A 72,089-nucleotide genomic window follows, 5' to 3' on the forward strand; every position below is an offset into this window, starting at 1 on the left:
TCACCATCAACATCCGCTCTGAGGGATCGGCAATACTGCGGAGGTCCTGGCAGGTGACATATCCCAAAGTGCAGCTAGTTAAGGAACTTCCAGACAAAAAGTTTAAATATATGATAAGACCTGTGTCAAAAGAGTGCTCCAAAAATAGAAATTCAAATCAATTTGCAAGAAGACTGTGCCACGGTCATGTGTAATTTGTACACAGCTGTATGCACCAAGTAGTAGTTAAATGTTAAGCAGCACACACATGCATTCAGTGTTGGTATTTGGTAGGTAAATGCTACACTAAATTGTGTGAAAATGAACTGTACATTATTTGTATTAAAAAAATAATAATTTAGACACCATAGCTTAGTGTAAAAATGTAAACATACCCCAAAATATTGCTAATATACTAAACAACAGATCCAGATAGGGGAATTCAATTGACTGTTACCCTTGAGAATAACACGGCCCACACACTGTACGATAATTTTAACACGGATTCTTGCTCACGACTCAGAGCTGCGAGCAAAAATCGGCATTGAAATTACCGTACAAACGGTAGTAATGTGCACTATTACCATAGTAACTAAGTGTGCAGGCTGCATTATTCTCACGAGTAACGTTGTCAACTGAATTCCCCCTTGAATGTCAAATAAGAAAATGACAAACAGACTAGTGTTGTGTAATATTTGTTAAGGATTTTTCATCAATTCCAAAACATGGGTGGAAAAAAAACCCCAAAAAAAACACAGGATTATGAAAACTGGTCACACAAGAGGATATTGTTGGCTTTCTGACTCCTCAGTAAGCAGTTTCAGCTGTGTGGTGCACTTGTGGAGTAGGTCATCCAATTCCTGTTCTGTTGCAAGAAGGTCCTGGCAATCTTTCACCAACATCTGGTACCTACTGCTGGACTCCACCACAGATCGGCTCCCCCTATGACAAAGACAAATGAAATCAGCCATATAGATTGTAATGTCTAATGTGGCTATTGAGCCTCAACTATGACTAGGTAAGAAGTGCATAAGGAAAGAGTGGTTAATAAAAGAAAACTTCTATCAACAAGTTTCTGGTTAATTCCCAATATAGAAATTAGGGTTATAATGCATTATAGTGTCATCACTTACAGCCACTGAATGTGGTTTTTAGACTTTTTGGTAATCAAGTGGATCCCCTCAAGCACATTAGTGATGTCGTAGATCCTCCTCTTTTGCACATTCAACACCTGTGCAGCCCAATTTAAATCCACCACACCATCAGTAGACTTGCTAAGAAGCTCCAGGAATCTCTTGGTTGTGAGGTTCAAAGAGGTCTCATATCGCGACCTCTCCCCTGGGGATTTTACTCCTGCAAAAGACAATGGGATGCCAAGCAATAAGCACACAATGCAGACATTTGCAGAATATAAATAAATTAATATATACTGTAGACTCAAGTAAAAGCAACAAAAAAAAAAAAAAAAAAAAAGGGCTTGGGTAGGTGTAAATGTGTGCTCACTTACAAAGATAAGCAATCTGTTTTTGTTTTAACACATGTTTCTAATTTACAATTTGCAAGTACACCCAAAGAGTGTTGAAGCCTACAAGAACATCACACGCCTGTAGTGAATGTTTCATATAACACAATAGTTTGCACTAATATTGGTCATTGAATATACTGTCCGCTCCGAGGACAGTAGCAGGTGGGGAGTTTGACTGGGGCGGTACACCTGTCAAACCGTAACGCAGGTGTCCTAAGGCGAGCTCAGGGAGGACAGAAACCTCCCGTGGAGCAGAAGGGCAATACATTATACAGATGTGAGCATATGTGTTTTAGAAAAATAGAACACATTCAAAGTCATCAGCCAGATGCAAATTTGTATAAAGATCAACGTAAAGAAAACTTTTAAGGAACTTTTACATTTGCACCAAACTAAGGGGCATATTCAATTCTCAGCGGAAACGCCTAAAATCTCGCAGTCCACGCATGATTACGGTAATTTTCTCGCTGGATTTCAGCTCGCAGCTCCCTGAGCCACGACTATTGCCGTATTAACGGTAATAGTTTTTACGCGACGCGGAAAAAAACCAATTGAATATGCCCCATAGGGGCATATTCAATTGACGGCGGGATCGCTGAAAATCCCGCGCTCCAAAAATATTACCGTTATTACGGTAATCCTGCGCGGGAAAACCGTTAATACTGTAATTTACTCGCTGGATTTCAGCTCGCAGCTCCAAGCTGAAATCCAGCGAGATATTACCGTGTCAGCGGTAATATTTTTGGAGAGCAGGATTTTCGGCAATCCCGCCGTCAATTGAATATGCCCCATAGTGTCTTAATACAGACAGATGCATGTTTAGTTTAGCAGCCAGTGTATTCTAAAGAGCTCATTTTCTCAAACCTCTTCCAGGATTTCTCGTCTTCCCACGAGGTGTCTGAAGTCCCTCTGGAATATATCTGTGTACGGCTTCCAAGTCCAATTTCCGCTTCACCTGAAGAGGATGGGAAACGTTTAACAGGGCACATACTGAGGACAGAAGCAGTGGCAAAAATAGGAACAAACTGTTGTACTTTTTTTTACTCCGATGTGGGAGATAAAGAACAAAGTGCTCCATTGTTGGTTTTCAGCACCATCCAGGAGAACAAAAAACTTAAAATAAGCATAAATAACACTAAGGGGCATATTCAATTCAATTGTCATTACGGTAATAGTGCGCGTAAATACTGGTATTACGGTACTTTCTCGCTGGATTTCAGCTCCCAGCTCAGGGAGCTGCGAGCTGAAATCCAGCTTACTATTACCGTAATACTGGTAATAGTTTTCACACAGCAGAAACCGCAGACAATTGAATAGGCCCCTAAAATGTAGTGTAAAAGATGCACTTTACCTGAACAACAAATTTGGTTTATATAAGGGAGCTTCTAATAAAGGGATGCCATAGAAGAACTCCTGCCCCACTTCTTGTACCTCTGCAGCAGAATTACTTGAAATCGTGATCTAATGGAGGGGGGGGGGGGGGCGGATTTTCCTTGCTCTTACAGGAATGCCCTCAACATGACATCAGTTTTCCATGGCAACCCAAATGAGTATTCGTATTAAACACTATGTAATGGTGATCACCTGCCCAGAAAAAAATAAATGGTCCCCAAGCACAGTGCAGGAATCAGTAGCCATCACTCACTGTCTGGTTCCAGTGCTACATTCCTCTTCTTGAACTGCCACCATTTTTACAAGACAACTCTTTCTTAGCTGAAATATTTAAGACTGTTCAGACTTAAGTTAAAAAAAAAATCTCTGTGGGGGTGAATAGGTTTCTTTTAAAATTCCACCACTTTTTCCTTTTTAACACCTATCCCCTAAACCACACCTTTAGTAACAACATCTACTCAATTAATTTTCCCACCACAACCCATACCGGTTTCCCAAGTCAGAAGTCACACCATCCTACCCTGCTCGTTTTTCCCACAAGACTCTCTCCCCTGCTAGAACTTTTCTGCCAGAGGGAAAGGATCACATTACACAGAAGTGGGAATCCCCTCAATAAAAGTACCAATATACAGGAGGGTGGGGAATTTGCATTCTACATTCACCCATTGACTAAGGCTGTTAACACAAGCAGAATGGAGGTGGCCATACAGATGGGGCAGGGGGTGGCTGCTGTCACATATGCATTTCCCTGGCTCATTCATTTGTAGAAGAAAATCAGATGCACCGTGTTCCAAAATGTTAAATTCAGTGTTAATATTATAAAGTAATGGTGAGATCAGCACCACTGACTCTTAAGTAACCTATTTTTAAATGCATGTATTTATGGGTTACAAGTGCAAATAAAGCAGATAGGTGTAAATGAGCCCTTGACTGCAACTTTTTTAGGAAAAGTCAGAAACATGGATGTTAGTCACCTCTCAAAGAACGGAGTACATATCTTGCATACAGTATTTCCTATATTTCCATCAATGCCTGCTCTTGTCCAGTATTATATCCATTTGTTCTCTATTGCAGCATTCTGTACTAAAGTCACTTAAGTTTAAAATAAAACCTGTGCCAGCATAATAGATTACAAATGTTGTAAAACAATAACAAGCAACAAATCCTAGCCAAAAAAACAGGTTCAGACCATTGATTACTGTGTGAAATGGGTCATGATACAAAATATGCATTTGCCCTCCTTTAGTATGCAAGCTCTTATGAGCAGGACCCTCTTCCCTCATGTCTCTATACCATTTCTTCTCCTCCAACTTCACTGTACTAGCTAGGCTTAGAGCTACTGGAGTCTTGGTATTATTCATCTTTGTTCTGAACGGTTTTACCCTGTATGGTCTACTGTTTGTACTCTGTATGGTGCTGCAGAAATCTTGTGGTGCCTCATAAATAAAACCTATTGTATTGTGCAGGACATTATAGTGACCTAAACACAATCACAAAGATCAAGAATGATTATTAATAGACCAATCTTCACACTACACATGGTAATAATGCCTGGTTGACTTATTCTCACAAGAAAATGACCCTTTAACATATTTAAAGAACTCACTGTAGCTGGAAGATAAGAACACACTGAGGGATGTCATGTTAACCCTATTCATTGCCAGGCTAAATATATTAGAAGGAAAGCAACAGATTATTCACTAAAACTGGATGCAAATCTATGGTATAGGTTTACAATCAGAGTTGAAGAAAACAAAGGCAAATACTTAATTGCACTAAATCAACCATTACCAATATTACTACTGCCATATGTAGTTTTGCAGTGCTGCATAAATAAATAAAGTTTCTTCATGGTCAATTCCTTCTGACATGACTCTTTGGGAGGGGTTTGTCAAGTCAACAGGCTATGTTTTCATGATTTCCTCAGTCTAGAACAGACATGCTGCTCAGGTTAACTAAGGCAGTACATTGTTTCTAAATAGGAATCCTAAAAACATGCCTTTGACCATTCAAAGCTTAGAAACCATGATATTTAAAGCTAAGCACCTTGGTTTTCTGTTCTAGTACTATAATGTTAGTTGTCCAACAAAAAGTTATGAATAGAGGTAAAAGTGGCGATGACATTACCGGAGGACGTCCAAGGGTTGGTTTTTGCCCAGCACATCCTGCACCGGATCCCTGGGGGGTAGTGAAGAGCATGAGCTCAGCCTCACTGAGGCCAGAGTTTGCAGCTCCCTCTCCTGGGACATCCGGAGTCGATATAATGACAATCTGTTGCTCAGCCACATGGATGGTGCCTGTCTCCCAAACTGACCCTAGCCCACCTTCAACGCAGCCATAAGACACCCCAAAGTCCTGGGACATGATCAGAGGGGTTATTCCCTCAGTCTCACTGACCATCCAGTTCCCATGTCTTTAACTCTAGAACCTCAGCTAAGCCTACATTGAAATCCAGAACTGGAAGTTAGCATAAGCCACTGCTGAAAAATAAATTTCAGAGGTATCTGTGAAAGGCTCCTAAAAGACTTCAGTTAACGTAATCCATAGTACAACGAAGAGCAGAAGCTATGGAATCCTCTGGCAAAAGTTAACATTTGTTAACACACTTCCAAAACCAGCTTCTAAAAGTTTACAGATTAAACCACCTCTAGTTCAGAATGCTTAAGGAGAGGAGTCCAATCAAAACTCTAGTTGGGGGTCTTTGTTTCACCAGCTTGAAAAATGACACAGAAGAGGTTATAGGGGGTATCACAACACTGTAAAACAATACCTCCACTGTAAGTACTAAAGGGAGATGATTCATCCCTATGTCATTGATAAATAGACATTCAAATGTGGAATTTAAAGGTTTTGCACCAAAAATGATTTCAATGTACTGCAGAGCATCTAAATCTGCCAATGCAGAACGGAACTGCAAGAGACAAGAAAGGTAAATATAGCACTCATAGAAGTCAGAGCAAACAAAACAAAATATTTAAGTGGAAAACTATGGCAATAACAGTGCAGATCTGTACAGAGCAGATTGCATACAAAACTTGAAACATACAAAAAGAGAAGTGCTACCCAACAAAACAACAGACTGCAATGGACTTTTAAATGAAACAAAATATTAAAATCGCTGACAAGATCATGCCAATATATACATCTATATTCCAGAATTGCAAGAGCTTAAAAAAAAAGCCAGAATTTGAGAAGATGCTGGAGATCAGTGGCTAAAATGTATATAATTCGGATTTGTTATTAAAGTTGCTGCAACTTTAATCCAGATTCCAATGGGCTTTCTGGGACAACTTCCATTAAAGCCCGATTAATCCTTTCATTGAGGCATCCCAGAGAGAGACTCCTTGCTGTAGATGCAGTGTCCAGCGGGGGCTTTGGAAGAAGCCGGTCCGGTCGCTAAAGCCTGGACCCAGGAGCGCTATTGTTTTCACCACCCAGCTGATCCCCAGATCTCCCAGCGCTCGCCCATTTGCGCGCCAATTCCCTTTTTGCCGCGAAACTGCAGCCTGCGTCATCAACGACTTGCCATTGGCTGCGGGGGACCACCGAAACGCACCCCATTGGTTAGGCGAACATTCGAACTGGGCGGGCGGGAAAAGATGCTTTGATTGAGGTGTAGAAAAGCCAATGGACTAAGAGAGTGGAGCGAAACAAGAGCGGCGATTGGAAGGATGAGTGGCGGTGGGCGGATCATATTTCCTGACAGGAAAAAATACCATATATTCGACTGCACAAGAGAGGATGAATGGGAGTGACATATGTCTGCCAGATGGGTCATCCTCTGACGTGTGCAGCATCTAATTTAGACGTTCCAGTATTTACATATTTGTTTTTTTGTAATATCACTGTATAATATTATGAAGTTAAATAGGTACCAATACAATGAATAGAAATAAAATAAAGTGTTAAAGCTATATCCCTGCTTTTGAGCAATAGACCGCGCTGCACGCAAACACACCGTTTGTACATTACAGCATCCTGAAGGATTCGGGGAGATTGCATTTAGATGCTGCTTTCAGTTTATAGGAAGGAATAAATAACTCATAGGACTGAACCTGAAAGTGAAATATAAATTGTATTATGCAGGAAAGATGAGCTCTCCCCTTCCATTGTATTGGGCAGACATTAGAGTACTCCCCTCACCTGCCAGAGACCCCTTTCCCAGTCCAAGAATGCAACCAGACACTTTATTTTCTCTGACAGTGGGGTTTGTGTTAGAAATAAAAATTGAGATTTCATAATGCATGAAGAACAATCCTTTGAATCTGTTCTCCAGTGACAACCATATGTCAGCCCGGGCTGGTTTTGGTCTCTACCATGCTTTATAATGTAACCATTAACTAGCGACCCTCCTTCCTGATGTTTTCTAGCCTCTGCAATTTATCCTATTATCCTCCAGCTTGATAGTTTTATGCTCCTTTTATGATTTCCGCCTAGTCCATACCCACTATTCTAATTGCTTTCTGCTACCCATGTTATCGTTGTAAATTGCCTTTTGTAATGCTACAGGTACTATAACACCCTTATATCTTTGTCACTCGTATGCTACTTATGTTAAGTTTACCATTGTTCTACTATTGTTCTGGTGCTGTACTATCTTGTGGAACTCTATATAAATAAAAGATAATAAACAGATCCATTTTTCATAGAAGCTAAGTGTTTACCAGTACTCAGTTGCTCTCATGTCTTGTTCATGTAGTTATAGTAGCTAACCAATATGGCTACATCTAACGACCAACGAGAGCCATCAGAGGTCAAGTAGGCCAAGTCATACACAACAAAGTGGTAAAATTCAAGACATGAAAATCAAGGTTAAAACAGGCGGCAAGGAACAATGGTCAGGAACGAAACAAAGGTCAGTATCAGTAAATATGATAAGACATTAGAACCCAGGTTACAAAGTAAAAATTTGTAAGGGGCATCTTAATTGATGCCAGCCCTGGACTTATACAGGAACCTGTCACTTAAAGGCTTGAGTGTGCTCATGGAGTACCACAATCATGCATGTGCAAGGCTTGGTGCAGCCTACCTAAAGTGAGGTAAGTTTCTTAAAATTGCTAACTAGATCTCCCTCAACCAGAATTGTAACTGCTGTTTTTATCCAATTCTTTAAGGCAATGTGAAATCCCGTTGGCATCTGACATCCACATATTTGAAATATAGAATGCAGATAATATGTTCCCCTGTCTGCAAAAGCCAAGACTAGAAGATAAACCAATGTCGCTGTCAAGTATCTTTAAAGTTGTTCCTCAGAATCAAGCCCAGAAAGAAATGGTAGAAATTGGTCTTTAGTACAAGTAAATATATAACAAGGTGGTATATGTCTGGTATAGAAGCTCCTTTAATAATATGTAGTATAATATATGCTTGGTAATTTAGGTAAAATGTAAAGCCAATGTTTTGATACTATTTTTGACTATATTTCTATTCTGCTTAGAATACAGTGATCCATTATTTCACTTACGTGATTTTATTTTTGTGTACACTTTGTATGAGAGCTGTATTTGGAACAGGAAGATCCACAAGCTATTAGAAGTCGACCCTACCTTCAAAATGGCCTGTTAGTTTGCTTGCTCGATGTGGATTTTATTTCTGCCAAGGATTTCCTCAGTTTACTGCAGATTTCACCTCCTAAATAAAGTCAGGACCTAATATTTGAAGAAGATAGATTTGGATATTTTGAAGGTTTGTGATTATGAGCAAGGTCTGATAGTATAGCTGACAGGTGTGCCCTTCCCACCCCATAAATGTTTTTTTCTTTCAATTTATAACGTAATTATAGAAACATCTTTAGTTAAATCCACCTTAAGCTGGGTACAAACTACACAGTTTTCAACCAATAATCGGCTAAATCAGCCGACATACGACCGCTCGTTCAAAAGTCGGGTCAGTGTGTGCAGTGACACGATGGTCGAAAGTCTGCCCAAATGGACGATTGTCGCCTCATTTGGTTGGTCGTACCGTTTAATATTTTCATTCCAATCTCGTTTCCGCTGTGTAGTGTGTATAAACTGCCGACCGATCCACAACAGTGAGTATGAAATTACAGTCATTGCTCACGACAACATGGCTGTAAATAGTCGCTAACGGGACGTCCGCTCTTCCCTTTATCGTCCTAAACAAGGCTAGTGTGTATGCAGTCCATGGACCGAGCAATCGGAACATCGATCGCATGTAAAATCGCTCGGGATAAAAAGTTGGTCGAAATTTCTGTAGTGTGTACCCAGCTTTAAACATCAACCAAGTATCTGTTCTAAGCACCCGTTTCACTGTGTTTTATTTGTGTTTCAAAATGTAAGTTAGATGCCAGTGAAATCGCATATCAAACGCATATGGCATGCAGACGTTCTACTTGCGGTTGGAGTTCACCTCTAAGCGCCCTGAATGGAGCAAGCAGCGTTCAACAAACTGAAATGAAAATGCAAGATGCATTCCTGTACTGGCACTCAAGTTTTTATTGTTTTGTATTTAAATCATGTATTTTTATTGAACATTTTTTCAAATAACAACAAAACTAAGCATCCCTGTAAGGAAAACTCAGCACAAAGTAAATGAACGTAAGTTAAACAATTCTAAACAAACATTTTAGGTTCAGCAATGAAATAACCATGTCAAACAGAAGTAACATGTCAGAAAAAGACCTCAAAATTGGCATAAACAGACATCACTTCTTAAAGGAAATCAGAGAAGTATGTGCCTAATGCGTGGCTCTCCGACAATTAAGAAGTGCTAACCACTAAGCCACTGTGCTGCCGACAGAAATAAGTCACTCATATTAGTCGTATTTACGCTATTAATATATAGATATGATATATATCTCCTATCCATTTATTTTTAAGGGAGTCCAGGCTATCAGGTGAGACATGGGAAAGAAAGCCAGAGTAGAGGACCAAAATTCTCCTGTAATGACCCAGCCTATGAGAGAGGGCCATAAGAGGGGAGTTCACCAACACAGGTTTCGTACCAACACTCATAGCATGTTTCAGTTTGAGATATTGAAAGAAGTGTTCGGAATCCTAAATTCCAATTTTATTGTTCAAAAGACTTAAATGAATTGTCACAATACAACTGCCCTAATAGCGTAATCCCTAGAGGAAGAAAATTCCAGCTTACTCAGCTCAGGAAAATTGTCACTGAACCACAGAGGAGTTTCAAGGTTAATCCCGGTACTTTCAAATAAAGTGCATCACCACCTATCGATGGGAACCTTTTGCAGAGACCTGGAACCAGATAGAAGAATCTGCAGGGGTTATAAAGATGAGCCCACCTGCCTGCCCAGAAAGTGGCGCAAAGTATCACTAGAAGCTGAATGCACATATTGAACCTGATCTAATGGATGAAAGCATCTCCCAATCCAAAGCAAGCCAGTGCCTCCCACAGATAGGACTATTCAGCCGAGTGGAAAACCTTGGCAGTATCCAAGGACACCACCACTGGGCCATCTGAATGTGCAAAAATAAACATCTAACGTTAGTAGTAGTGGATTTGCCAGGCATAAACCCCATCTGGTCTGGGTGAGCAACCTGAGTAATTACCCCATTCGAACTTGTAACAAGGATATTAGCCAAGATTTTTACATCAAATGCTAACAATGAAATAGGTTGGTATGATTAGGGATATAGATACATGTGGTCTTTCCCCAGTTTGGGCATTATAATGATTAACGTCTCAGACATAGATGGAGGGAGGATACCACTCTTTAGTAGCGGAGTAAAATGATCAAGCAGCTGCAGGACAAACAACTGTCGAAACTTCATATATACCTCTATCAGGAAACTATCAGCAATGGGCTTTATGATTCGGAAAAGAAGACATCTATTTCTTCCAGTGAATGGAAGCCTCGAGGATTCCACTTGATGTTGAGCGGAGTTTTGGCAATTTAGTTTGGTCAAGAAAATCTAATGTGCTGCACATGGGTGACATAGAAATCACTATAATAGTCAAAAGATAAGCAACTTTCTTTCCCTCATACTGCACAACATTTTGTTGAGCAAGAATAGCGAAGATAGTGCTGTTAGTCGTATCTCCCTTGGCCAGACAGGTCATATAACTAGCATGTGTCCACCAACGTATAATGAGTGCGTTTAGATTAACTATACCATTTTGGACTTATCATAAAAGTGATTAGTCTAATCAGTCTGAACTTGTAGTCAATGAAGGTGATCAACCTCCGATCGTGTATTAAGATATTACATTTCCAAGTTTTTAGATGTTTGCTCAAGTGCCATCGCTTTCTTCCTATTCAGTATTTGAATACCAGACTCTCTCTCTTTTTTTTTTTTTTTAAATAAATGTGCACCAAAGGATGGCCTTGAAGGCATCCCATAACCCTCTGAAAGAGAAACTCCATGAGCATTTTAACTAAAGTAAAAAGTAAAGTAACCTTACCAATCACTGATATCATCCAACTCTATGGCATTTGGGAAAGCAAGAATGCGTCAAGTTTCCAAAAACTGATCCCTTTATCGGAGGATAGTTTCAGACTCAAGGTCAGTGAGGAGTGATCTCAGATGCCCTGGGAGAGGTAGACAATCTCGAAGTCAGAGGCGTTAATCATTATAATCCCCAAACTGCTGTAGTCTGCTCCATTTTGACCATTTGCTAGAGGCTGATGCAGAGTGAGTACTATGCCAATTTGCATAGCGTACCAAAAAAGTGGTCTCACAGGTGTTTCCTATGCCCTAAAATTGGATTGCATTGGTTACTGTTTGAAATCACTCTTTTCCAACAAGACACAGTTGCTTCCCACACAACCTGATGCTGCCTATATCGTGACCAGGTAATGGACGAATTCTGTGCCCACCGAACTGTATTTCCCACATTTCCCGCATGCACGAACGTCATTGTTTGACGACCCAATTATAAAAGTCATGCTGAGTACAAGCAAGCTGCCAGTTTATTGAACTAGCTTCTGTAAAGCAGCACTCTAGATTCTGTTTATCTTCGGGCTGTTTTTCTGTGTTTGACTCCTGGCTTCTGCCGGCTCTCTCTCTTGCCATTAACTCCAGCTCTAAATCCTTGGCTATTTCCTATTTGCCTGAGTCCCCAGATTCGCTTACTGTACTGTGCCTCCTTTTGTCAAAGACTGTTAAGTGTCAATAAGATAAAACCAGCCTACACAAACAGAACTCTTTTCAAATCACTTTACTTTTTCATGTTAACTATAGTCTCATATCAGATAAGAAACATGTACATTCTTCCTCATATGAAGGATGTCAGATTTTGAAATAGGCTTTTAGTTTTCCTTTAATAAATGGTGCCTTAAGGCAAGGGTGAGCAAGAAGAAGAGAATGAAGGCCAACTAATCTTTATTTTTCACCAATGATCACTGTGGCACAGTGATACACACTGCTTTCTCACAGTTCTCGGGTTATGGGTTCGATTCTGACCAAGGCCTTATCTGTGTGGAGACTGTATGTTCTCCTCGTATAAGCATAGGTTTACTCAAGGTGCTCAAGTTTCCTCCCATAGTCCAAAAACATACCGATAGGTTATTTGATTCTCCCACTTAAAGCCCAGTAATAGCTGGAGTATGGGTAAGTTGAGTGGAGAATATCCAGCATGTCTTCCTTGTAGAACTAGGTATAAGTAAGCAAGAACAACCTTGACTGCTAAAGGACCCATAGTGCACACCCCATAAGGTACCCACTGTAGGGTCTGCTGTTATGCCAGAGGGATCAAGTACCATCGATGGCTTGACATCCGAATTCAGTGAGATGTACCACATCCCTTCTAACCCCCAGCAAAAGGAACACAGTGTAAATTAATAGGCAGCACACCATCTACAGAGTGAAGCATTGGCTGAAAGAAAACAGAGCAGAAACCTGTACCTTGAGAGAATTCAGGGTTTGGCTTTTTTTAGTGGTAAATACTAAAGGATATATGGGAGAGAACAAAAACCTTTTGCAGAAAACCTTTGGTCTTACCAGAAGTACAATCCCCAATATCTGCGATAGGCGTGGTAGGAATAAATCTTCTACCCGTACAATCTTAATCAGCGAGTCATCAAGATCCTATAAGGACACCATCCCCTCACCCCGAGATCAGAGGTCTGGCCATAGAAGACATCAGGGCTGATCAGTGTAGCAGAACCACCTGAGCCAGTCAAGGATGGCAAACAGTACCTGCACACCCCTTCCAGCCTTACCTGACACAGCCTCCTAGGAATTGGATATCATAAAAAAAAAAAATAGGTAGATGAAATAGAAAGGCCACAGGCCACCTGTGCTTCCGTGAAATCGTCTCCTCTCCACAGGTGCCATTACCTAAGAAACCCACGACTAAAGCCGGGGACAGAAGGTGTAGTCTCTCGTTGAGAGTGGGCACCTGAGAGAGGTGTATTATGTCATGATCCCGTGGACCGCTGGGGTTGCCCAGGTAGTGTCAGTAAAACAGACGCTGTCAATCAATAGATGGGCACCATAAACAAATAAAAACAATATTTATAGTTCCAAAGACCTGTGCCCACACCTCCTATGCACATCACTGGAATAAAACAGGAAGGTTATAGATGAGTTATTTTCCACCACAGTGCCCTGCCCCTAGGTGTGAAAATAACCCAGTTTGCTATCTTTTTCCAAGGTACAAACATTGACCTAAAAAAAAACAAACAAAAAAAACAAAAACAAACACAGAAAAACATTTTATTTTAATATATCAGATTTATTAAAAAAAAAAAAAAATGATTAACTTAATGCTACATATTTACAATTTAAAATCATTAAAAAACAAACCATAGATGTGGTAGCTCAGGAGACATTATTAAAAAATAACAATAGTAATCTATATTAATATTGGTTGCAATATTAACCCCTTTCTATCTTAAACTTCCTTAGACACCAGGTGTTCTAGAACTACAGGCCCCACCAACATGTCTTGAGAGTCTCTGCCCTGCGTTACTTCAAACTTGTGGAACACACACTTATTGCTTAAGGAACAGATGTTAAGTATTGATAATGGGCTGCAGACATTTGCTGGATACATTGTCCCCTTGCAGCGTAGTTGAACTAAAGGTGTGTGACCTTTGCATATACTGCACGCGCTCAGAAATAATCATTTACAGAACTTCTTGAATACATTCTAAGCATGTTTATCTCAAATGTGTTCATAACATATTTAATAGGTGCAAATAGCACAAATATGCTGTAAGCTAAAGAGACCAAACATTTGCTTTCATGAATTCATCTTCCAACTAAACTTATCAAAAAGGAGTAAACTGTATTTTTAATGAGTAAACTATATGCAGGTTACAACCATGAAAAATAAACAATGCCGTGTGTATTTCATTGCTGCCTTTCTAGTCAACATACGCGACATGGCATATGGATCAAAAGGTCCCTTGCCAGCAGTTTTTACCTGACAATATACTCATGTTGTGTTACATTTGGAATGGAAGTTTAGAATTCCTCACTTGTGGACAACTCCTATCAGGACACTGGGTGGAGTGGGAACATGTGGATATAATATTAGTAGGCTTACCTGGTTCTTATAAGGAATTTAGATAAAAAAAATTAGGGGGCATAGATTTTATCAACACATTATTTGTATAAATTAAGTTAATTAACTGCTTCAAGTTGCAGGGTATTGCTGTAATACCTCTCTGGCAGACAGCACCACAGTCACAAAACAATGGACAGATTTGCAGATCAAAATACCATTTAATGCTTAGAATGGTAGCTTTTACCAATTTAGTAACTAGTGAGAAATAGAAAACTGGCCATGGAACAGTAGTGTTGAAGACATACGATCACATGCAAAGGAAATGCTGCCATCAGATAGTACACCCATATGACTTACTGTTTAGCTGCCGTATTTCAGCTTATATTGAGAAAATCGCCCAATATCGCAGATTGTGTGGCCCTACAATGACCATGATACCAGATAAGGATCCTATCAATAGTGAAAAAAGTGGTCAGACGATGGCTGCTATTGGACTAGGTACATGGTCATGTTCCAATGGCACTAACAAGCCACAATGTGGCCGGAAGTGATCAAGCCTGCGTGTGGCCAATTTTAAACTCTACATTATAATCATGGGTCTACCTATACAATCATTAAATAGGTACATTCTTCAGTGTGCAAAGTTTGAGGCTGTCCTGTAGTGTGATACATTATTTTGCAGGTTTGGATTTGTTGTGCACCAAGAAATCCGAGATGTCATGCCAGATGTTGCTGTCATCGTACAGATAAGTCATGGAGGACTGCAGCGAGGGCTGGAGTGTGTGCCTGTGATATTCAAATAGCCAAAGCACGAAACCCCACACTAGGGCTGAAAAGAAAGGGAACACGTCGTGTTTGGGCTCGGGGATATAACCTTTTTCTACCGCCAGCCGAGACAGACCAAAAAGAACTCGAGACAGCAAATACATATTTATCTGCAAAGAAAGAGGTTGAAATAAACAGGTTAGTGCAAGGTTTCCAACCCTTTAACTTCACTCATGGTTTTGGACATCACAGCTTGAATAGATGAGGACCACCAAGAAATGTTATTAACTTCCGGACCAGCCATTGTTCAGCCTGGAAAACCATTACAACCTCAAATAACATATTTCAACATGGTAATTTACTGAAAGGCAGTCATTGCTCAAGGTGACACAATGATGGCTTCAAATTCAGACAAACCTTTCAAATTGCCATTCACATCAAAAATAATCGTTTACATCTGACTATTTTACAATAAAATAGGTGCACTTTTTAAACAATGTTTTCAAAGATTTTATTTCTACAAAAGAGGATAGTGACTCTAGCAAATTATAAGTTATATAATTGTGAACATCAAAAGTTTTAGTTAATATAGTAGAATATGAATAATATCAAAGTAGAATCTTCAATATCTTATGGTGAGTAAACATTGGCATATAGGACTGGACAAAATAAAGTACAGTCATGGCCAAAAGTTGAGAATGACAAGTATTGGTTTTCACAAAGTTTGCTGCTTCAGTGATTTTAGACCTTTTTATCAGATTGTTGCTATGGTATACTGATGTAAAATTACAAGCATTTCATCAATGTCAAAGACTTTAATTGACAATTACATTAAGATTATAGTTGCAATGTTGACCCTTCTTTTTGAAGACCTCTGCAATTCGCCCTGGCATGCTGTCAATCAACTTCTGTGCCACATACTGACTGATGGCCTCTCCCATTCGTTCCTATTCAATGCTTGGAGTTTGTCAGAATATGTGGGTTTTTGTGTGTCCACCCACCTCTTGAGGATTGACCACAAGTTCTTACTAGGAATAAGTTAGGTAGGTTTTTTTTGTTTGTTTTTAAAATCAAACAATTTTTATTTGCATTTTAAGAAACAGTAGTTACACAATTATTACCCGCATAGGGGTATTATATGGGTATTACCAAGTTTAGTAATGTACATAAAAGAAATAGTACAGTTGTTTTTCATAGAGTACATATTATATAAAAGCAATAAAATATAAGATAAATCTATATATGGTGTTTAGAATGACCAGGTGCCTCCCCAGATAGCACATTAATGAGAGTGAATATTTCTAGTAGATACCTTATAATGTGTTTTTAAATGTAAACAGTGTCTGAATAAGGATTTAATAAGATATTAATGGAATACTGTCCCTACTGTGATAGGAACTGTACCTCCAAAACATTGGAATGTTGGCGAAGATGCAGAATGCTTTTATTTTAATAAACAATATAAAAAATTATCCGCTACTTGGCTGTATTCTTCTATAATGTAACTTTTACCACGGATTTAAAGCCTTAGTAAAATATGATATATCGAGACACAAGACATTTCTGGGCTCAGTTCAACTTTCTCTAGTAGACCTGGTACTTTACATTATTGAACTTGTTTGACACTTTGGGCCTATTATGCAAAACTTCTTGTTCTACTTTGCCAAAAATCCCTGTATTTCAAAAAACACCAATACCACCTGTCAGTCATGAAAATAATGGTTTGAATTCATGTAAATTAATTAACAAATCTTAAAATATTGAACACTTTGTGGACCTTGAAATGAAATTTATTCATATTCTGTTAAGAAATTAGGGCATAACATACAACAAGGAACACAGCACAACTCTCTGGTGACAAACTTTACTCCTGTCTGTGGTCTTCAGTGGCTCTTTTCTGGGCGAGGTGTTGAGAAGCAAACCTAGCCCCTAGATCTCAATCAGCACTTTGATTTGTGAATAGTTCCATACATCCATCATATTGCCAAGAGCTTTTAAGTGGTTATAGCCACTTCTCGATAGAGACAATTTTGGTGAAGACAGAAAAGAGAAGGTACATAGTGACCTTTGCTGTGCCACTCTGTAGTTCCTTGGTCGATAAAACCAGCAGTGGGTGGGGATAAAAGACCATCTGAACCGAACATGGCAAGAATCCTGTATATGCCATTCAATCGTCTGCCCTTTTTTTTTTTTTTTTTTTTTTTATCTACTCCCCTTTTAAAATGGACCTTAAGGGGGGTATTCAATTGACAGCGTGATCGCAGAAAACCGAGCGCTCAAAAAATATTACCGTTAATACGGTAATCTGCGCGTAAAAAACGCTAATACGGTAATTTACTCGCTGGATCTGGATCTGAAATTAACGGTAATATTTTAAGAGCGCTCGATTTTCGGCGATCACGCCGTCAATTGAATACCCCCCTATGAATGTTACAGTGTGAAGCCCCAATAAAGTTACTAGGTCACAGGAAATTACTGGATACTTTGTATCCTGTTATTATAATGTCAATGAGTTGAATAATTCACTGTTTGGTTTTGCAAGGGTGTTCCAAAGGGTCTTAAAGCTCACAATTAGCCTTACCTGGCTATTGATATGATTATTCTCTCCGAATACCACCCATCCTCCTACACAAGCAGCCAGGAAGGAGTGAAACTGCCATTTGCTTCCATGTATTTTCTCTTGAGCGGCCAAAAGGCCTTTATACGTGAAGACGAAATAAGCCAGATTCCGCGAGTGGGTGAACGTTGCTTGGAGGATGGCTTTTAGCTTATCTTTTAAACTAAGGAGACAAGACAGACAGCTCATGTTTGCTACAAAACTTCAGAACAGGGTCAATTATAAACAATGTAGTTGTTCATTCACAGCTCCAACAAATCCATTACCTATCCAAAAAACATACAAGCACACAATGAAATATCAGAACAGTCCCTTAATGTCCAGAGATGTTAAATCCCTTTATAGCCAGAACAATTTTCACATTTGCGTCAATTACGCATGAAAAAATGACTACTTGGTCTGTTCAAGTGAATTTTGTATATTCCCTATACGGGAATATTTGCTTTTTATTTTTATGATATAGTGAAAAACAAGAGAATGAATAATAAAATTTATAATAATAATAAAAAAAAAAAAAAAAGCATAGAACCATGATTATGTCCTTTATTGTCACAAGCTTTATGCTTCAAAATAACTATATATGGAAGAGGGGCAGGAGCCACAAATACACAACTTCTGATGACGCTCGGCCAATGTAAAGGAGACAGGGGACTCTTAGTTTCTGTGCACAGATGAAAGAGCGACATTAATGCTGCCAGGTGGGTGATGACTTGTATACATGGCGTGCCACGTGATTGGGTAGTGAAGCACGATGTCTATATTCAGTGGGTGGCCAGCAACAAGTTAAGAATGAAAAGTGATTGGGTTTAAAAGCACAACAATGATAACGGTGTGCAACTAAACATAACCAAGATGTTAAATGTATTTAATAAGAGAACTGTAGTATTTTTTAGCAGAGGTTTTAGTCATTTTAGACCTTTTCAGTAATACAAAAGGAATGTACTAAGCAGACAAATGAAAGTAAGGGGCACCATCATTATCTGCATTTTATAATTAAATACATTTATGAAATGTAATGTTTAATTTTACCCCAAGGAAATAGTGTGAGGCTTCTTCTCAAATAGTAAAAATGAAAAACTCAGTTAGAAGAGACAGATGTCTATTTCATCTGTTACTATGTAACATACTTTCCGGAACAACTTAAGGGGCAATTAAAAGGGCACAAAACCTACAGTAAAGCACTCACACCTAAACACATACATCATTACGTATGTAAACATTTCCATGCAGACTGTGAGATATACAAAATGTTATGAATATTTGTAATCAAGTTTCTGCAACTTTTGCTAAATAAAAAAATGAAATATACTTTCACAGAAATTTAAACCTCACCCTGTCCAGGAAAAAACGCAACCTGCAAAAGATGTGTGGGCAAACAAATTTAAACAATGGGACTTCTTTGAGACTGCTCAGTGCCCAGTGGTGATGGTTCGGTTTAGAAGAACTGTAAGTTACAGTATTAAAATAAATAAATCAAAGGTGAATGTTGACGAGCAGACAAAGACTTCTCTGGGCCTCCTGCTGGTGGTGCGGCAGCCAATAGCGGTCCATCTCTTGCATCACGTAAATACATAATGTCACAGTTTCCAAAATAAAAAGTTCAAATAAATTACCTTCCAGTCTTAAACAGGAATGTCATCACCAGTGCATGTGGGGCTCGGATTTTAGCTCCATAGCTTTAAAAACAAGAAAGATATTAGAAAATCATTATTTCACAGTTAAAACTGTTGGCAGCAATTAATCCTGCAAGATGGATTTTCCCTTTTGTTTTTACAATACACAGTTGCTGCTGCTTGTCTAATCTGCTCCATCCACAATCTTTCTACCTACATACAAGGGTTAGGCCTCTCCAGGTTCAACTGATTTGGGGGTATGGAGATATATTTCCAAAATACCATTATTAAATGGAGTTAGAGGGTGTTTCCACCTTTAGTTTACTTTGTTATCTTGTTCATGTTCTGTTGAAACTTGAATTACCTGTATTGCTTTTTTTTTTCTAACTACCATTTGTACTTTTTAGCAATGTATTTATAAGTTGTCTGTTTTCCTTTTAGTGGAATCAAGCACAAAACTTCTCTCTGCATACAACTGAATCCAATGCAGAGAGCAACCAGACCTGTTTCCTGGGGTAACAAAAATAAACAATTGTGCCAGAAAATGGTATAATCAATTGGTCAAAATTCCAGAAAGAAGTTAAAAGGAGAAGGCAATATTTGTATTGAAAGTTGCAGGTCCTCACTTGAAAGCCAATAATTGAAAGTATGTAAAAGAGTTGCAGCACCAAGGCAGTTCTCCTTACAGTAATGTCTAGGTGGAGTTCCCTATAGGCTACAGAGAACCTCAAGTGACAAAACACTATAGAAAATACAATCTTAGCATTGTAATCAACACAACACAAATGTTATTATTTGCTATTACAGCTAGCAAACTAAAATATAAAACAGTATCCAAGCAGGGTAAGAACTGTCAGGGCATGATGCTGTGTGTCGAGTCATATTGTGGCATGGTAACACTGCATATGGTGGATAAAGGGGCAAACTGGATTTGGGCTGTTATGATGTGCAAATTGTTCCGATGTACAGAGCATTTAATTTCTGCCGCAACAAGCACACCAAGTACATACCTTTTCATTGAAATATGCATGGTGCATCTAATGTATGTTCTGTACCATAATTAACATGCTAATTGTTCACTTTTAAGGCACAATAAGTATATCTCTTTTTAACAATGCTACTCATGTCAAATATAAAAACAACTTCATTGTACTAATATTATTAATGTTGTTGCCACAGATTTGCAAGGCATCACAGTCCAAGAGCTCGAGTGGGAAAAACAGGGCATACATAAAAAAAGGCAAAATAAATGCAGAAGAAAACAAAGGGTAGGGAGAGCCCTGGTTGTGGGAGTATACAATCTAGAGGGAAAAGGGTAACACTGAGACATTACGAGCAAATGTGAAACACAGAGGAGATTATTACAGTAGCAGTGCACCAGTGTAAGTAGCATAGGTGGGAACAGGGTAGGGTCTAGTAAAGATGTGGTTTTTCAGAGAGCAATTCATGATCTGAAGTCTAGGCATGAGGGAAGAGCCTGATCAGATGCTGTTGTAGAGAATTCCATATATATGCAGGGATAGGTGGTTATTAGAGGTGTGGCGCAGATCTATGAGGCTGTGATGGAGTATTCCGGGATGAGGTTTGAGTTGTGTGAAAGGGTGGTGCTGTTGAGGGCTTTATAGATGAGGATGGTTAATTTGAAATAGATTCTACAGGATATGGGTGAGGGGAATGGCAAGAGGAGGTTGCAGATTAGACAATGTTTAAGAGTTTTGGTTGCATCCTGGTAAGAAAACTGCATATTTCAGCAACATTATGGTGGAGGTGACACAAATGCTGGATGTGTGGTGTAAAGCTGGGGAAGTCAAGTGTATAACCAAGGCAGCAGGCTGGGGAGACTGAGGAAATTGTGGTACCACAACATATAGTGAGAGTGGAGGGGAGGCTATTTCAGAGGGAAACACACTGAAGGTAAAGTTTAATAGTTTGGAAGTGAATCAGGAAATAAATGTGTCAAACAAGCCAATGAAATGAAGGGTGTGCAGGAAAAAGAGAGTGAGATCAGCGGTGTAAAAAGCAGCAGGGATGTCCAGCAGGATGTATGGAGACATGACCCTTGGACTTTGCTGTATGTAGATCATAGTTCACTTTAGTGCCTATTTGCTGACAGCCCTGAGAAAGTGGTTTATAGTTAAAAGAAGTCAGTATCCATAATAAATGCAAGCTTGTGATTAGATGCAAACTTAATATTGACTAAAATGTATTAAAGCAAATTCCTTCTTTTGGGGAAACCCAACATAACTCCCTTATATCCCAGTCTCCAGCCCCATAAGGCCCGATCTGCCCTCACACTGCTCCGTTGCGGAAACCCTTGATTACAGCCAGGGCAGCCCGATATCTCTTCTTCTTCAACAGCTCGTTCAAGGTGCGGAGCAGAGCTCTGGGTAACACGGCGGCCGCCATCCTGCCAGGACATAACCTGACACTTCCGCATATCTGCGTTTCACGTAGCCAGCCAGGTACAACCTCTATAAGGGACCGGATAGGAACATAGCGCGACGTACGTAGTTCCGTTTAACAACGAAAACACGGGACGTAAGATCTGTAGGCAATCTCGCTGTTCTTTTTGTGTCATGAAATAAATAAAAAATAATAATTTCACCAATAAGCATCCTTAAAAATATATTAAAATAAACAAGACATTTGCCTTAGTATATAAGATCATAATGTTCTTAACATCACACAATATGGAATGTATGTGCAATGTCAGTATAATTCAGGTCACCACTTTATTCTAAACATAACTCAATCTACTCCCTGTTTATGTCTAGGTATCTAAGGATATTAATGTATCAATGTTTATAACAGATAATGACTGCCCCCTGCTGGCCATTCGTCAGTTTACACCACGGTACATTTCCCATAATGCTGCTCTTAGGACCTCTGCAGCCTGCAAGATGGCGCAAGCAATATTTGAGGCATTTGAAGGTAAAAGAAAAAAAAATGAATTTATATTATTTTATGTATACATATATATAGAGGACTATCTAACATTAAAATAAAGCATGTGTGACGTGCTTTCCCTTGTTCAGCAGGGACAGATCAGTGTGCAGAGGACTGGAGGAGGGACAAAGGTTGTTAGGTCTAGCAGAGGGGGAAAGGCTTCCGGGAAAAGCTGCTGTTATGGGGGAGGAGGGTGTAAAACTAGAGAACTGGAACAGCAACGTTGGGCATCTAATCATATACACCTCAGTCTACTGTTTTTGGCTTGTAGATGTTACCTGCTGCATATACTGTAAACAACCCCTGGAAATTAGGTCAAATATAGAAGTGCATAGAATAACTGCATAAACTTTAATAAAGTGTAAGGCAATAACTGCAGCAAAATTATAAATTGCCATGATCAGGGATTGTCATATCATATTTATCTAATATGGTAAATATTATTTTATTGTATCACTATATGCAACATCATTTAGAGCTTGTACACAGCAGTGACTTTAGACTGCACATGAATTCCATTTCTAAAAGATAATGATGGCTAATGCAGATATAGGAACTGTTCATCCCTATGACCGCAGAGTTACAAGTACACATATGTTGGTAAAAATGGAATTTGCGCTGCATCAGTTTGTTTTGCCATCCATTCATATATCTGTGTATGATGCCTAGCTTGTTGCCGATTATGCCAATTTTCTGCTATTAGAAGGTTGAGATAGGTTAAACTTATTATTTTTTTCATACAACTCTGTATTTTACGCCACAGTCTTCATGCATCAGCAGACTAGCATCACTATTCTGTGTTATTAGGGACTCCATACCTTTCCCTATATACCTCTTAGGGGGAATTCAATTGGCCGTGTTACTGCTGCAAGTAACGTGAGCAGAAATCCAGGTTAAAATTACCGTAATAATGGTATTAGAGTGCAGGCCGTGTTACTTTCGGCAGTAACGCGAGCAATAGAATTCCCCCCTCAGTCTGAGATTTGTAGTTTGCATCCAATACCCTCCTCATATTATGATAACTGTCCCTGTCACATATAGCACTATCCTCATTAACATAAATACAAATGGACAGGTCACTACCTCTCACAAGATCAGCACATTTATCGCCTGCTGCCGAGGCCATTCCATTCTGATTGGCTATGTTGTGAACATTCTGATTATCTGATTGGCTAACAAAAAAGGGTATACGCTGATGAGCAGGAGATGGAAATTTAATACAGGGCACTCTGATATACCAGAAAACAGACAATTAAGCTATTTTGCTCTTCTGTCCCTTTGACTGTCTCGTGTAATGTTCCTCCTCCGTTGTGACACTTGTAAATGGATTTAATTAGAGTTTTTTTCTTTCCTTTCCTGAATTGACCATGGGGAAATTGAGTATAGGTTAAATTAGTTTGGCTTGTCTATTTTTTTCCCAACTATTATGACTATGTGCAAACACACCATACAATGACATTGAGGGGGATAATACAGCATAGTGGCACAGTGGTTAGCATTGCTTTCTCACAGCACTGGGGTGATAAATTCTATTCTGACCTGGGGCGTATCAGTGTGGAGCTTGTATGTTCTCTCTGGGTTTGCGTGGGTTTCCTCTGGGTACTTCGAGTTTCTCCCACACTCCAAAAACATACTGGTAGGTTAATTGGCTTCTGACAAAATTATACCAATCGATTGTAAGCTAAACTGGGGCAGGGACTGATGTGAATGATTTAAAATCTCTGTAAAGTGCTGCTTAATATGTAGGTGCTATGTAAATAACTTAATAAATACTTGGAAATAAATGTGATAACATGAAATGCAAATGAAGAACGTAAAGCTAAAGCAAGTACAGGATCTTCAAAGCATTATAATAGTTTCTATACAGTAAATGCATTTTCTGCAACTTTGACATGTTTAGAAAACAAACATGAAAAAATGCATGTTTATTTATACACTGCATCTGCAATGTTTTCAATTCTCGCTATTTATTAAAAACACAGATTGGTGGTCCTATAATTTCTCTTGTGGACAATGCCTGCACAGAACTATGGATCTCCACACTTTCTTTAATTCCACTATTGTCAAACATTTTGGGCCTGATTCATTAAGGAACGTAAATGCAGATATGTGCCATATTTTGCATTAAATTGCACTGCGCATGCACTATACGCCAGTGAATGCAAGGATATTTCCGACAGCCTGCGAATTCATGAGTGGTACGGGGAGGGGAATGGGCCTATGCATGTAGTCAGTGTACAGTAAGGGAGTGCCGAACTTGAGCGCACACCCCAGAGTCCGATTCAAGCTTTGGGCATCTCTAAGGTACTTGTTTTTCTGTGGTATCACTTGCATCAGCTACAGGGCAGGTGTAAGTGGCGTGTGATAGCCATAACGGCCGTGTCAGCATGTTAGAGCATGTGTTTGTAATCAAGAACAATGTACAGTAGATATTAATAATATCCTGATAAATGTATTTCATGGGGAGAAAAAAACAAAACTTTAGACTATATTATTATTTTTTGTTTTTTTCTGTGCATTCTCCTGGGTCTTTATATTCCATATATGTATCGTATGTATCCTGCAGTGTGTTGTGTCTATCTTAATATTGCATGCGCCATATATGCAGAGCGTACCTACACCTGTATTCAACAAAATACGTTTCTTCCAATTCGTTTATATTTGAATATGGACGTGCGTATGGCCAAATGCCATGCGTTTTTTAAAAAAAGCGAACAATACGTTCATTTTGTATGTCTTAATGTACCAGGCCCTTTATGTGCAAGTGTGTTTAATTCTACCAGTGTAATACATAAATTATAGAAGTGTGTGTAATTTTGTCAGTGACCTACATCTCATGTCTAAGTGTGAGTAAATCTACCAGTGTCTTATATCTCATGCCTTAAGTGAGTAATTTTACTGGTGACGTAGATCTCGGGCCTGCTTCAAGCCGGAGCGCCAAGTGACTGTAATTTACATATTTAAAAGGTGCATGCAACTTTTGCGTGGTTCTGTTCCTATTCAAATCAAAGCTCTTCTCTCTCTCTTATGAGTGATATCTCTGTACAGAGCTGCAGAATTAGTGGCGTTATATAAATAGCTAATAATTAATTCCATTAAATCAATTTCCATATGTAGACACACACAGCAGAATGAAGCATACGCACATGCGTATGTACAATTATTTCACAGCAGAACGCACATAACTTGTATTCAATCATAACTGTAAATAATAACTGGTAACAATATAATAAATTGTAAAAAAAAAATAATTCAATATAATCCATATATTTTTTTTTAGTTACCTTAATTGTTTTAATTTAACTCGCTAAATAATTAACACTTCAATGCGTACAATGCCTATTGATAATACTGTGCCATGTCCATCACCGCTACCATCCGTCATTTTCACCTGCACTTTAGCAGGTGTAAAAGATGCGGCTGAAAACAAGTATTCTTCCGATAAACACAGGATTTGAATTAGCCAAATCTCAAGTAACTTGTTCATAGCCTGCATTATTCCACCCCTACCCTGTTCATCTCTGAAGTTGTAAGGGATCGTAAGTGTCAGATATGTGCGGATATGAATTTTGTGCAAATTGTGATTACATCATACTTGCCAACTTTTCGTTGTTGGCTTCAGGGAGATCCCGGGGGAGGTTGGGGGCGGGGCTTGATGAATCGCATCATTTTTGCCCTGCCCCCTAAACGATTGTCACAATTTTGGGCAATTGCACCTAAGATGACGCAATATTTGTGTAATTAAGCCCTGCTCCGTCACTTTTCTATTGCTGGAGCGAGAACCGGGAGGTTTCCCTGCTCTCCCGGGAGGACTCCCAGAAATGCGGGAGTCTCCCGGACATTCCGGGAGAGTAGGTAACTATGCATTAAAGAAAAGCAGCTAATGAATCTCTAGAGACTGATGTGTCTTTTACATTTCTGTCTCCATTACTGAAGTCATATTGTCTTACCTGTCAGTCTTTGATTAAATCTTGGTCTCCATAAAAATGGCCACTTCCATAGGCATCAATACATGGACATAGGATACAATTTCTGAACTGTGTCATCATGCCACAGATGGCGAAGCCAACCACGTCTTGTACTGGCTCAGCATCAGGGAGAATGCCAGACTCTTCAGGGAGTGAGGGAGATCACTCCTATTTCAGGGAGTCTCCCTGACATTCAGGGAGAGTTAGCAAGTATGGATTACATATGTAAGTTATGCATCTGGGCATGGGCAGTGTACACTACACAAATGGTCGTACGTTCGTACTTGAATCAGGCCCCTCATGTCTAAGTGTGTATAGTTCTACTAGTGACATACAGCTTACATGTGAGTGTGTGTAATTCTAACAGTGACGTATCACCTATGTAAAAGTGTAACATTTCTGCAATATTCATATACACGTTATGCATTATCACAGTCCTGTGTTGGAAACTATGTGAGAACCCTGTTTCTTTTCTTTTTCTTTCTAGGGATGGACAACCAGACAGTATTAGCAGTTCAGTCCTTGCTGGACGGCCAGGCCGGTGTGTCAGACCACACAGGTCAAAATGTTAACAGTTCTGGACCCATCCAGGGCCTTGGTATGACATGAATATTTTTTTGTTTCCTTTACGTAATTTACACTTTCCTATTATGTTAAATGTGTATATCGGCAAATTATTCAAGTGAAGTTATGTCAGTTCTAATGCAGTCAAACATTATGGGGGGAATTAAATTCTGCCGCGAGTAATGCGGCGCTAAATCTTTTACCGTTAATACGGTAATTTTAACCCGCGAGCAAAAAAAGGTGTTGAAATTACCGTATTAATGGTAATTGCACGCACTATTACCGTAATGTCGGTAATAGTGGGCAGGCAGCCTTACTTTTTACAGTAACGCGGCCAAATTAATTCCCCCCCTCAGTGTTATTCAGAAGATAAATTGTATCCACCGAAAGGCAACGATGACTTATAGGCTAAATTATTTCCTAGATTCATTGAAATCAGGCTTTCCCATAGTATTTCTACAGCATGTTCTCTTGTGTTATTATTCTACTTGTCGTCGGCAACCGTTTGTAACAGAGCTGTGATCATCTTATGGCGATGGACTGAGTGTAAGAACTTGAGGCATAAAGGACATTGTAGTAAACATTGGTTTTTTTAAATGAGTTTAATTAAATTGCTACAGAAAAGATTGTGTTTACAGAGTCTATGGAGTGTGTTACCTGTCATCTCTTGCCACAATCGTGTCCACAGGGTTGTGATATAACCGTAGGCTTCACCAACTGGTATTGCATGTTGATAAAAAATAAAATTGGTACTAGGATTCACAGAAGCACCCACAAAAGATAATTCTGGGGTCGCAATAGTAAAACAAAAACACAGGCACATTTCTAGGACAAATAGTAGCTTTTTAACCGATATTATTTATATATGTAATTATCCTTTAAACATACTTTATGCTTCCATTTAATGTGTCGCCTCTAATATAGGCAAAATTTTCTTTGAATAAAATGTTTCTGTTTTTATACAAGTTACTCTGCATATGTTGACATGTTAATTATGATAGTAGTCATTTTCACAGACATAAGTGTACAAAGGTTTTTATCTCGCATAATGACATTAGAATCTTGGGGTTTATAACCTCTGCTAAACAATAGACTAAAGAACCTGTCATCAACAGTCAAACATTACATAGAGCATCCCCCTGCATTTACACGTGACAACTACAAGGAAATCACAACAAGACGTGTTGACAAATGTTGGGTACTATCCCACCTTGCACAAATGATAGACTATCTAATGATGTTGGTAATCTTTACAGATGATGAAGACGTCTTTCTGTGTGGGAAGTGCAAAAAACAGTTTAACTCTCTGCCAGCTTTCATGATCCACAAGCGGGAGCAGTGTCATGGCCACGCACCCTCTCTGGCTTCGGTCTCCCTGGGCAGCCACAGTGTATATACACCCTCGGTCAGTTCCGTACAACAACCACAAGTTAACAGGCAGGTGGGTAGAAAAAAGGTAGTTGGGGAGTCGGCTGGAAAACTCATAATAACTCGTAATTCTGGTGACAGTAAGAGGAGAGAGAAGTAGTGAGAATGTGATAAATGGAAAATACAGAACATAAAGTGATGGGTTCTGGGATATCAGACTAATATAATATAGAGGCAGCTTATATGTAGCATTTATAATCCAAGGGCAAAAGGTTAGTATTTTGCAGCTAACTGGTGGGAATCGCAGAAGAAATATCCAAAGAGAAGTAGATGTAGTGTCTGAGAATATATGCATTAGTTATGGCATTTGAGGACCTGTGTTGTTTATAGAAAGCTTAATAAAAAACAGTATATAAAATTCATGGCAGATCTAAGCATCTCCTTTATTAACTTCCAAACAGATCTCCACTTATATTGCGGTTCCACCCTCACCACTCATCCAGACCCTGGTACAAGGCAACGTCTTGGTGAATGATGAGGTCCTACTCTCTGCAATGTCTGCCCTTACCTCTCTGGACCAGCCCATGCCACCTGCTCCAGCCCCTGTGCAGGTGAGAGAAGACAGATCGATGAACCAATGTGCATAGAGACGTTGGGCCTGATTCATCAAGGAAAGTAAAGCAAAAAAAAAATGAGTAACTATGCACCTTGGCTAAACCTTGTTGCATTGGAGGGGGGTGTAAATTTAAAATGTGGGGACGGGTTTATAGTTAGGGTTGGGCATGTCCTAGATCAACTTTAAATTTCAATGTAAACATAAAGCTATCAAGTATTTGTGTGCTACATGAAAAAGCAGCCAGTATTTAACTTATGAGCAAAATAATAAACTAATATGCACCCCTTGTATTGTAACATGGTTTTGTCCAGAAGAAAGCTAACTTTTTTTTTTTTTTTTACTTTCCTTACTGAATCAGGCCCATTATGTGTAGATCACACAGTGCATGTGCAGTTTAATGGACTGGTAAGACTGAAGTGAGAGATAAAAACCGAAAAAAAATAATTTCACAAATATATACCTTAAAATTATTGCAAATATAGTTTAAGGCAATGCATTATCTAGAAACCCATGTTTTATTTAGTCAGCCTCAAATGGTCAAATGTGGCTTCCAATTCTTTACTTAATTAGGTTTGTTACTTTTAGTTTGCTTAAAGGACCACTACACCCCAAAATGGAATTTTTCATATATGAACCATGGAGGTAATATACATTGTTCATAGTTTACCTCATTTTCCACTGTGGCTATGTTAAAAAGCATTGCTTCCCTACTCTGTTACAGCACTGCCCACATCTATAGGACAGTGTCCTGATGGATTCTGATACAGGTCAAAAAGTCTTCCAATATATTTTTGAGGTTCTTCTTTGCACAGATAAATATTTACAAAGCCAGTGATGGAAAGGTTCAGCATGGTGGCTAAGCGGTTAGCACTTCTGCCTCACAGCGCTGGGGTCATGAGTTCAATTCCCGACCATGGCCTTATCTGTGTGGAGTTTGTATGTTCTCCCCGTGTTTGTGTGGGTTTCCTCCGGGTACTCTGGTTTCCTCCCACACTCCAAAAACATACTAGTAGGTTAATTGTCTGCTATCAAAATTGACCCTAGTCTCTCTCTCTCTTTGCCTGTGTGTGTATGTTAGAGAATTTAGACTGTAAGCTCCAATGGGGCAGGGACAGATGTGAATGAGTTTTCTGTACAGCGCTGCGGAATCAGTGGTGCTATATAAATAACTGATGATGATGATAATAATAATAATAATGTGAAATACTGGCTTTACTTCCCCTACATCTGTATACATGTGCATGCATGTTTTGCATCTCTAGTAATTGTAAAATAGCACAATAATGCTGCCGTGGTTTATTGTTCATTCTTGCTTGTCACACTGTATTATTAAATGTTTTATTGTGCATATCTTACTCTACTCTCCCTGATGTCCCATTTCTCCCTGTCTGTCCTCTAGTAATGACACATATTTTTGCTGCAGTGCTTATTGTCAGCCAAATATTTTTCCTGGTTTTCCATTTTGCTCTCTGAACATAACAGATAGTCTCTTCTAATGTTCCATTATTATCTTTTCAGAGTAACCTCAGCATGCACACTGGTGGCACCTATCTCCAAGCACCCTCCTTGTGTCACCGACCTCCCCATCCACTGCCTCTGCCTCCCCCAGGACAGAGTCTCATGGGGGTTCCTGTCCAAGCAAACAGTAGCAGCTGCAGTACTGTAGTGCAAGTCTACAGCTCACCCATCAGTATGTCGGGGAACACGGGCATGGAAATCCATGGTCTGGGCATGGCACCCTACACCCAGATAGAGGTAAACACATCAACAGGATGTTATTGCCATCAGTTCATGTTGTCATTTTGTGTCTTGACTTCTGCTAGAGTCACATGACTTTATACTTTGTAGGGATCAGCAGCTGGACAATGTACCAAGCCTCCCACTTGCTAACTACCCAGCAATAGCCATGTAACAGAGGCAGGAACTTTTTGTCAATTTAAATCAGAGGTTATATCACCAAACACGAATTTGGGATATTTTCCCTAAATTTATATATAACTGAACTTGGCAATATATTTTAACAGAAATTACATTTGCATAGATTTTGCACAATAATGCTCAGTGTTAAGTGACATCATGTGTAGCATCCTGACGTCTTCCTAAATGCCAGGAGTCTGCTGAGTTATAGTTATAGTGCAGTGTTGGCTAACCTGTGACACTCCAGGTGTTGTGAAACTACAAGTCCCAGCATGCTTTGCCAATATATAGCAGCTTATTACTGGAAGGGTATGCTGGGACTTGTAGTTTCACAACACCTGGAGTATCACAGGTTAGCCAACACTGGACTAGTGGTTGGCTACATGGTATTGTTCAGAGACTTCCCACAAAGGCCCATGCATTACCTTTGCAAATATGTATCAAGGCACATTGCAGAAGTATTGTGTGTTAACGCATTCAATGTATGATGTTAACCTATGTTTAATTGGTCATGCTGGTAAGAAGCCCTGTCTGCATCAGACTCACTAGGACAGGGCCCAAAGAGGTGACATTTGACTGGTCAGGAAGTCCACATGTGGCCACATTTAGGGCAGACTGTTGGCTAAATTGACCCACCACTGATAGAGAAAGCCTTATAACACAGTGTTTGCTACAGGTATATACTTATTCAACAGGCTCTTGAGTAGTCCTCCCATATGGAACAGTCGTGTCATTACAGAGATAGTTTAGTTGACACAAGTCTCTTTGAAAGGAGTAGCAGCTGAATACTAAATAGAAAGATTTATATGACTACTTTTACCTGCAGGTTCCGAGCCAATGTGTTGAAAGTACGGTTTATAATACTCCCCCTATATACAGCCCTGGGAAACAGGGACTTAAATCCAAAACTACAAGTAGCTGTTCATCCTGTGCTGATGTAAATGGAAGCAGTATGGGGGAGCTGGAACACAGCCTTCCCAACAAGACTCGACGGCCAAAGACTGACAGCGGCGGGCAGAATGGTGAGTGTACAGAGGGCAATGACATGATCAATGTTACTGTTAGGATGGTAGAGCATCTGGCTGATATTTGTTATACTTTTACATGGACACTATATAGGTAGTAAATATGTCTGGGATTTTGAATGAGTCACTTGCATTAAAACGTAGATCCTTAACCCTGTCATGACGAAGGCTATTTCATACCTTAATGAACAGCATTGTCCATTTAATATATTTGTAGTTTATGGGCATTGTATGGGGAAAATTAAGAAAAGAGAGAAAAACATAAGAAACTATAGTCTTCCCATAGTTACTTTCATGCACTGTAACCCCAGAAATATACCTCCCCCCACCCACTTTATCAGCTTGTTCTATAGGGATGCCAAATATATGTACTTTATGCAAGCTCTGTCATAGGTTATAGGCCAGGGACATAGGTAGCTTTTGTGTTTGCTTTGGTTATGCAAAATATTCTGAGACTGCACCTATGGACTAAAGTCTTTATAGTGGAAATAAATTAAGGCGGAATATGAGACATTGGTTCCATCTTTATGGTTTTGACAATATTTATTCTTTACAATCATTTTTAGATTTGTTTAGTATGTTATTTTTATTTTAGTTAATAATAATAATATTTATTTTATTTAAACAGAAGGTAAAGGTAGCCCCAAATAAGCTTACAATCTAAGAGGTATGGGGAACAATTGATACACAAGGTAGTTGAATAACAATTGTAGCTAATGGTGGGGACAGTGCGTGTGGCTACTGTAAGGCAGCAGCATTATCAGACACCAATATTAAAGCTGCCGCCTGCAACTGACATTTCTTTGCAGCTACCGATGGTGTGGTCCAGTGGGAAGGAGGAGATACAGTGAAAGGTGGAGACATGAAAAATGAACCAGTCATTGTATGCATTTCAAGACTGACTGTCCTTCACTATTTTCCTCACCCGTACTTTCTTTCTTATGGATCTGGATAAGGGTTTCACTCTTGTGAAAACCTTTTCCACCTCTTCCCTGTACTTTTGCATTGTAAAATGACTCATAATAGTGATCTAGTGCTAGCTGGAATGTGCAAGTTCCCTTTATGGAGAAAATCCCCAGGGAAGTCACAATTACGGGGTTAGGTTTCTATAGTGTGTAAGTCAAACTTATGCATAGAGGACACATAGCTCACATTGAGTGCTATGTTTTACTGATTGTGTGTCTGAGAGCCAAATCAATTAGATCCCAGGCACACAACAGGCCCCGGAGGCTGACGACTCAGACTTCAGTCTGGTGGAAGAGAAAAGCAGTATCCTACCCTTGGTGACATATATCTATGTCCTGTTGCCCTAAGAAATAGTATGTAGATCTACTGTAGGGCATTGATTAAGGGATTAATGTTTTGCTGGTATCTGACCACCTGTGCTACACTTAGGTGTAGAAATTACTTCTATCTGGCATCTGCTCCCAACAGCATTCTAAGCAGTTTCTAAGTAATCACTAATTAGACTCCTGGGGAAAGCAATCTTCTAGAGTGAGACCCCATCTTTTCCACTGTATTACTAGTTGTAGAGCAGGTTATTACACGCTGTTCCAGATGTGTCCATGACATTCACATCTGTGGTATTTCATGTTTGCATGTGATAAGGGATTCCGGTTCAGAAACCAGGTATTCTTCATTATAGAAGGAATGTACCCGCTTCCTGTTTCATCATCACTACTAATAGAGGATGTATTAGAGCCCTAGAGGCGAACTCAGGGAAACAGGACTTCCCCAAACAGGTTGGGGCTCCCCAGGATCCAATACCACTGTGATTAGCGGCGATGATGAAGCCCTAAGCGGATGCTCTGCTCCTGTCACAGAGAAGCGCATCAAGTACGTGTAGCAGGGAGGATATTTATTCAACAAAAAATATGTTGGTGAGCAAGGAGGGGGGGGGGGGGGGGTAAAAAAGAGCCTTCCCCTTGGATTCTGTCTCCTGACACCCTCCCCTCTCCCCTGTTTAATACAAAAATAACAAATTATGTGGAGTATTAACCTGTTTACCCTGGAGAGAGCATATAATCCAGTACGCTGTGTATTTGCTATGCTTTCACCAATACAAGGCTTCCTCCCTACCGCACAGCAGGAGAACAGTGAAGCTGGCTCAGGAGCAAACTCTCTAAGCTAACAACATGGATCCTGTTTCGAACCAAGTTATAAGAATGCACTGTGCTTGCATTGTGGCTTCCCCTTTACCCCGCATCTTGTATGTTGAAGCTTTCATTGTGGAAGCTGAACCAGTATTCTAGAGAATGCAGCCTATCAATTCACTAGGAACTAATGTATCTGGCGGCTCAGTAAGGTCACTGGTTTCTAGTGAATTGATAAATGCTTACTTCATTTTGTGTCTCATGTCTCAGTGATATTACCAGTACATAGAGATGAACATTGGTACACTTTAAAATCATACAAAATATTTTTCATAGATTTTTATTTATTTTGTCAAAACAGAACATTTATTATCAGACTGCATTGTATTCTGTTTCCTTATTCTTCTTCAGGAAAGCTAAAAACCCCCAAGCTGAAGTGTACTTTCTGTGATAAAGCCTTTGGGAAGAACTTTGATCTCCAGCAGCACATTAGGAGGTAAGGAATCCTTCCACTGTGCTTCACCAGCTTCGTTCAGTACGTACCTTTCAGTAGTATTGCCTGTTGGGGCCAGAAGACCAGGTGAACTAAAGATCTACGTTCCACCTGGCATAGTGACCCTCTGTGTATGAATGTTGTTTGACAGGCTGTCCTGAGTGCTATTCAATCACTTTCTCAAACGGGACGGTTTGCCAAATGGCACACCTAGGTAAATACACTGTATGGAAAATGGGATGCCTACATTAACGCACATATACAAATTGACTTTTAGGATTGGGTTTTGTTGCAGACATTGTAAACCAACATCCATCTAGTCTTCACCAGTAGTGCGTCTGCTCAGGAATGTGCCGTGAGCAGTAATTTGTGAGCTTGTCTTAAATCTTTTTCTTATTGTACATTGGTTAAAACTAGGAGATAAATGGCCCATCTAGGTGGTAGAGGCAATATCTCCATTCTCCCATCCTGTGCATCCCATTTTCCCATCCTGTGTAAGCCATAAAGAACAGTAACACTTTAGTGGTTATGATGTCTATGTTGTGTTTGCAGAAAGAATTGCATGCTACATGAACTGGAGATGCTGGCAAAATGCGGCTCTCTTTCTCTATATATATATATATATATATATATATATATATATATATATATATATATATATATATATATATACTGTGATCTCTGCATCTCTGCTGTGTATATGTAATGCTCAGCATAATGCTCAGTATATCTCTGAGTATCCTGTTATCAAAAAATTCCAATGGGGAAATTAAAAAAACAAAACAGAGTCAAATAAGCATGATCGGTTTCCTCTCTAAGCATATTTTGAATGTCAATGTTTACGCAGATATTAAGACTCGCAGAAGTTGACTCTTCTTCGGACAAGTCACTGCTCCTTGCAAATGAACGTTACAAGATGTGGTGATTGGGTATAGATAAAAATTCCCACTAATTTTGTGTTGCAGTCATACCGGTGAGAAGCCTTTTCAGTGCATTGTATGTGGCCGAGCATTTGCACAGAAGTCCAATGTCAAAAAGCATATGCAGACACACAAGGTCTGGCCCAGAGCCCCCAATACCACCAACTCGCAAGGATCCATGCCAGTACAGGTGGGGCCACTTAACCCCTCGCAGCCAGAAGAAGAAGCTGTTGATAACGGAGGTAAAAGGCTTGATAAATATTTCTGCTGTAGGCACTGTTTGGTGTCAGCAGGATAATGTGTAAGGTTTCTCTCATTGGAGTGGAACCAGCTGCATACAGCTGTTATATCTATTTTGTAGTCTCCAGCCAGGTACCACCTGAAGGCTCATCTCCCCAGGACATGGACACCGAGCAAATTGAGTCATGTGATGGAACTGAGGCTAAGCAGGTGGTCATGATTGACAGCTCCTATCACTGCCAATTCTGCAGCAACAAGTTCAATAGCTATTTCCAGCTGAAATCGCATATGACTCAACACAAACAGGAGCAGGTAGGCAGTAAGAAGTGTATGCTCGTTTATGGCAATAATAGAATTATATCAAGTGTGACTCTTTATATTGATACATATAGTTACACAGGTCGTTTTGAAAAAGGAAGAGGAAAAATAAAACATTCCTTCCTGACCCCATAAATGACAATCCGTTGAATTCCCTGGATTAGGTCACTTCGCTGATGCTATCTACTATTTATAGCTAGAGATATCTTATCTTGAAAGAAAAGCACCCAGTTCACTTTTAAATCCCAGACTGACCATCATTACCTCCCTGGGTAGAAAAATTCTATAGTCAGACCGCCTTTACAGTGAAGAACCCTTTCTATGCGGATGGTGAAAATGACTCTCTTCAGTTCAGCGGATGCATCGTTGCCACCTGGGAACAAGCACTCTAGTCTCTCAGCTTCCAGTTAGACTGCACTATGCACGTTCCCGGGATGGTTGTCTCTATACCGTACAGCTCTATTGCTGTGAGTCCTGCTCGCTTTATCCTGAATGAATGTTATAGGAGAACCCTTTTGTTTTGTCTTTTTGCTTACTACATAGTGCACATGACACAAACCTGGTGACAGACCTTTAACATACTGCCTTGTTCGAGAATAGTCCTCTATATCGTAAAAGTCACACGCTTTCATTTACAAACAATGAAATCTGTTATCTGGAATACTTGGTACTAGCTCTGGAAACTCTGTTAATGTTACATGATGTCTTTTCGTTTTGGATTATCTTTTAAGTCATGGTTTTCTGTTAATCGGTATGAAACCTGCAAGTGACAGATCATAGTTAAGGCTCCCACATTAGGATAGTATAATAGTACTTTCTTAACTCCGTGTTCACCTAGCCAGAAAAATGTAAGTTGCTAAAGCTTATTTGTTAACATATTTTCCTATCACACCAGAGCGCTTGGTTGTGCATACATTACTTTCACAGCTAAAGAGCTCTAGTGTAAAGCTGGGTACACACTACAGAATTCCACCAACTTTTTATGCTGATTGATTTTACATGCGATCGATGATCCGATCGCTCGGTCCATGGACTGCATACACACTAGCCTTGTTTAGGACGATAAAGGGAAGAGCGGACGTCCCTTTAGCGACTTTTTACAGCCATGTTGTCGTGAGCAATGACTGTAATTTCGTACTCACTGTTGTAGATTGGTCGGAAGTTTATACACACTACACAATGGAAACAAGATTGGAACGAAAATATTTAACAGTACGACCAACCAAATGAGGCGACAATCGTCCACTTGGGCAGACTTTCGACCATCGTGTCACAACACACACTGACCCGACCTTTGAACGAGCGGTCGTATGTCAGCTGATTGAGCCGATTATTGGATGAAAACTGTGTAGTGTGTACCTAGCTTGACAGTGGAACCGATTCTGTGACACTACCCATACTATTATAGCCTATGGATATACTATAATTGAATACTGACCACTGTTATGCATTGCTGTGACTGTGAAATGTTTGCAGGTGTACAAGTGTGTGGTTAAGGGCTGCACTCACACCTGTCAGAAACTGGACCAGTTCCTGGAGCACATCAAAACCCACCAGGAGGAGATGACCTATCGATGCCACATCTGCAACAAAGACTTTTCCTCTCTGTATGAGATGGGCGTCCACCAGTATTCACATAGCTTGTTGCCCCTGATTGCCCCCAAGAAGGAGATGGCTGTGTACAAGTAAAGTATAATGTTTAAGCTATATAATGTTCAAGGGATTATGAAAGGTTTTAGAAGAATATGTTTATTACTCCTTTGTGTACTCCAATCCTATAGACATATTGTGAGAATTCCAACTCTAAAAGTAGGCTTATCTTGCTCAGGAACTAATATACAGGTACTGGTTGCAGGGTATACCAGAAATTAAATAGCCACTTTGAAATAAAAAATAAGATTTAACAGTTTCTAAAGCAAACAATATACCCAATCCCCATGTGCTATGACACGTTAATACCGTTTTTGAAATAGGTATTGAGCTGGATAAATGCCTTTGCAATTATCGCGGAGATCACATGACTAAAGACCATTTGGTCATATATTGCAAGAGTGCATACGCTCCCACAATGATGTTTTATTGTATTAAAACACATTGCATCTGTTGATTTGGTTTTCTAAACTTCCTAACAATCACGATCAACGATGGAACGATGTCGGGCAAATGTGGAAGTGTGTACGCACTCACAACCAGCAACGTAGGTAGATATCTGTACAGTGTACAGAGTCACAATATTATCAGCAGATGGTTATATGAGATGAGGATCACAGATCTGAAGGTAAATGTGTAGGTGTGTATGCATGAATCGGCATGCTCATCGGGACTATTAGCAGTGGGTGAAATCGTTACAGAAATTGCATTTGAAGTAAGATTGCATAGGTGTGTACCCAGCTTTAGACAAGAAGAGATGATTGAGCCATGAAAATCAATTGCTCCGTTGCTCCGGAACAGTGGACAGATCAGGAGCAATAATATGTAGTACTAAGATGTACTGTATGTACAGTAGAAATGTATGTACTGTAATTCTAAGTATGAATGTGGGTCTGTGTTGTGCTGCAGAAGAAAATCTGCCTGGTTTGAAACTTGATTGATAAAGCATGGACTACCCAGGGACAATGTGAGGTTGTAGTTTCCACTGTACATGTCAGTCATAGATGAAATAATAAGTGTTGTATAATGTATTTCTGACTTATTCAGTCTTTCTATATTCATCTCTGCACATTCTTAATTTAGCACTTCAGAGTTAAACTATCTCTATCCCCAAATTTTGTCCTGATATTCTAGGAAAGGCAAATAGTATTGTTGACCCTCTACTACATACCACAATAGATGTGTTCAGCTTTGTTTCCTATATAGAGAGATATTTAATTACTGCTTGTAACCTTCTGTTACTCAGGTGCTTGAAGTGCATGAATAAATACTCCACTCCGGAGGCATTGGAGCAACATCTACAGACCGCCACTCACAGCTACCCATGTCCACATTGCCAGAAGGTGAGGACACCTTCCTTTCTATCCTTACACCCTCCTATATTAACTCATGTATCCATTTCTCCACTTACATGTTTTGAAAAAATGCTGTGGGTTTATTTTAATGTCCTACCTCTTTTTCAAGGTGTTTCCATGTGAGAGGTATCTAAGGAGACACTTACCTACCCATGGGGGAGGAGGGCGTTACAAGTGTCAGATCTGTAAGAAATTGTTCAGAAGGGAGCACTACCTAAAACTTCACAGTCACATCCATTCAGGTACCAGTCACATGCCATTTGTGTCATTATCCAGGACATAGAAATGACAAGCTTATCATACCAATGCACACAGCAGGATGTAGCAATAATAAATTCTCTACTAACGTTTATGATTGGCAGTGTCTTCATGTGGTAGCTTATATAGACTAGTGTGTCCAAATGTGTTTTATTACATCTTTTAAACACCAGGGGGTAAATGTATCAAGCTGAGAGTTTTCCGGCGGGTTTGAAAAACCAGTCAGATTCTAGCTATCGTTTATTTAATACATATTACAAAATGATAACTAGAATCTGATTGGTTGCTATAGGCAACATCTCCACTTTTTAAACCCGCTGAAAAACTCTCAGCTTGATACATTTACCCCCAGATATATGGTCCTGCAGGATCACTTTTAATATAACCTAAAATGCATTTTGAAGATGCATTTACTTTATGCTTTAAATCTGTTTTATATATGTTTCCAATGTAATCGGCTTGTAGGAGGAATTTTTTGTCCTGTTCACTGTAGCTATATAAAGGGGGTAATTTAGAGTTCAATGTAAACGATACCTGTTTGTTACGGGCAAATATGCATGTGCACAGTTAAGTTTCTGTATTTTAAGTTACATGTATAAAGTTAGTGTTTGTTAAGGAACATATTACAAAGATACGTGTAACCCAAAATAATACACCTCTCAAAGGAATGTGGTTACTTTGCGTTTGCACGCCCTCACTGTACTGCACTTACTTATGAACATCCCTAAACTGCCTAAGAGATACAAGTGTCAGATATATACAGCTCAAAACACCAGTGTAAGTTGTTGTATGCGGAGGGTGATTCCTTTTATGTGAAGCACAAGATTACGTTGCACTACTGCATTGCTGTGGAAGTCTAAACCACTCCCAAAATGTTCTGTCCTATGTCATGTTAATAGATATAAAATGAACACATTTGTATTTAAACCAAATGTATACCCACATTTTAACGATTTCCTTTCATGTCACGGCAGGTGAAAAGCCATTCCGATGTACACTGTGTGATTCTGCATTTAATCGCAAGGACAAGCTGAAGAGACACATGCTGATCCACGAGCCTTACAAGCAGTACAAGTGTCCCTTTGCGTATGTCTTTATCTTGCTCCCAATTACTAAATGGCTATTTGCAGACTCCATTTATCAACCTGGGCATTATCCTAACTCTGTGCTAGTGAACTTGCATATGTGATCAGAGATTTTATATTGGTGCTTAAACATGAAAAGTCCCTTTTAATTGTAAGTGGCTTTATCGCTTGTCTGATGCTAGATAACCTGAAGTTTTACAGAAGGATGTATCACAAAAAAACGCTAACAAAAATATGTTTGTGGTTCTTTTTAATAGAACCTTATATAAGAGTTCTGTTATTTTAAGTATAAACTTATATTTCTAGTACTTCTCTTATCATTATTCTGGAGATGTCTTTTCTGTCCCTGACCTTATTAAATATGCATCCTACATAATAATAAACCTGGAACTTCCCTACTGTATGTTGTTATATCAGGCTTATGCCTCAGTGGCATTGGGCTTCCATACCAGTGCAGAGCCTGAGCCTGTAGGATCAGAGAGGAATCAAAGGCTGTTTCCCACTGGGCACGTTCTGGCTCTCCAGAATGGCAGGCCTATCACACGACATTCTGTGGCTTCAATTAAGATACCAGTGTGGATGGTCAGAGCAGAGAGCTCATTACATCATACCTCCTAACTGTCCCGACTTTGGCGGGACATCCTGATTCGCGGGCTGCAAAAGGAATGGGGCATAACCAAAAGAGTAAGAAGATTTACTAAAGTTTGAGCATTTGTGGGTGGAACGAGGGCAGGCTTATTTTGTCCCGGTTTCGGGATTCTAAATGTTGGGAGGTATGTTACAGAAGTCTGTAGGGCCATGTGCACCAAGTCTTCTCCTCCGAGAGCAGGGTGACATGGCAGCACTCGGAATAAGTGCCCTGATTCATGCAGGGCACGACTCCACAGACGTCCACTTTTGAAAAAGTGTAGATGTTGCCTATAGCAACCAATCAGATTCTAATGATCATTTATTTACTACATTCTACAAAATGACAGCTATAATCTGGTTGCTATAGGCAATATCTCCACTTTTTCAAACCCGCAGCTTGATAAATTTACCCCCAAGTGTATAAAACAACAGACACTTCCTGGTTTACGTCAGTTTTACTTTACAATGTCTCCATAGTATATTTTCTAGTATAAGCGTACCTACTGCTGTCTGCACAATGAAATCATCTCCTGGTGCCAACTGGGATGATGCACAGTAGTGTCTGCACAAGGTTTATTCATGTTTAAATAGTAAAGATTATGTTCAAACAGCATTAAGCTTTCATAAAAATATGTTGCTTATTTGTTCACTGGTTGTGTATTTATGGCATCTCTGAATGATGCTTATACAAAGCCTTTTCTGTCATCAAGCTTATGTAAATTTGGGAACATTTGTGACTTCCTTTGTGCATAAATCTCAACAGGTCCCACACTGGCTGCAACAAGGAATTTAATCGTCCAGACAAGCTCAAAGCTCATGTTCTCTCTCATTCAGGTAGGTGATAGAAATGTAGTTTACAACAATATAAGGCAACATTTTTTTTTTTTTATAGAAAAATGACATATATTTTCTGTCTATGTAAGTGCTAATGTATTGTGCAGGATCTCTGCAAACCCTAGTGATAGCAGTAATCAGTATTGCGGACAAACCTAAAAACACGCATAAAACAGGGCTGCTCTGGAAATGTAGTTTTTATTAACCTGTATGTAACCTGTGGATATATGAAGTTTTCTTTACTAGTCTAATGCAGTCATATTACACTGTGGCTTGCATTTATTCTCAGCATTAAGGAAACCCATGCACATAAAGATTTGTTCCTTCTGCTGGTAGATATTATTGCAGCTGGACAGATTGTAACCTCTGGGATTTGTTTATTTTCATAAAGTAATTACTGCTATTTATAGCATGTTGTTTTGGTTGTATAGGTCACAATCGAAAACACAAAAAAATGCTACTATTAGCGTATTCATTAGCAGAACTACCATTGGTGCAGCAGATGCAGTGCTTTGGGGCCCATGGAGATAATGGGGCCTGCTGCATGGCATATGGAAAGGGTGGGGGGGGGCTGGTTCCCTCCTCCCTGCCTATCTGCATCGGGGCCCACAGCTCACAAGATCTGCCTCTGGCATTCATTAAACTGAAAGAAGCACCAATGCACAAAACTACATAAGAAATATACTGGTAACTCACTCTGTGAGATATTATTAGATCATACCTCCCAAGTGTCCTGATTACAGTGGACTATCCCGCTGTCCCGCCCAACCTTCAATTTGTCTTAGCAGCCAGTTTCTCTGGTGGTCTAGGAGGAAGTGGGGCAAGACATGTCCGAAAACTGCTACCGCGTATGCGTGAACTGTCCAACAGCCGCTTCTGCGCATGCGTGATCTGCGCAAACTGGAAAATCGTGGGCGGTGATGGGGGCGTGGCTTCTTTGTCCCGGTATCGGACCTCCAAACGTTGGGAGTTATGTTATATATACATAGTGGAAAATATTATGAATGCTATAGAACATGTACATGGATAACATGATTGTGTCGAGATTCCGGTAACACCTGTCACTCTCATAATACTTCCCTGATATTAAGAATCCTTGTTACACTCACGCACAGAGAGCAGTGGTGTATATTTGGATGGTGAAATTACAATCAAATGTGAAGCATGATGGGACATGTAGTCTCTATTGTAGAAATGGGACTACTTGAGAAAGATAGGCTGATTTGCACAGTTTTTAGTGCTACACTGCCCTCTTTCCCTTCACAGTTTTATTTTTATATTGGAGACTACATTTCTCATGATGCTAGGTGCTCGCCTTCACTGGTGGCAAATCAGTGCAGATCTTTGGACTATAAGACATAGTAACTTAGCCCTCTTTCTTTTTGGAATGAGTAGGTTGAAAAATGTAAATCTCACCCCTTATGAGCAGTGGGCTTTAAAAAAAAAAAAAAAAAAAAAAAAAGTATTTTATGTTTTCTAAAATAATGCAGTGTTCTATATTCTTTGGAGTGCTATGCTTTTCTATAACATGCAGGTGGCTCTGTTTGAATCGCTCATTGTACCACTTGGCCTGTCTGAGTGACTGTTTGTAACAACAAACCTCTGTGCTGTTTCTATATCAGGGGTGAAAATGCACAAGTGCCAGTATTGCGCAAAGTCCTTCAGCCGGCGGGCACATATGATTGAACACCAGAGAAGCCATACAGGGAATTACAGGTTCAGCTGCCCCAACTGTGGCAAAAGATTTACCCGGCAGAAATATTTGAAAGAACATAAGTGTCGACTACACCCAGACAACGAGAAGGACCAGGTGAGCCAAAGGAGGGGAATTTTTTTTTTTGTAATAGGTAGACTCAAAAAAGCACATCTGTATTTTAATGCAAAATGTTTATTTTATTATTTTTTTATTTTTTTTTAAAGTTTTTATTTTTGCAATGGTCAGCAATAAGCATCAGTCCAAAACATGTTATGATACAGTCATGTTATGCATATTCAGAGACTAATACATTGAGTATATATTATGAAATGACAAATCAAGGCATTGACCAAATTTTATTTTGAAGATAGGAAGAAAAAGAAACAGGAAAGAGAAGTTAGTCCAGGATAGAGTAGGGGGGCGGTGTGGCAAGCCGCCAATAGAAGAAAAGAAGAAGAAAGCAGGGCAAAAGATCGAAGGGGGAAGGGAGAGGTGGGGAAGGGGGGGGAAGAGGTAAAGGGTTAAGAAGGGGCATCTATTTTATTATTTTTAACAGGTAAACTTTTTAATAAATAGCATTTCTGAAAGAGATTTTGGATCCATATTACAGTCCCTGCTCGGCTGTCTCTATGAGAATAGCTGAGTAGTAAACACACGAGTGAAACACTTGGAAACAATGGGAAAACAGTATATACCAGCATTTTATACACAAATATATTCTGCTCATTTTTCCATTAGGAAAGTGTCCCCTGTGCTGCTGAGCCTCATAGCAGTTGTTTGGACACCTATGGCTGTAGTTAAGCACTTACCTCCTACGTACTGGCATTTTGCTTGCATTTTTAACACATCTGATATGTATTTTTACTAGCGTTTTAAACAATAAGTGAAACCGGTAGCGTTGTGAAAAAGACTTACGCAAATGAAATGACAATGCTCATGGGAACATGCTGAAATGTGAAAATCTGTACCAAAACCATAGCAGCCAATCAGACTTTTGCTAGGTGGTTTTGCACCTTTGAGCAATGTTCGTTAATCCTCTTTGGGTTTTGTAAAGCACTGACCTAGCAGTTTTGAAAATATTTTAATAATACATGTACTTAGCAGATTGAAGAGGATTAAGGTTTAGCGTCCTTGGTGTCCTTTCCGATGGGTGCTTTTAACGCTAGCAATTTTCCAGCTAGAAACACGCTACTGTTGGCTATAGCGCTGGAGCAGTCCTGTGCTGACACATTAAAGTGAAGGGAGAACTGTCCTCCCTTGTCAGGCTGGAGGCATTACTCTCAGAAAATGCTGCATGCAGAGCTTATTCAGTCCCTAGCGGGAAAAGCGATAGTGTCCATTTATATCTCACCGTAGTCAGCTGCTCATCTTTTAAATCATTTTCTGATTCTAAATATGCCCTTCGTTCTATCTATTACCTTATTATTAATTCAATTGTCTGTGCGTCTTTGTGGCCTTCGCAGGTCTGATCACTAAAGTGGCAATGTCAGCTGGTATATCAGGGGGGCAAATCTTGGTATTTTGTCAAGATATCTTCTTTCTGACTCCACACGTGCAAATGCAAATTTTTATTTTGTAATGTTGATATGGTATCGCAGCCTAATGTGGCACGGTTCACCATACGTGGTACCACTTAGATATATGATAGAACAAGCTTTGCGTGACACAACAGGTTTCACCATCGGGATCTATCAGCAGCATGGGGCAGTTGGCGATAACACCACTTAGCTTTATGTATTCATTCCTCACAGTGTAATTAAAATAGAGATGTATTCTAATCTATGTGTTATTTAGGTCAGGAAGGGGCAGAGAAAGCGAGGACGAGGGAAGCAAGACGACGAGGCTGGCTCAGAGAAAGAGGAGACAACACTGACAGAATTGAAGAGCAGTAGGGAACAACTTCAGGAGACCAGTCCAGGGGAAGAGAGCTTTCAGCAATCCGATGCTGTGCTTTCTATTGTGGTTGATGGAGCTGGAAACTCCAGTGAGAGCTTGGTGGGTCCTCCCTGCTCAAACAGTACAACCTCCACTACTGTGACACTAGCTGAGCTACAGAATGCCACAGACCCTTCGTGTTCTATGCTGGCAGTGCCCATCTATATACAGAGCCCGGAGTGACTGGACAAGGAGAGGATCTTCTACTATTGTTTTACCACTTTTACTTTTTAACTAAACTGTAGTGATGGAACTATAATATTCCCCAGCAGTAATTAATGGGGACAAAACAAAAGATTTAAGAGATGGAGGTGAAAGTGAACACCGTCACAGCCCAACCTCACTACTAAGCCTTTGCTTATCAGCCAATCGTCTATTCTGCCATACTGCCCAGCCAATGAAACTGACCAATAAAAGATCTGTATCTGCCAAAAGGAAAATGATCTTCGATCTTCTACAAAAAGGCATTCACTGGCTATAAACATGGCTCAGATTGAAATCTGTTTAGATTATTCAATCTTGCAATTCAATGACAATGTATATATGCACATACTGTATATTTGCAAATGTATTTATATTTTGTTCACATGTCCTGTGCAATTTTTTATTTATGTTTATGGATTATTAAACTTATATATTTATACAATGGATGGTGCTCAGTTGAGTATGGGCTGGCATATTAGCTTTATCTATAAATGCTTGGAATCTCTAACCATGGATAAATCCATTCAGAGTTACACAATATTCATAATAGCTATAGTTTTACAAGTTTACCTGTTAGTTGTTTACCTCATTTAGGTGAAGTAATGTTAATTAATGCAAAGCAGAAAGTTTTACACTTTTTGTATTAAATAAGGCATGTGGTGAATTTATGAATAATAGAGAATTTTAAAGGCATTCAAATCTCACTTCTTTTTGAAAGTGAATGATTGATCATAAAGTGCGTTCTGGAACTAACATAAGAAAAACAAAAGTTCAATTCCTGCAAAGGATGCACACAATATCCAATGCTTTCGAAACACGGTGCAACAGGTCCATAGAAGATATAAAAAACCAGTCTTACCAACAGTCCCCCAAAGGAACAGAACAGCACTGGCGATTTTAGTAGGAAAAAATAAAGTTTTACATCAGAAGAACATTTTGCACATGACGATCATTTCAATCATCTAAGATTTTTATCAGAGTCAAATGGGTAAGAAAATACACAGCGTATAAGGTCACTAGGGCGCCAAAAACCACGCACTCCACAATTCACAAACCAATGAATTGACAGACGTATGCATTACTCAGACTGCAGTTCATATGTGTACATGAAGATATAACAACGTGTAGTAGGTTCACACACAGACACAACAAACTAACAGTTCCATGAAAAGAGTATTTAAAAAGTTAAAGTGAATACATATTACAGACAATAGATGAAACAATAAAGTTAGACATATAACATAATCACGTTAATCTACGAAAAGCTGTGTATCCGAATAATATACATGAAATAACTGGAGTGCCACAATGCTCTCACTCTTCTGAAAGCAAGCTGCCATGCTAGGAGAGAGGAACTTCTCTAACAGACACTAGGGGGTAAATGTATCAAGCTGAGAGTTTTCCAGCATGTTTGAAAAACCAATCCGATTATAGCTGTCATTTATTTAGTACATTCTACAAAATGGTACCTAGAATCTGATTGGTTGCTATAGGCTACATCTCCACTTTTCAAACCCGCCGGAAAACTCTCAGCTTGATACATTTACCCCTAGACATCATTCAAAGTGCACAAATCCCTCTGGTTTCGCTCTGGTGCTCCTAGTTGATCCACTTTGTGCACTTCAAGGTACACGCCTTTTTTCCAGCCTTTCGAGATGCCACTGAAACTAGAAGCGTGCCTAAATGTGTGAGGAGGTGTTGTAGCTGTCTATATTACACGTGACACTTTCATGTGTTTGAAACTTTTTTAATTACATTTGGAGAAAATGTGCCAAAAAATGTCTTTTGCACTTTCAGACGCACTATGGTGGAAAACGCCTCCAGTTAAGTATAGGACAAGACTTTGGGCTAGATTTACTAAACTGCGGGTTTGCAAAAGTGGAGATGTTGCCTATAGCAACCAATCAGATTCTAGGTTCCATTTTGTAGAATGTACTAAATGAGTGAAAGCTTGAATGGTTGGTTGCTATAGGCAACATCTCCACTTTTTCAAACCCGCTGTTTAATAAATATAACCCTTGATGTTTATCAACTCTGTGTTCTGCAAAGTAAGGAACACTCCTAAAAATGCACCTTCTCCACCTCTCTATGTCATCTTCATAATCTGCACAAAATGAAATCTCGTTTTTGCACTGCTCTGTGAAACAAGGTGCAGCGGTGAACCTAATGTGTACTTAGCCCTCGCTCCATGCAACTCCTCTCATCAAGTGGTGCAAACTTCTCCACCAACACCACCATTTTCCTCTGCAAACTAGAGTTTTGGTCCTAGATTTCCACACTAGCACAAACTGAGCTGCATGACGTTATCAAAGAGGATTCAGCACTGCACCTCAGCCGCCTTAATAAATGAGAACCAGTGTATTTCCTAGCAATGGAAAAAGCCAGAGCTATTGTGTCAGTAGAAGTGAGTTTGAGCTTGTCATTCTGTGGTCATAGGCAAACCAAGGGGGGGGGGGGGGGTTCTAGTGCCTGGAAACCCCCCTCCAAGCCTGGGGCACTGTATAATTGAGGTGGCTGGACCCTGCCCCAGCTTCACACGGCTCTGCTTGAAAAGGGAGAGCTGTGTACACCTAACAGTAGTTCACGCAGCATTGCCCATGTATATTATGGGGATAGGAAGAGTTGGACAGCAGCCAAGCACTGTCTAAAATTATAGCCATGCCCCGTGCATGCTGGTCACGCCCACTGGTGGCATGGTGTAGAAACACCCCTCTACAAATCCTGCGCTTGCCCCTGGTGGTGCCCATGCCAATAAGAGATTACTTTACAATATGTTTATGTTGTGAATCTGTGGCCATGATTTAAAAAAATCATATTAAATATTCAACAAATATTAAAATTAAACATTTTTATTTAGCTTGAAGGTTACAAATAGAATGAAGGAGATCCTGACACATTACTTTCCCTCAAACGAGCACTGTGGTTCCAGGAACAATGATAGAACGGGCACTCAGCAGTGCTAGACAACAGCACAGCATTTTATTAGATAGAAATGTATATATTATATATTTTGCATACAGAAAAGTAATAATGGCGCTCAACCCAACCGTTTAATCACTAAAATATACTTGTATAACCCCAACTCTAATGAATAACACTTCCTAAACACAGCAGGTGGCTGCCGTTCTTTTCGGATGCCAGAAGAGAAATCTTAATCTGATAATAAAAAAACGATGTGCCTGATAGTTTAGTACTTTAGTGTAGAGAGCCCAGGAACAGTATGGTGCTTAATTGTATGTCTACCATATATATGGAGAAGCAAGATATATCTGTATATATGCCCAAAAATGTATAGTATAGTGTAGTACTTCCAATATTCATGAAACAGCTAAATAATTACTAAAGTGAATCTTACCAAACAGAAGATGATATAAGGCTTATTTAATAAGATCCTATTTTGTGCCGATTCATCTCCAATCTGTACAGCTCAGAAATGGATGAAAAATTATATAGTTTAGTATTTTTTTATAAAATCATTTTAATGCCTAAAAATAAAATATTCTCACAAAAAATAAGAGAAAATTCTTATCTGTCCCATAGGTACCCCAAAGGTGCCTATGTTTACTGGTGGACAAGTCCTAGCCCCTCTGTTGGTAGTCCATGCATTTTTCCCACAGCCAAATCCGGAAGTGGAAAAAGGGCACCAGCCTCAGGCAGAATGTCAATGGTAAGTAGGATAACAAGAGGAAAGTCCCAAATATATATTAGATTGATTTGAAGCACAATTGGTTATATAAAGCTAGTTTTAAGGCTGCACAAAGACTATATTATCAGCATTCTTTTTAAGGCCTTGTGTAAATATGCTGATAGGCACAGTGGTAAAGGAAAGAATTGCTAAAATCATTGTAATCAAGGAGGGATTGATAATTTTAACATATGGAATTCTTGCACGTGGATAATATTTGCACATCTTTAATGAAATGTATTAGCATATATGGACTACATGCCCTTGAGAAAGACCAGACCCGGATGAAACGCGTTGGATTACTCCCACAATCACGTGCTGATACAGGAAAATGAACAGTCCTTTCCTGGTTCACTTCCAACCTATCGAACAACTCCTTTAGTGTTTCTACCAATGGCACATCCTCCAGTCCACTCCCACTATCTGTTGGGTCCCACAAGGCTCTGTTCTTGGACCTTTACTTTTTTTTTGTTGTACACCTCTTCTCTTGGGGCACTTATTCGCTCATTCGCCCTCCAATACCACCTCTACACTGATGACACCCAAATCTATATTTCTTCTACTGACCTCTCTCCTTAGATACTACCTCGTGTAACCAACTGTCTTTCTGCTATCTCCACATAGATGTCCCAACGCTACCTAAAGCTCAACATGTCCAAAACAGAACTTATTGTCTTCCCTCCTGCTAGAGTAACCACCTGCCCTCAAATCGCCCTCATTGTCAATAACACCACAATTTCCTCAGTCTCCCAAACCCGCTGCCTTGGTGTCACACTTGACTCCGCCCTCTGCTTTATTTCTCACATCTAGACTCTCTCCCATTCCCATCGACTCCACCTTAAAAACATTGCCACAATACGCACTTCTTTTACTCAACATGCTACAAAAACTCTTATCCATTCTCTCATCATCTCCCGTCTTGACTATTGCAATCTCCTGCTATCTGGCATTCCTGACACCCATATATCCAGACTTCAATCCATTCTAAATGCTGCTGAAAGACTGATCTTCTTTTCTAACTGCTTCACATCTGCTGCACCTCTTTGCAAATCCCTACACTGGCTCCATGTGTCCTCCAGAATCAAATTCATATTACTCACCCTTACCTACAAAGCCCTCAACAACACTACCCCTGCATACATCTCAAATCTCATATCAAAATATTCTCCCTCCCGACCACTTTGATCTACCTCTGACCTTCGCCTTGTCTCGTCTCTGGTAAACATCTCTCACTCCCACCTACAAGACTTCTCCCATGCTGCTCCATTCTTATGGAATTCCCTACCACGCGCAATCAGACTTTCCCACAGCCTTGTATTTTTTAGATGCTCTTTGAAAACCCATCTCTTTTTTAGAAGTGACCTTATCCTCGATAACACTATTTACACTAATGCACCCTCAAAACTATCCCAATCTCCACTCTGAACCACACTCGCTCCTCTTGTTTCAGCTGTACCCTCTTCCGTTTAGAATGTAAGCTCTCTAATGAGCAGGGTCCTTCATACCCTTTATTTTCATGTCTCCATTCATTTTGGCTGCCTTGTCTGTTCTTGTTTTACGTATGTCCTGTTTCAAGTAGGTCCTTGTCTTCCCTACTATACAGCGACAATAATAATAATACATAATTATTACTAGTATAAGATATTGATTACCTTTAACATTGTTAACATAAATTTCATACAAACAATCAGACAATGAGCGCATAACCAGTACCTATTTGATTTTGAATACTAAGGGAGGGATACCCTTGGTTATTGCAGTTCCTGTGCCATTGGAGAGAACGCAGTCTCATTTGTTTCTGTACATTAGCAGATATGTATACTATGTAATTTTTTGTGATATATATGATGAATAGTAGTGGTTTTCGGGTAACCTTTGAGTGAATAGAAATAATTTATATTTAAATGCAATGGATACGCTGCTAATCCCGGGGATTTTGACAAGGAGAGCTTTTAGGTTCCATTTACATAGTTTCCATAAACACTTCCTCCTTCTGATTTCAGGTCTGAGTCACCAGAGAGCACAAGTTTCCCTGTCACATGATGATGATGTAATAAGGTCATTGTGCCTCCCAGCTGGTGTCTGCTGAAACTGTGCTAGATAGAATGTGCTAACTTTCTGCTATGAGTAACATAAAAAGCAGATGCTGTACTACAGCAAAAACATATCTGTGATCAATACACATACGTAGGTGCCAGGGATAGTCCTAGCTCTCAATTATTTGTCACTGTTTTTTCTTTCAATACTGATCAACTGTACAGTTCAATTCCTATTATGTATATTAAATGCAATTCTCCCTATCTGTTCTTATACTTTGGCTTTTGTAACTTAATATTTAAGAAATATTTTATTTATGAACATTTAAAACAGAAAAATCTGAGATTATAATTATGTTCAGTGACCATGTCATGTGGATTGTAATACCCTGCTGTACCATGGACAACGTGCTTACGTGTCCTGCAGTGTCAATTTCCCTGGAATTGATATCTAAATGTTGGCAACAATGCACATGATAGGTTAACTGGAATTATCATTAGAATTCAACGACAATACCGGTACCTTAGTTTTCAAACTTAAAAAAACACTCCTATATTATTCTTTATATTATTCAAATCCAATGTTGGAATTCATTCTTGTCCAATTTTGTTATTTATTCTTTAATATGTGATATGCATAGGTATCGCATACCTCCCAACATTTTCACTGTTCAATTTGGGGCGTAGTCATGCCATGTAAAAGATGACTGCGTTACATTGGGGCGTGTGCCTACTACTCATGGAGATTATTATTATTAATTTTTATTTATAGGGCGCCACTAGGTGTCCGTAGCGCCATACAGGGACAAACGAGATTACAATACGAGGTGAGACAGCACAGTACAGTAAACAATCATCACAGTAACTTAGTGAGCTCAAAGCACCGCTAGAGGGGCGGAGGAGGGGAGAGGGGAAGGTCCGCCAACGACGGAGTCCAAGAGGGAAGGCACGGATGACAGGGAGACCCCTAGAGGGGAGAGGAGGGAGCGAGAGGGGACGCGGGAAAGAGGGTCCTCAAGGAGGAGGGCTAAGTAGCTGGAGAGCAGAGTTAACAGTGGTGAAGACAGGAGGAGAGAATACCCTGCTCAAAGGAGCGTACAATCTAAGGGGTGGGGTAGACAGACAGAGAGACACGGGGGAGAGATGGAGGAACGGAGGATAAGGATAAGGGGGAAGGAAGAGGCAGAAGAAAAGGTAGGAAGTTAAGTGGGAGACTGAAAGGCTTTAAGAAAAAGGTGGGTTTTTAAAGGCCGTTTGAAAGAGATCTAAACAAGTGGTGACAAACCCAGTCCTCGAGCTACCAACAGGGCATGTTTTCATGATTTCTTTATGTAGAAACAGGTTGGATAATTACTGACTCGGAAAAATAGATTAGCTCACCTATGCATGATAAAAAAAAATCCTGAAGACATGAATTGTCGCCAGCTCTTAAGGATCGAGTTTTAGTACCTGTGCGTTCGACCGTCCCAACCCTTTTGTCCTCCCCTCAACAAATCCTAAATTGAAAACACAATGATTATAGTGCAATATTGCGCTGGTGTAACACACATAATAAAGAGTAAAAGTTATTACTTTTAAAAAAAAAGTGATTTCTTCTTATATTGTGTGATCTTCTTTATTCATCTTGTGATAACATGTAAAAAAAAAAAAAAAAAGAATAAAAAAATACAGTGTAACCTGTACATACACGGCATTCAAATTACATTCTAAATTGGAAGTGACTTTTGCAACGGAAGAAATCCTGGTAGGTTTTCTGGGAATAAGATACAGGATCTTAACGTGGCAAACAGCCTAAAAAGCCAGATGTCTTATATGGTCATGAATATAGAAACAAATGACGATCTACACCTCAAAAACAGTATAGAGGACATCAATAGTCCAAATAAGTGATAAAAATATATTCTTTATTAGCAGATTTATATCTGGATTCAGGCGTGTCACACAAGATAAAAACAGCAGTCTTAAAGCACAATCTCCACTCCCCTTAACAGTAGAAGCTTAGCCCATACAAATGGCATGTAGAAACTGACAAGTGTCTTTAGACAACGATGTAAACTGGCCGGCAAAACAGTCTCTCTAGCTCCTTGGTGTTGATCACGCAGCTGCTTTAGATCCCCACTTCACCGACGCGTTTTGAAGCAATGTTTCTCATGGTGTGGGGTTTGAGTTCCAAATGTCGGCTTTTAAACTCCTCATTGCCAATTGTATTGTAATAGTACACAAACACAATTACAATATTGTTCACAATTGCATTTGACTTCTAAATTGTCTCGAGCATCGGGATAAAAGGCAGGGCAGTCGGGACAGTGACCAAGCATTGAGGCTGCCCTGATGAAATTGTAACAGTTGGGTCTGCCGAGACTTTCCCAAGGACATTAAATCTACTGAATGCCCCCACATCTCCCCTGAAGAGGTGACCTCAGGGGGTTGAGAACCTCAGGGCGACCCACCGCCTCTAGATTGTAGGGAGGAGCCCATAAGGGTCTCTGCACTCTGACCATCCAGGAGAAAAAAGACATAAAAATAAGTGCAGGTGACAAACAAAAAAGTGAGTAAATAAATAAGTGCAAAGTTCAGCCCAGCCTACTGACCAGACTATTGTGAAAAAAAATTCTCATACCCAGCCAAAAGGCAAGGAGACGAAGTACAGCAAAAGAGAAAAGTTGGAAAAATTGTGCTCCTCTCTTGATGGCGTTTCCCATCACCCCAGGGGCAGGCTGGGCTGGGGGACTGTGGGGCATCTGTCTCCTGGGCCGGTCCCATAGTGGACTACCTTGGACTGGGTCACCTGCATTTTTTTCCCTTTAAAATAGGCTGCTGAGTCGAGTCTTGCCCCGCCGGGCTAAAGTTTACCAGCCCTCCCCTGCATCCCCCAGTGGTTTTTGGGCACCCCTGGCTCGCACACCAGGGCACATAGATCCCGGGCTTTCTAAGCTGCCGCAGCCCATGGTCAGAGGACTAAAATAGCCTGTTCATAATAAGAGGGCTCTACCATATCTGCTTGTTAGCAATACCACACAGCCATGTGTGGTTCTTCTTGCTTACCACCCCCCTCGTCTCCCTTTCTCTGTCGTATCATCCACACAAATATATGCAAAAAAATTCTCAGGGCTGGATTAAGATTTGTGGGGGCCCTTGCCACTGAAAATCATGCGCAGGTGGAGCAAACACTGCACTGACTGCCTACAGGTAATGCTGTCCAGCCGTGTCACAGCACTGTGTAGCAAACATTCACAACTCTATGGGTGCAGCTTTTGCACCGCTGCTGTACCATGAGGAAGCCGACAAGTGCCATATGGCTGGGGGCCATTATTTTGTGTGGGACAGTATTTCAGTGCTAAAAAAAACTGTAGGGAATCTATTTTTTTTTCCATATGTCATGCCCCATCCCCAACTTTAATGGCATGAAGTCTGATAAACATAGACAAAAAGTTCCTCTTCCCAGTCAAATCCTATCTCAGCTATATTTAGTTCTGATAAGTTCCTGAATACCTGACCTATAAATGTGTTCATTTTATCAAACAGTTGTTAATAATAAACCAGCAAATTAGATTTATTCACGTGGTCCTTTAAGTACAATGTAGTAATGTGACCTCATACCCACATGACACTTACGCAGAGATTCCATGTGTACCTTTATTTCTACAACAGATCCCACACACACACACCCTGTATAAACCACGCATGCGCGTTACGCTGGCTGGCCAGATTTCCCTAACTCTTAATGACGTCAACGGCAACGAGCAACCTGCGCATGCGCGTGTCATAGGCACTTACCGTGTTATCGAGCCGGCAGCGGCCATTTTTGAAACGGCTAAAGCCTTTTTCCCCCCTCAGCTACAAAATAGTTCATGAGAAATTCCTCAATGTTATGTGTTCAGAGCTAATTAATCAATAAGATTGCTCCCACTAAATACATATATTTCGATCTAATATAGCAGAAATCATGTCATTATTATTTTGAAGTTGTATGACGTTGGTGGAGTGATGGCCCACTGACCTGATAGAATATTTGACAGTTATTGCAGGTCATATAATTCTGTCATACTGTTGAGTTCTTTCTAAATGTTTACTCGGATGTGCCCGAAAGCAAGATGGCTGCCGGGCACTCAGAAAGATCGCTGTGACCAGCCCCCTTTGCGCTGTGAGCGTGAGCGCGTGACACAGCGGGGACGTCAGTGCGCTGTGGCTGACTGGCCGAGTCTGGTTGTTGTCGCCGCTCAGTAGGTGAAGCCCCGCCAGGCCCAGCGCACAGTATAGTTAGTGTATCGTCCTCACACCGGGGGCAATGTCGGTGTTCGGGAAGCTGTTCGGTACCGGGGGTAAGGGTGGCAAAGGCCCCAGCCCCCAGGAGGCCATCCAGAAACTTCGGGACACCGAGGAGATGCTGACCAAGAAACAGGAGTTTCTGGAGAAGAAAATCGAGCAGGAGCTGTCAACTGCCAGGAAACACGGGACTAAGAACAAGAGAGGTGAGACCCTGCTGGGTGCAGTCTGAGGGGCTGGGTGACTGGGGGGTGTCTCAGGGGGCTAAGGGAGGACCCACACAGATGGTTATCTCCAAGTGTACCATTCCGAAGGGAAATGGTCACATTACCTGTTAGAGATACTTTAGGATTGTACTTGAAAAAACACTGTCCAGGAGCTAGGATCAGTGTTGGCTAACCTGTGACACTCCAGGTGTTGTGAAACTACAAGTCCCAGCATACCCCTCCAGCAATAAGCTGCTATATATTGGCAATGCATGCTGGGACTTGTAGTTTCACAAAACGCCTGGAGTGTCACAGGTTAGCCAACACTGGGCTAGGTGGTGACTATGGGCTGGAGTGCTGTTTGCAGGTGGGGGTAGGTTAATTTGTGTTGTGCTGTTGTCAGTTGTTCTGGTTGGCAAGGTGTGACATCTAGGTGCATGTACCTCGCTTTCCTGTTATGCTCAATAGCTTTTTAATGATACAAACCTTAGCTAAATTAATTGGTGTTAAAGATGGTTTGTCTAAGATTGTTGTTTAAATTGGGCCTAGGATAGTGCAGTTGGGGGAAAACTGGAGCAAAACATTGTTTACCCATGGGTAATTTTAGAATAAATGGCTGTGGACTGTCTTAAGTTTGATAGCAAGAACTAAATGTGGTGGTAAGACTTGAAACGCATGAAGAGGTTAAATGAACTTGAGAGTTTGGTTGCTTTAGTTTTCCCTGTGACAGACTAAAGACCCCTGGGGGTAATTGAAACTGGAAATACCAGGCTGCGGAGAAAGACTGCTACCTAATGAAATGACATCTTTCAAATTGTATACCACGTTGTTCACTTGTCATACCTCTGTTAACTTTGTGTGTGTGTGTGTGTGTGTGTGTGTGTGTGTGTGTATGTATATATATATATATATATCACTCCTGACCAATGTTTATTAATGGGTGGACTGTATGTTTGTTAAAACTGCAGCATTGAAGTGCAGATCCTAATATAAGTATATATAGCTCTACAATTTTATTTCCTGATTAGTCATCATGTGAAACCATGTGTGTAGCTATTAACCATGATATCGACTCATACATCAATATTGTATCCTTACAAGTGGGGGGTAAAAAAAGCATATAGTTAAGTCAACAATTTTAAAGGGTGACTGCTGAACATGTTTTGTGTTAGATCATGTATTCTGAAAGCTGGATTAAAGTACAAGAGATTTCAATCCAGAGCAATACATGTAACATGTTGCATTTGAATGGATATAGGAGAATCATCAGTGTTGAGGTCGAGTTGTCATACCAGCGGTAGGCTGGAACTTGTAGTTCTACAACAGGTTGGCCTAAGCCTGTTACTAAATGAAGATGGAATATCAAGCTGAACTGTACATACTTTAGAGAAGCTAGAGAGGAAGTATAAGGAAATAACTGCACTGTGTAGGTAATTCTCTAAATACCCACAACCAGAGTGGGAAGGGCTTAGTATGTACCTGCTAATGGCTGTACAAAGATACTTGGGGATGGTGTTTCTTTATGCAACCATAAAGCCCATTGTTTTGGTGTATCATGAAGTAGGTTATAAAACGCCTTATGGCCTTAGAGTAGGTAAGATTCACTAGCAAAGCAGAAATGTTTACTTCCCCAGACAGTTAACTTAAGTAGATACAAGTAAACTACAATAGTTGGTCAGTATATAAATACATAAGATAGCCATCAAAAGAAAACCTAGTCACACTGACAATTCCAGGGATTAGTGGCAAACAAACAAAAATCAGTCCGGACACTAGATGAAACTGGTTTTGATTGGCATTAAGAGAATAAAATCTCTTCAAGAGACATATAAACAGAAGTCATGTAAATAGTAAATGTTTCATATGTGACTGAGCAGAGATTTTTTTTCTGATGTCCTAGGTGTGGCAGTTAACCAATACATAGGTGAAGGCTGGAAAAAAATTCTGAGAGAACTAATGTAACTAAGATAATCGTAAATTAAGATAACTGTAGGTGTCCAGAGGAATAGTCACAAGCAATAAATGGTTTAGACCTTTAACCTGCTCTTCAGGAGTAGAAACACAAAGCACTTTTAAGTAGTAAGGGATTTAATCGTGGGCACACACTTTTAAGTAACCAAGGTTAAATCTCTTTCAAAACATAGAAGTATAATTTGATTTAATTTGTTCCAGATCCAGATGAGTGTATCTCTCAAGAGCAAGTGTTTAATTCTCCCTACAACGTGCCTTGAAGACCTGTGAGATGTTCTTTGTGGGTTTATCGGGTGTGCTATGGTTGTACTAGTAGTGATATTTGATCTGTATGTAGAAAGGGAGGAGGTGGGCAGTTGGTAGGCCAGTCGCTAGGCGTGTAACTGCCTGAAAGAGTACAGGAATAAAATAGCTGTTGGTATATTCAATAACTGCATTTGACAAGTGAAGCAGAGCTTTTGTTTTGGCTGTACAGTCACTGGAGTTTTAACTGTGGCAAGTTCAAACAAGCAGAAGATCCTGCATTGCTTTATAAATGTGGTTACATTTTGTGTGACACTTTCACCTTTTAACACATAATCTAGGGTATTTTTTAACAGTTGCAAGTTAAGGCTGATTATATTACACAATATTTATCGAAGTCCATTTATATTTTACATGTTTTCAGATATCGCATAGTCTATTTGTTTAGCCATCATGCAAAGATTATGCCTTTGCTTTCTCATAGTTGGAATTACTATTTAAAACCTACAAAACAAAGTATTTGAGACAAAGATATAAATGAACCAGCCTGATTTTAACCATTCCTTTAACTCATAAGTTAATGTTTAACCTCTTTGCAGTAGGAAAAGTCAATTCTCTTTTATTGCAGTAAGTGTTAAACCACCATTACACTTTTTAGAATAAAAGTAACAAAAATAGCATCACCTTACATTGATGTTGCTTTCTGCAGAATATGAAGTTCTGCTTCTACCATTTTAAAAGGGTTGTCCAATTTTGTACAGAAATATCCTTTAGCAAATGGGAGGGAATTGGGAGTTGTCCATCTCATTCAGCTTTATTGAAGAGGGCTGGATAGATTCAGTTCTTCAGTGTTGGCTACATTGGATTATAGTGGTAGCTTCCTGCTACAAGTGACAGGAGATCTTGTAGATGGAACCACACAGTGAAGGTTTTTAAAAGTGTACAAAAGCATTTTAGTATCTTTTTAAGGCATTTCTTAAAATGTATCTTGTGTAGTCTCGTATAAAAGAACTATTAATATTTACAACAATGTGTGTGTAAAATAACTGAAGTTATTTGATATAAAGTCCTGATCATGAGTAGAAATTTTTTTTGCACATTGCAGTTGGCCAGATCTTTCCAAAAATAACTGATAACAACATGTTGCACTCAGCTGTATAGCAAATGTAAATGCAATTTTAGGTATTCCTAGTTCTGTAAAAGTATGCAAACGTTTTCATGTATATCTGTGAATGTTGTTTGACATTAGACAATTGATATTTTCACTTCCTTTTTCTGAAATATTTTAGGTCATACTTGTTTTATAAGTGCTTAGTGCACTATATAAGTAAACTAATTGCAGTACTTTTCTTCTTGGGATAGAGCATAGGACCGAACTTGGTGGGAGAGAGGCGGCCCACATATCAGGTTATACTACATCCCAACACCTTTCTTTTTACATAACTGCTACCCTGCTTTGCAAACATAAGCAATGGCTTATGGAATGACAGCTGAATGGAAGCCAGTTGGTAGGGAGTATTATATTGCTAAATGAAGGGGAATCTACTAAAGCACTTTTTTCATGAAATAGTAGTATAAATTGTCTCTTTAGCATATTACATGACCGTTTTCATATGGTTGCTTCTTTAAATGAAGATTGCCATAGAAGTCACAAGTATTGCAAACCTCAAAATAATATGCAGTATTAAAAGTAGAACTGGTGCAACCTACGAGATAACAATTTAGTAAATCGCCCAAAATAAACTTGCTGGTTTCAGACACTCAAATACGAGGGAGAAAAACAAAAACAATTTATGCTCATATGGAGCTTCTTTCATTCATTTCAATGGGGTTTCTACATAAAGCCATTTAAATCCTCAACCACCAGCAGTCAGTCTGGGCTGGTTTCCACAGTAACAGTGAGACCATAAGCGTTGGGGTTCTCTGTCCTCCCTCACCTAGAATTCCTAAATATAAAATTAAATATTTACTTATTTATTGATTTATTGCAGTCCAACAGGGGGGGGGGGGGGGGAAGAGAAAAAGCCATCATTTGCAAGTAGGGCCTCATATGGAGTTAGGATTAAATTCAGCTAAAAGGTCCTTTAGCTAAAACATGGCTGTCCACTTTAAATACTGGTGCTTGCATTTTTAAATGATATTATTATGCGAGTCCAGCAATGGCAGCCATGTATTTCTGCACTGCCAAAGTAAATGATTGTAAAAATGTAAGTGCAGGCTTTGTCTTCAGTCACTTATACATACACAAGCGATAAATGTGGCATTTGTAGCAAAGTGCTTCCAGGAAAGCCGACCAGTACCAAGGAGCATCTAAATCTGCTTGCTTCCGGTGTAGGGACAGAGTAGAGAGCCCTCCATGAAAGCTACAATCTTTTTGTGGTACAATTGCTGTATTATTCAGTAAATACATGTTTCATACAAATGGTTAATAGTACTTGTTTGTGGTTGCATGTCTATGTGATCACAAAACTACTCAATAAAAGCAAATATCCCTATTACCCATGGGATGCATTATTTTGTGTAAATGAATAATAGTTATTGCCCGGTTTTAGTAAAGATTACAGATCTGCCCCTCCCCTTGTATTCTCTTTATACTGTGCCGCTTCCTCTTTCTGTAAAACAGTTTGTTCATTCAGGATCTGAACGCAGTTCATTGCTTATTCAGATTGTGTAGAAATCACTAAACATGATGTAACTAAACTCTAAAGAGGTAAAATTCTTCTTTGTTTTTAAAAAAAAAAAAAAAAGACTTTGGTTAGTTCATCATGTGAACATTTGGAGGAAATCGTGCTTCAGTAGCATCTGCTAATCACAGCCCTCCATCCACCACAGTGATGGAGGGCTGTGCTTGCAGATTTGTGGTACTGTTTTTGTTAATACTTGCGGCATTCTTTATTTTTGTGCACCAATCATGTGACCATTGACAAGAGTTTATTTTAACCAGAGTTAATCTATTTTCCTTCAATACAGGATTAAAAATATCAGACACAAATCACCTATGATCTTCAAGAGTTTTTCTTCCCCTTTTCACTCAGTGGGATAAGACAGGCTTGTCTATATCATACGTTCCTAGTACAAATATTTTTAGCGTAGTGCAGTGGTTCCCAACTGTGTGCCTAGGCTCCTTGGGGTGCCTCGCGATCTCGCAGGGGTGCCTGGGCCAGGGCAAGTGGTAAGCAAGACTGGGGACTACTTGGTAATTATATTGGCTTAGGGGTGCCTTGAAAAAATTATGGAAACCCTAAGGGTGCCTTGAACTGAAAAAGTTTGGGATCCACTGGTGGTGTGTGTTTTTTTTTTTTTTTTTTCATTTGTTTGTTTTAAACAGCCAATAATGTAAATTATTTTACTAAACTGAAAGCTGATCATTATACACACTAGATTTAGTGGCCCTCCCAAAATGTGATACCTATACGAGTAGCTCCTAATTCCTTGAATGAAATCACAGATGACAAGCATCTAGGCCTTCCTATCGCTTACTCTTCCGTACTAGAAACCTTACTGCGACAGTCCTAGAAATAGTTTAGGTAAGACACTTTAAGAGCAGCAGTAAGGAAGCATAGTTCCAGTGAACATTCATTTTGTGTCCATGTTGGAAGTTCAGCTTTTCAATGAACAATGTGGTTAATTTTAATGTAATTGCACACTAACCTTTATTTTTCAGATTTCCTTTATATAATGTAAATGTTACAAACTGCTTTCATAGTTTAGCTTGTGATTTTATTTGTTCTCCCTGTGTGGCTTTCCTCTGGGTGCTCTAGTTTCCTTCCACAGTCCAATAAGATACTGGTAGTTTAATTGGCTTTTGACAAATGGACTCTTATGTCAGAAGCCAGTGAACCTATCTGTCTGTCTGTCTGTGTGATAGGTAATTTAGACTGTAAGCTCAAAGAGGGCAGGGACTGATGTGAATAATTCAATATTCTCTAGAAAACTGTGCGTCATTTGGTGATGTATAAATAATTGATTTTAATACACACATTGGTGATGTATTATTGGTGATATAGTTTCATTCGGGGTGTAGCCTTATCTTCAGTGCTTAAAACATGAACGGGCGTACATACGAGAGGCAGTCAGAAACTCTGGTCTTAGCCTGTTCACTATTGTATACCATTATGACTAGCATATACATTTTTTGCTGTATTGGGTACAACTAAATAAGATTTATATACCTGTAAAGCAGAATATGTGAATTGATGAAGTACAGGATGTGGAAAAAAACTTGCTATTAGAGTCTTGTGTCTTCTGCCCATAGCTGCTCTCCAGGCACTTAAACGTAAGAAGCGGTACGAGAAGCAGTTGGCGCAGATTGATGGAACACTATCTACTATCGAATTCCAGAGGGAAGCCTTGGAAAATGCCAACACAAACACAGAAGTTCTCAAGAACATGGGCTTTGCAGCTAAAGCTATGAAGGCTGCTCATGACAACATGTAAGTAAGGGTCTTGTGTCATAACGAATGTTGTATTTTGTTTGTTTCTGGGCATCTGCCTCTTTTTGTGGTTTTCTTCAGCCATACTTGGCTTAGTGACTCTTCAAGGAATTGTTAAAACCTAGAATTAACTTTAATATGGTGCAATGTCTAGCTAGTCAAATTTTAGATTAGGCTGAAATGGCCTCCATACATTAACCTTATATTGGTGTTTTCTATCTAAATTATACACAGTGTATAGTGTAGTCTTATGGACCTTTCCATATTTTGATGATCCAATCTGTTTTAGGAGATGTATATAAGCCCACGACAGCAATAGGCCCTTCCACATACTAGTATTACAGCTCCTAATAGCATAACTGGTTTATAACTGTCATTTCTTCTTGGAATCAAGGATTCATAGGCTTCCATGGTACCTATCATTGTTGATGTGTTTGTATCCACAGGGATATTGATAAGGTTGATGAACTAATGCAAGACATTGCTGACCAGCAAGAGTTGGCTCAGGAAATCTCGGATGCAATTTCCAAGCCTGTCGGGTTTGGGGAAGAATTTGATGACGTGAGTAGTATAATAATCAACTTCATGGCTGGATGTATTTTTGCTGCTCAAATCCTGTTTTAGACACACACATAAAACTAAGTTTGTATATACTGTTTATTTAGAGGTTAAAGTGTGATATCTTGCCCAGCCTATGATTAGTGACCACTTTTTTTTTATATATATATATATATATCTGCATTTCTCTTTTTTTTTTTAATAGTAGTAGCACTTAATTTCTTGACAAATTTTACACTTATTTGAAAACATTTCTTTCCACTCAAATTTGTTGACATAGCTTGTTTTGAAAATATAACATATTGTGGTGAATAACTGTAGTTAATTTTCGAAATGATCAGAACAATCCTTTTATTATATAAAATTATGCTGTATAAATATATTTACTTTGGAGCCATTAAACGCTGTCATTATATATTTAAGATGGCTCTTCCACGGTATTGAGGGGAAAAAAAAACCATGCTTATTAATATTTAGAAAACATTTGTTTACATAGGTATCACACACATGCATAATATATCTTAAAATGTATCCAATAACAAGACACTTGTTGCATATTAAAATGTGAACAAAAACATCTTATACCGTGGACATTTGTATAAAACATTTGATACCAGCTTGTCTCACGGTCCTCCAGTTGATATTACACTAAAAGACATTTAATATATTTTATACTAATGGTTATAAAGAGACCTACTTTCTTTCAATTGTACAACAATAAATACAAGTGTAAACATGTAATTATCGGTTTCATTATCTTGTGTCTGCTTATTTATTGTGTGTGTTTCTAGCTGTTTACATGGGAACACATTAATTCAGATCCATGTACTAATGACTGTGAGCATGATGCATTTATGAGGTCCAGTGTGTTTTATTGTGTCATTACGTCTGGTAATATTTTATATAGGTATAATAGACAGTGCAGAATAAAATAGATGTTTTGCTGCCTGGAATCTCCTGTTTGATTTGTGCTAAATAGGATTAAAGGCTTTTTCATTTAAGCAGCAATTACTATTTTTAGTTGGTATATGCTTGGCCCTACTAATTAACTGCAATTCCACACTAAACACTATACTTGGCAGGCATGAAGATTACAGTAACATGTGAAATACTGACTATAGACTAACTTGTCAGAGCCCATGTAATGCTATGTGAGCACGATGCTCCAGCAAGCTAATGTAGTGAGCAGCTCATTTAGGGAGCAGCCAATTGTCATGTCCAATTTGTTAGCGGATGAGTACCTGGAATAACCCTGCACTGTACTGGGCACTTATCAGTACAGATACAAGCGCAGCTCTGTAGTTTGAGCTGAGGATTACGTACCTGTAGATTTCCAAATCTCTCTTCTGAGAAAATGGAGCGGTTAGCACTAATGAAAGCGTATACATTGCTTCACCAGTGGTGTACACTGTACATGTTGCATTCATATTTTATACACAATTGGCTGGGAGTAATGCAACTTGGAGCAATATAATCCGGGTAAAGGATGGCAGTTTGAGGACTTTTATACATGGCTCTCAAGTAGTTATATGGCCTATATTAGTTAATGGGCAGTGCAGCCAAATAGCAGCATTGCTGTCCCACAACCCTGGGCCTTGGGTTCAATTCTGATCAGGGCCCTATCTGTGTGGAGTTCGCATGTTGTCCCCATGTTTGTGTGGATTTCCTCTGGACACTCGGATTTCCTTCCACGAATCAAGGAGTGATGTGAATGATTAAGTACTCTTTAAATATATTTATTCCCCATTCCAAATATTCATGAACATTATATTTGTGTTTTCTTTTTATATGTATTTTAAAAGATTTAACGTCTTACAGTTTAGTAGTTTTTCTGATAGAACCGCCCTTCTTGCTTGCTTTGCTTTTTTAGCTACAGCAACTTTGCGTAGTTGTAAAAGTTTCAGGATTGTGGATGGCTTGCATTTGGTGGTTGTTAGAAACCAGTATTAGCCTTTTATGGCAAAGGTCTTATGTATTTTTCTTCTGATGATACCATGATGTATTCAAGTTTTGAGGTAAATGTATTATTATACTACTTAGAAAAACAGCAGCTGCTTAGATCTAATGTTCTTCCATATCTCCAGGATGAACTGATGGCCGAGTTGGAAGAACTAGAGCAGGAAGAGCTAGACAAGAATCTTCTTGAGGTCCATGGTCCAGAAACGGTTCCTCTCCCAAATGTGCCTGCAGCATCTCTACCCGCAAAGCCAGGTAAGCTGGATACGTTTCGGAAACTTTGACAACGTCTAGGTGGAAATTGTTTTATAGGCTGTGTATCCCACACTGTATACACATAAACCCAATGAGAAATATTCCCCACTGTGCAGATACAAAAGGGATGTTGCTCATTAGTAGGAGGATATCTATTTACTCTGCAAATGAGGTTTCTATTAGCTGGCATTAGTCAGTATTTAGGGCTTTAGCAGACTAAGTATTTTATACCATAACTTTTACCTTTGCTGGTTGTGCCCAGTTTTGCACAGCTTTATTCTATCTGCGCTAAGTAGAGCAATGTGAATTTAACTATATAGGACACTTTGCAACTTGATAAATATCCCTCTAAACCTATGACGCACTGGTAGGGTAGTCTTTGTTTAGCAAAGCAGAAGTTTCATCTATTGACTGTTTTTGTCGTAGAAGTTACGTTGATGTAGGTCCCACACTGAGGGTGTTGTATGCATGCGGTGGAATGGTACAGGAGAAAATGCCTAAAATGCATCTTTTTGTGACCACTTCAAAACCCCAGTTACCTGGGAAGCAGAGGGCTCACGTGCAAGCAGGGATTGTGGGTCTTTCTGATCACCCAATCACTATATATATGCTTGTGGTAAATTCACTTCAGTGCGATGTGTCCACGGAGACACATTGATGCGATGCCCAACAAGGAATCTCTACTCCGTTTTCCTCTCTTTGCATAGAGGTGTGCAGAGATTCCTTACTGTAATAACTGGAGCCGGACATGGAAGCGTTGTCCGGCGGCACATTTTTCCGAATTGAATCTCCCCTTAGAGAATGCAATCGGTTAGAGGTAACTATCAGCATGCACCACAGTGATGGTGTCTGTGACAGCAGGAAATTCTGTTATCACTGATGATTCTCTGCCTCAGTTCCCCTAGTGATAGAGCATATGTGTTTACATGCTGTGACATAGTTGAAGTGACTGTAAAACCCCAGACTATGGAATTGCATGTTAGCACACAGGTATTTAACCCCTTCATATTCATAATCAGACAAATTGTTGCGTTTAGGTGAATAGCCAGTTTCACAAAAACCTTTCCCCCCCTTCATGTGTAAGTGTATTTTACAGAATTTCCTTTTTCTTTTTAAGGCATTTTGGACATTATTTTGGTAGCTTTTTATATTTGCTATGTTCACAAGCGTGTACAACATACTCCCGCATGGAGGGAGGGGGGTTGATAAGATAAGGAAGACAAAATTTAAGGAATTTAGCAATGACCTCTGCACAGATGAGTGACGCACAATATATGACTTCCTAGTCATATATTGTTGGTTGACAGGGGAGGAAGCTTATTTTATGATTTTTTTTTTCTTCTTTATTTTGCAAACATTTTCATAACTTATAAATAAATTTGTTTTAATTGTGCTCTCTGGGTCTTACCGTTGGTCTAATAGTTGTAGCAAAAGAGTAGATCTGATCTGGACATTGGCAACCATGCCTCTTGTTGCCCCACACCATACAGAAAATTAGCGGTGACGTTGTCATTGCTTCAACAGGTTACCTCCAATTCCCTGTGTGTGTTGCATTTTCACACTCTGTACACTGCCTTCACTTTACATGCAGTGTTCTAGTGATCTGTGATTCTGTTTCCTCCTCTTTACTGGAAACTCTGGCAGTGACACAAACATTTTACACATACATTTTATTATGACCCAAAATATACACCACACCAACCAAAAAACTACTCCTGTTTTTGGTACCTCTAAATGTTGGAAGTTTCCCAATAAAATTGTATATTATATGGGTTGTATTAAGTTCATTAGAGTAACTAATTGAAAACCACAAAAAATGCTGAGCACTAGGCAATGCATGCTTAATAGGAAGATTGTGGCATTAATTGCTTTCTCTACGTTGGAGGCACTCCTACTGACATAGTAGGTTCTCCTACTGACATTCTTAATTGCCATCAGCAAGTCAGTGGGGACCCAGTTTGCACACAGGGAGTAACTGGGTGTCCTCCTATGCATCCCAGTAACCAAGTAGTGCAAAATTCTAAGCAGTGATCATAGCAATATTTATGTGTTTGGATAATGGAAGGTAGGTGCTGGTTTCGGTTAAAGTATTGCTCACACTCTTATATATTTTAACTCTTTCAGTCAAGAAAAAGCAAGAGGAAGATGACGACGATATGAGAGAACTGGAAAGCTGGGCTGGCGTGTAAATTTTTGCAGACGTCTTCTAAAGTCGCACAGATGGAGACTGATCACCTGTTGGAGTTGGATGTACATATATGTGGGAAGAAAGGGGGAGGGGTACAGAAAAGGACTAAAATTTTCTTTCTCCACCACTCTTTCTTTCACTGTCCAAAGTCTGGAATGTGCATTCAGATAAAACAAACAAAAATGAAAATGGCCAGGGCTCAAGTTTGGCCTGAAGATGTTCCTCCCCTCATCCCCCTTTTCACTCCAGCGTCATATCTTCAAGCCTAGCGTTTTGGTATCCTTTATGTAGTAGCCAGATGCCCATCATCAAGGAAACCTGGATTATTGTTCCATATAACTGCTTGGCCTCACATGCCTGCGCTCTCAATAAAACGTGGACTATATCACTTCTCTAGCTCTTAATATTCCTTCTCCTGTTTCACATGGATGCCTTGTATCCTAAGCTATCTTGCCATACATTCTACAGCACACAGGTTTGTGTAGATGAGATTACCATGTGGGGGCACTGCAGATATTACATATTCATGTGTTGTGCACACCTGCTCCTCCTGCTGTTGCTCGCGTCTTCTGAGTCCGTCATACTGGAGTGCGGCAGAGTCATGGAGGACAGCACAGTGTTGGGGGCTGGTCAGTAAAATGCTATTATGCTTTACAAATTAGGTAATACATAAGTACATATGGAGAAGGAAGTGACATGGATATGTAAATATGTAGTCAATATGCTACGTGGCCGTATTTATACATGTTTTGAAATATGCAATTGTGTAGCCATATTGGCAAATAAATGAACAACTTCTGATTTGGAGCAAACCATAGAAGTTGCCACCCCTAGAAAGTGCATTAAGCTCCTCAGTCCACAAACAGCCATACAAGGGCTCGGGTAGGGGCATGTGAATAAGCTTACCTTATCACCAAATGCAGAATAAGTTCTCCACTACTGTGGACTTCTAAAATCAGTTCCTCAAAAGAATTCTGAACCTGGTGGGACTCTGTACCACAATTGCTGGCTTTGTGGTTAAACCTTACGATTATTTTGTTTACAAGCATCCAAGAGCCTTTCTTTATTCACTGCGCTCCTACATGTACTCTTCTCTGCTGGGCGTTATTGGTACATTACAGGCGTTCCCTGGCAATGAAGTGGTAAATTAGGAACAAATTAATTCAAGCAGTAGTTTAAATTTCACATCAATGATATTGTTTAGTTCGTAATAAGTGTTTTTTCCTTTTTAAATATATATTTAGTTGGCAATAGTTTGCACTTTCTAACAAGTCCTCTATATTCCTATTGTTTTTATGGAACAATTTTCCATTTTTTTTTTTGCCTAACCAAGAAACCCTTTTAATGATTAAAACATAGTATGAACAGGCACTGCTCTGAGAGGTGGGTGTAACCTATAGGCTATATACATAACTATACAGTGAATGGCTGCACAGCTCTAGCTTTGTACATGGAGTGAATGTATTTTGCAATACTGTATGTCCTTGTTTAGAACATTTTCAATTACTTCGAAACTGCATTTGCTCTCACTCATGAAAGAAAATAAACTATATTTCAAAATGTGAATATGAAGTATTTTTCTCCTCTTCAGTGGAATTTGTTGTCAAAAGTAGGTGTTGCATTGTCCACTGTCTAGGGTGGTCCATTTATTGGGTTGGATAGTGTTTGCTCAATAGGGTATATCTATCCAGAAGGGCAATTTCACCATATGCCTTGAACTTTTTACAGACTATTAGCAATGGGGGAGTTGGGGACATAGATACAGTGTAGCATAACTTGGGTCAAATACCACTGGTAAATGTTATAACCATTTTCTTTTATGATTGTTCATGTTGAAAATTTGACTTAGATCAGTGTTGGCTAACCTGTGACACTCCAGGTGTTGTGAAACTACAAGTCCCAGCATGCTTTGCCAATATATAGCAGCTTATTGCTGGAAGGGTATGCTGGGACTTGTAGTTTCACAACACCTGGAGTGTCACAGGTTAGCCAACACTGACTTAGATCCTAGATCAACTGCTACTAGTCAGGTGAGACAGGAGGAGTTCCAATGTATTTTGAAAACTCATTCTAACCCCCAGCATAGTTTTTCCATGTAGCACAGTACAATACAAAAAAGTGTTCAATACAGCCTATCCACTAGAAATTAATCTACTTTTGTTACACATAATAAATATTGCCCATAGTATTTTCACACTTCACATTACATTAACTATTGTTTCCTTCTCCTCCCTCCTCCATTGCAAAGGGTAGCACAGGATTAATCCTCCCTTCCACTCAGTTAGGACAGGAAAAAAAAATACACTTCTAAAGGTACATAACCTCACTCTCTTCCCCCCTAACGTGCTACAGTGGACTGAATTCCAAATTTTCTAAATCCATGCTATTTTTATTTTCCAGACACCGGCCCCATAATTTTACAAACGCTCATAGCGATCCGTGGTGGACATTGAGATGTTTTCCATATCCATGTAATAGTCTAGTCTAGGCCTGTCCAACCTGCGGCCCTCCAGATGTTGTGAAACTACAAGTCCCAGCATGCTCTTCCAGCTATCAACTGGTTGTCTACTGGCAAAGCATGCTGGGACTTGTAGTTTCACAACACCTGGAGGGCCGCAGGTTGGACAGGCCTGGTCTAGTTGATGAACCAATTCCACAGGGATGGGGTGATGAGTTTTTGGCAATGGGTGGGTATTACAAACCGCACTCATCTGGGCTTGTGTTGTGTCTAACAAAGGGTTAATCACAGCAAACTCACCTGGTCTGTCTAGCAATGATTAAAAATAATCTTCTTTTTGTCACATGATTACTATTTATTCCAAAATAAACATCACCAATATTCGGTTTCACAGACCACACTGTGGGGAAGTCTTCAGTTACTCCCCTTTCTCAAAATACCATTGCAATTTATATCCCACTACCGTTAAACTTTAAATCAACCAGAGTTGTTCTCATTAGTTATGTAGTGTTTGTAATGGTCAAGGTGTGAGTGCAGTAAGAACACAAAGACAGAACCTTATTAATGAGGTTTAATGTGAAAAAATACAATGCTTAATAGATAAAAAAAAATAATAATAGGACAATAAAGGACATACAATAAACAAGCTCTTAAAAACAAAGCGAAAACACAAAAATGGAAACTTCCTATCTTTTATGTCTGTGAGTATGCAGAATTATAGATCACAACACCTGATCAGATTGGACACAAGGTAAAATGACCTGTCTGATTTTAAAACACATTTTTACTCTTCTACACCCCCCCCCCCTTTCTGTGATGTCACTGTGTGAGCTGTATGTGTATAGCAGTGGGGCATGGAGGGTGTTATTACACTTGTTACTCTTGTTTTTTCTATGGAAATATATTTGGGCCTGTACATAATAGAAAAATTTAGCATTCAATAAACAGGTTACAACCTTTGCACACAGATACCAAACATGAATATTACAAATCTGATACTTTGGATTGACCACACTACATTACAGCATTTGCTGTGTTATTACGTCTTATCTCTTTTGACTGTAGACAGGTAGTCTTACCCCCTATTTACAACTGGATATAAACCGCAACACTCACTTTTGACGTCCCCGTTTGTGTCTGCCTATAGCATTTATCTTGACATGCTGATTTAATCACTGTGTGGAGGAGAGGCTGCATTCCCCCCAGCTATGACACATGACATAATAAACAATAGGTTACCTGGCTATGGCAAATGGTCAGATTATATCAGCAAAGCTAAATTAACCCCTTTCTTACCTGCCAGGGCGAATTCAGAAATTACAATAAATATTTTAGATAATTTTAACTCCTAATTTATTATAAATATGACAGTGGTCAATACTATAGTTAACGCATTGATCGTGTCTCAGATTTTATTTTGTTTTCTGTTTTTTTTTCTCCCACTGTCTGCTCTTACCTTGCACACCTCTTCAACTTATCACTCTCCTCTGGTGTAGTCCCCTCCTCTTTTAAACATGCTCTTATCTCTCCCATCCTTAAAAAACCCAATCTTGACCCCACTTCTCTCGCTAATTATCGCCCCATCTCACTGCTCCCCTATGCCTCCAAATTACTTGAGCGGATCGTCTGCTGCCGCCTCGTCACACACCTCTCTGCCTTTTCCCTCCTCAACCCCCTCCAATCCGGCTACCGACCTCTTCACTCCACCGAAACTGCCCTGGCCAAGGTTACTAATGACCTCCTATCGGCCAAATCCAAGGGTCACTTCTCCCTACTAATCCTTGACCTCTCCGCAGCCTTTGACACCGTGGACCACCTCCTCCTGCTGCAAACTCTTCTCTCTTTCGTCCTCTCCGGATCTGTCCACGCCTGGTTCACCTCATACCTCGCTAACCGCTCCTTCTCTGTATCCATGTCCGGCTCCTCCTCCTCCCCCCACCCTCTCCCTGTAGGAGTACCGCAGGGCTCTGTTCTCGGCCCTCTACTCTTTTCGCTCTATACTTCCTCCCTTGGTGCTCTCATCTCTTCCTTCGGTCTTCAGTATCACCTTTATGCTGACGACATTCAACTCTACAGCTCCTCCCCTGATCTTTCTTACACCCTCCTCTCTCGTGTATCGGACTGCCTCTCCGCCATCTCCTCCTGGATGTCTGTGCATTTACTCAAAATCAACATCTCGAAGACGGAACTCATTGTCTTTCTTCCGTCCAGACTCCCATCTCATCATGACCTCTCTATTGTCGTCAACAACACCTCTCTCCCCCTCTCCCCCTCTCCCCCCAAGACTATTATCCATGCACTCATTATCTCCCACCTGGATTACTGCAACCTCCTCTTTACCGGCTTCTAGAATCCAAGACTTTTCCCGTGCTGCCCCCCTTCACTGGAA

General features: G+C 39.7%; 4 protein-coding genes across 5 annotated transcripts in view; 2 read left to right on the top strand and 2 right to left on the bottom strand.

Annotated features, from left to right (window-relative positions):
* E2F1 (E2F transcription factor 1) overlaps nt 1-6,407 on the bottom strand; it is an 11,657-nt gene extending 5,250 nt beyond the window's left edge. The window contains exons 1-5 of the mRNA XM_075177541.1: nt 5,024-6,407; nt 2,369-2,459; nt 1,113-1,332; nt 769-921; nt 1-68 (exon numbers count right to left, since the gene is read on the bottom strand). The exon at nt 1-68 is cut by the window's left edge and continues 47 nt beyond it. Of these exons, the coding sequence (XP_075033642.1) occupies nt 1-68; nt 769-921; nt 1,113-1,332; nt 2,369-2,459; nt 5,024-5,296 (805 nt within the window). The 5' untranslated portion in view covers nt 5,297-6,407. The remainder of the gene's footprint in view (nt 69-768; nt 922-1,112; nt 1,333-2,368; nt 2,460-5,023) is intronic.
* A 7,155-nt stretch (nt 6,408-13,562) lies between these two features.
* On the bottom strand, nt 13,563-21,774 carry PXMP4 (peroxisomal membrane protein 4). Its single transcript, XM_075177542.1, has 4 exons — nt 21,624-21,774; nt 19,331-19,393; nt 17,682-17,880; nt 13,563-15,270 (listed from the first exon to the last, which is right to left on the bottom strand). Exons 1-4 carry the CDS (start codon nt 21,734-21,736, stop codon nt 15,007-15,009), a joined length of 639 nt encoding a protein of 212 aa, XP_075033643.1. The 5' UTR covers nt 21,737-21,774; the 3' UTR covers nt 13,563-15,006.
* A 396-nt stretch (nt 21,775-22,170) lies between these two features.
* On the top strand, nt 22,171-45,855 carry ZNF341 (zinc finger protein 341). 2 transcript variants are annotated; one of them, XM_075177543.1, is made up of 16 exons: nt 22,171-22,261; nt 26,732-26,842; nt 28,065-28,249; nt 28,638-28,787; nt 30,311-30,547; nt 31,536-31,731; nt 34,239-34,323; nt 35,286-35,482; nt 35,602-35,792; nt 37,275-37,483; nt 38,695-38,791; nt 38,913-39,045; nt 40,036-40,147; nt 41,540-41,610; nt 43,233-43,420; nt 45,101-45,855. In XM_075177543.1, exons 1-16 carry the CDS (start codon nt 22,231-22,233, stop codon nt 45,422-45,424), a joined length of 2,517 nt encoding a protein of 838 aa, XP_075033644.1. In that variant the 5' UTR covers nt 22,171-22,230; the 3' UTR covers nt 45,425-45,855. The 2 variants fall into 2 exon arrangements, with proteins under 2 accessions (XP_075033644.1, XP_075033645.1); XM_075177544.1 differs by having other exon boundaries at nt 28,065-28,213.
* A 9,474-nt stretch (nt 45,856-55,329) lies between these two features.
* Nucleotides 55,330-68,808, top strand: CHMP4B (charged multivesicular body protein 4B). The gene is made up of 5 exons (XM_075177545.1): nt 55,330-55,638; nt 62,108-62,285; nt 62,732-62,846; nt 64,928-65,054; nt 67,179-68,808. Exons 1-5 carry the CDS (start codon nt 55,455-55,457, stop codon nt 67,241-67,243), a joined length of 669 nt encoding a protein of 222 aa, XP_075033646.1. The 5' UTR covers nt 55,330-55,454; the 3' UTR covers nt 67,244-68,808.
* Nucleotides 68,809-72,089: the final 3,281 nt, after the last annotated feature.

The sequence above is a fragment of the Mixophyes fleayi genome, chromosome 6 (assembly GCF_038048845.1).
Source record: "Mixophyes fleayi isolate aMixFle1 chromosome 6, aMixFle1.hap1, whole genome shotgun sequence".
Taxonomy (NCBI): Eukaryota; Metazoa; Chordata; class Amphibia; order Anura; family Limnodynastidae; genus Mixophyes; species Mixophyes fleayi.

What these genes read in the sequence shown, in the direction of transcription:
- PXMP4 (XM_075177542.1), bottom strand. Translation starts at nt 21,736, where the DNA reads ATGGCGGCCGCCGTGTTACCCAGAGCTCTGCTCCGCACCTTGAACGAG. An exon ending in TTCCTGTTTAAGACTGGAAG is followed by an intron (nt 17,881 to 19,330) that starts GTAATTTATTTG and finishes TTGTCTCCTTAG; the next exon opens with TTTAAAAGATAAGCTAAAAG. An exon ending in ATAATCATATCAATAGCCAG is followed by an intron (nt 15,271 to 17,681) that starts GTAAGGCTAATT and finishes CTTTCTTTGCAG; the next exon opens with ATAAATATGTATTTGCTGTC.
- ZNF341 (XM_075177543.1), top strand. Translation starts at nt 22,231, where the DNA reads ATGGCGCAAGCAATATTTGAGGCATTTGAAG. An exon ending in TGACAGCGGCGGGCAGAATG is followed by an intron (nt 31,732 to 34,238) that starts GTGAGTGTACAG and finishes ATTCTTCTTCAG; the next exon opens with GAAAGCTAAAAACCCCCAAG. An exon ending in CTCAACACAAACAGGAGCAG is followed by an intron (nt 35,793 to 37,274) that starts GTAGGCAGTAAG and finishes AAATGTTTGCAG; the next exon opens with GTGTACAAGTGTGTGGTTAA.
- CHMP4B (XM_075177545.1), top strand. Translation starts at nt 55,455, where the DNA reads ATGTCGGTGTTCGGGAAGCTGTTCGGTACCGGGGGTAAGGGTGGCAAA. An exon ending in CGGGACTAAGAACAAGAGAG is followed by an intron (nt 55,639 to 62,107) that starts GTGAGACCCTGC and finishes TTCTGCCCATAG; the next exon opens with CTGCTCTCCAGGCACTTAAA. An exon ending in ATCTCTACCCGCAAAGCCAG is followed by an intron (nt 65,055 to 67,178) that starts GTAAGCTGGATA and finishes TAACTCTTTCAG; the next exon opens with TCAAGAAAAAGCAAGAGGAA.